Source organism: Balaenoptera musculus, chromosome 13, assembly GCF_009873245.2.
Source record: "Balaenoptera musculus isolate JJ_BM4_2016_0621 chromosome 13, mBalMus1.pri.v3, whole genome shotgun sequence".
Lineage (NCBI taxonomy): Eukaryota > Metazoa > Chordata > Mammalia > Artiodactyla > Balaenopteridae > Balaenoptera > Balaenoptera musculus.
In genome coordinates this window covers 51,137,013-51,199,871 of record NC_045797.1, presented here as the reverse complement: position 1 = coordinate 51,199,871, position 62,859 = coordinate 51,137,013, and the positions used below count along the sequence as shown (strand labels likewise).

Genomic DNA, 62,859 nt, shown 5'->3' with positions numbered 1-62,859 from the left:
GAGTCAGTGCCTGTCAGTTGCCTGGCACCGCAGAAACCTGTTTTCCATCATCCTGCCCTCATTGTCCCCACCCTTCCCGGACTCTGTATTGGACAGGACGTTCTGCATCCAGCAATGTAGCCCTTTGTCACTTTCCTTCCTGGGGCTTATCTTATTTCCATGGCAAAGTTGCAAGGTCCTTGAGAGCAGGAGTTGCATCATGCCCAGCTCTGCATGTCCTGCAGGACCAGCCCCAGCTTCACTGTGGGTTTCTGAATCACACGCGGACTGTCTGCTCAGAAACAGAGGAGAAGGAAGCCATCCATCTCTCCCCCTCTTCTCTCCCTCTCTCTCTCTCTCCTCTGCTGCAGTCAGGCCTGCAGCCAGAAAAAGCCCAGTATCTCCCTTCATCGTTTCCCACAGCCTCCACAAGCTTGAACAGTGGCAGAAGGGTTGAAACAAGGAGCCGCTTCAGACCATGGCTGCTACTCGAGATCCCCCTCCAGCCTCCTGAGCTGCACCCCTCCTAGGTTCCTTCGTGGAGTTCTATGGGAGATGAGGGAAGGGAGAGGCGCCACATATGGAGGGGTTCAGAGAGAGAGAGAGAGAGAGAGAGAGTTTCCTGCCCCTCCTCAGTCTGTGCCCTCCCCCACCATCAAATCAAGACGGTGTCCCCAAATTCACAGCATCCTTCTTCCTTATAGGTAAAATCAGGGGAACGAACTCCCTTTCCTGAGCGCTAGTGGCCCAGGCCCTATGCATGATGATTTACAGAGGTTGGTTTAGTGCACCCTCAGAAAATGAGGAAACAGGGTAAATCTGACTGGCCCCATTTTACAAATGAGGAAACTGAGGCTAAGAGAGGCTAAGTGCCTCCCCCAAGTCACAGCCAGAAAGTGACTGAGCTGGGATTGGAGGGCCCCAGGCTGTCTGACCCCCTCAGCTTCAGCAGACTGCCTGCTAGCAGGTGGCAGGAGGGAGCTGACTCATGGCTTTGGATTCGTCCAGTTCTCTTGTCTGCTTTAGCGTTACTTCAGCCTGATGAACAGATATTGCAGTATGCACCTCTCACTTTGCAAAACAGCCACATGAGGCTGCTTGCCTGCAAGCCCAAAGAGTCACGGCATTTCCAGCTAACAGCCTGACAGAGTGCTTGTGGGTAAGTTAAAAGAGAATGTTTGAGTGCTTAGAGATCATCTAAATCAGGGATCTTAAGCTGGAGTTCAAGGGTGGACCTCAGGGGAACCTGTAAAGCCCTGAATTTGTGTATACAAACATTCTTCTAGGGCAAGGGTGCAGAACTTTCATCAGTTTCTCAAAGAGGTTTTAAGCCCCAAAGGGTTAAGAACTGTGCACGGTCTGGCCAACCAGACCTCACATTCCCAGGCCCCTGTCATTGATCCATGAGGCAGCACAACTTGTGATGGAGAAAACCCAGAGCTAAACACCAGAAGCAGAATCTGAGCTCTGAATCTTCTGGCAAACATTTTAAAGACTCATGAATTATTAAAATGGCTAATTAAGTCAACCTTCACCAGAGAATATTTGCTTTTTCCTCTCATCATTGAGCTCCCTGTGAAGTTCGAGTTCGCTGCATCTTAAGCACAAGGTCAGTTCCCTTTGTTCTTTCCTAGATGGTCTAGGAAGAACTTGGAGTGGCCTGCTGTGCTGAATAGTAGCAACCTGCTGTAAGCACCTCAGTGCACACAGCTGGGAGGCTCTGAACCCATTTTCCCTCCTTTGCCTGACACGATTCAGGCTTGGTGCAGACAACCTCCCACCTTAACCCCACACCTTCCGTTCTGTCAGGCCTCTCACTCAGGGATCCGCATCAGCCATGCCTGTTCCCATATCTTCCCCTCTTACCAAGATAGTCCTGCCCTTGGAATGCTGTGAGTGAGTGGCCTTGAACCAAACTACGCAACAGTCATTGAGTCAGCATAAGTTCTGAGGTTGCGCTGGCTTCCCTACATTTTGTTTTGTTTTGTTTTTTATAAATTTATTTATTTATTTATTTTTGGCTGTGTTGGATCTTCGTTGCTGCGCGCGGGCTTTCTCTAGTTGTGGCGAGCGTGGGCTACTCTTCGTTGCGGTGCACGGGCTTCTCATTGCAGTGCCTTCTCTTCTTGTGGAGCACGGGCTCTAGGCGCGTGGGCTTCAGTAGTTGTGGCTCATGGGCTCTAGAGCGCAGGCTCAGTAGTTGTGGCGCATGGCTTAGCTGCTCCGTGGCATGTGAGATCTTCCCAGTGGCTTCCCTACATTTTGGAACACATTGACCAGGTATCTTCCTTCCTGTCCTCCATACCTAAATCCTACTTTCAGGACCACTCTCTAATTCCACATCCTTGATGAAACCTTCTTGCTATTTCATCTATGTCAATTTCATCTATTTCCAACTAGATTAAAAATCCCTTGAGAGCAGGAACGTATTTTCTTCTACTAATGTTTTTACTAACAGGTGTTATACCAAGCTAGATGCCATATAAAAACTCTATTCATCAAGAAGTTGGCTTCTTCCCATCTCCACAGTCTTTGAAGTTGACCACTTGCCAGCCAGGTCCATTGAAAAATGAAAATACAGGGCCCTGGCCAGGGGTGAGGAAATCAATCTCCCCCTTCCCATAGGCCCACTGCCCCAACCCACAGTCGACAGGTGACTCCCTGAGAGATTGCAGCCTCCATGCTGGCTGCACTCAGTACATAGATCAGAGGCTGCCCACTGTGGCATTGCCAGCCCAGGGCAGAGATTGCTGCCACCTTGCCCTGCCATGAGATGCCATGAGCACACACCCCACCTGGACCCTCCCCACACCTGTACCCAGACCCCTGCCAGGAACAGAAGGCAATAGTGGCACGCAGGCCTCCCCCCACCGATGCAACCTGGTCATCACTCCAGGTGGAGGGTGGCAGTGATCACAAGGCAGGGATGGGGAAGGGGAGGCCAGGTGAGGCTCAGGTTGCCAGGGGATAGGGAGCAGATGGTCAAAAATCCATCCCAGGGAGGCAGGAAGGCTAGGAAGACAGGACTGCAGGAGGGTAAAGGCTACCAATCCCTGGGCACATGCTCCATTGTCCCATTCACTTACAGAAACAAAATCAAAGATAAAATTACTAACAATTTCAAGACGGTGAATGGTGAGCATTAACTGCCAAGTGTGGGTCCCTTTTGAGTGTGCAGCCCTGTGTAACTGCACTGGAGGCACACCTATGAAGCCAGCCTGTGGTTTCCTGAAACCTCTGCCATAACTTTACCTGTAAAAATACAGAGGAACAACGGGTAATTCACTTAGGGATACAAAAAGTTACCCTAACAGCTATGGATACCCCCAGTTACTACCTCTCCTGTCGTGTATGTATAGGAGGATTCGTGACTTGGAAATATATCTGTAGGGGGATGAGTAAAATTGGCCAACAAGGCACTCATTTAATATTTAGCAAACAGATACACAGCTTTGGTGGAAAATTCTGGGGGTTTTTTAATTAAAAAAAAAAGAAGTTGATTTAGCCATGACTTGCCTCCCCTTTCCCCACTGAAGTCATTCCCCTTCTTACCTTCCACAAAATTCAATAATTTTTAATGCTTATCAATCAGAACAGAAATGGTTAAAACAAATTTTACTCAATTCCTATTAGGCCTCAACAAGATTAATGCAGTGTCACTGGTTTTAAACCCAGTGTTAACCACTGTAAGCTGTGCACTATTTTTCTCTCCCTCACATCTTTAATTCATGACTGTAGCTGAATCTTTACCCTAAGAAGATTTTTAAATGGTTGATTGATCCAACTGGCACTGGCCTGGATTGGATCCCCTGATGGATAATGCATTTTTTTTAACACAAGCAAATAGTCCCTTTTCTCAATAACTGAAGACTTTTTTTTTTTAATTTGTTTCTTTATTATTTATTTATTTATTTGGCTGCGTTGGGTCTTTGTTGCGTGGGCTTTCTCTAGCTGTGGCGAGCAGGGGCTACTCTTCGTTGCAGTGTGCAGGCTTCTCGTTGCAGCATGCAGGCTTCTCATCACGATGGCATCTCTTGTTGCAGAGCACGGGTTCTAGGGTGCACGGGCTTCAGTAGTTGTGGCGCAGAGGCTCAGTAGTTGTGGCTCGCGGGCTCTAGAGCGCAGGCTCAGTAGTTGTGGTGCATGGGCTTAGTTGCTCTGCGGCATGTGGGATCTTCCCGGACCAGGGCTCGAACTCCTGTCCTCTGCATTGGCAGGCGGATTCTTAACCATTGCGCCACCAGGGAAGTCCCAATAACTGAAGTCTTGATAGAGTGAGGCTGCCAGCAAGAACTGAATTTCTGAGCTGGGCTGGGACAGGGCCTGCTGCCTGTTTGCACCAATGACATCTGGATGCATCAGTTGACTCTGAATTTCTCTTTTTCCTTTCAAGCATCCTGAGATTTTGGCTGGCTGTGTGTGCCTCATCCAGCACCCAGCTGCTGGGTTAACATCCGTGAGCTGCTAAGTAGCTGGGGAGTTTTGTAGCCCACAGAGTGAACTGTGCTGCCCAATAATTGTAACAGAACAAGGCCTCAGAATGGAAATGAGCTGCTGGGATGCCGGACAGTTTTGCATATTGGTCTGAATCCTGGGAGAAATTTCCTCTGTCGTTGCTAGTTCCTACTCATCTGCAAGTGTTTCCAGGGACAGAGAGGTTTTATTTATCTCTTGGTGTCTGCTACATAGTTAGCATCCAGTAAGCGCTTATTGAATTGACACAGCCCAGCCCTCTTTCTTTTCTCCATTTCGCCTCCAAATTCTTCCCCTGGGAACTAATATTAGTACCACTGGCCACAACCTTGCTAGAGATTTTCTCACTAAGGAAATCTTATCAATTGCTTCAAGGGTCAGGTGAAGAAGCACTGGCACTTTTAACACACTTTCCAGGCCAGTAAGAGTCCACTGGATTTCTTCCTTTCTAGGTTTCCATACCACAGAGGTGATTTCTGATCCTAGGGGTCCCTGGAGAAATGGCAGGTGATCCCTTGCCTCACTGGCTCAGGAGATCACTACTAGGATCCATTGACCTTTTGTCTGTGGGTTGTTTCTCTAAGCTGAGGCAAAGAATCAAATTATAGACCCAAATCCCCATTAAGCTAATATTCATTTTCCCTGTGCTTTTACGGAAAGTAGTAATAAATCTTGCTTTGTAAGGCCTTTGCCTCCTTATTCAGTCCTTCAGCTAATAAGATCAAGACTATTCCTGAAATTAGATTAAATAATTTGACTCTCCTCTTTCTAGAAGTTTCGGAGCTCTCACTGACCTTTCTTGCAGAAGCAGAAGCTGTCTTGTTTTTTTTCTTCCCAGTGGCCTATGAATACCCTGTCATTTAAAGAGCAAAAGTAAAAAGGAGTAAGATAAAGGCAGGAAAACTGGGAGTCAGCTTCCACTAACTAGTTATATGGTCCCAAACTCTCTCAGAGCCTCAGTTTCCTTTCTGTAAAATTCAGGACTCAGATGAAAAAGCTATCTTTAAAGGTTCCTTTTGACACTCAAAATCTAGATATCTCAGAGGGTTGAAGCCTTCAAAAATAGACTATAATTCTCTAGGCCTAAGGAAATTGTTTTCTTTGTGATGAGAACAATTTTTTTCTCTTCTTTTCTTTCTTTATTTAAGTTCAGATGATTTCTTTCTAAACCACAGGGTTCATTTTCTGAAATTGCTGTTTCTTCGTTCAAAAGCGTCAGCAGTCCTCAGACTTGTCAGCCAGCTCCATCGCTTTTATGTGAGGTCTGTGAAATAAGGGAGCGTTTTAGAGCAGAATGTGAATGAGCAGTGATGGCACAGGTGTGGCTGAAGAACCCCCAAGGAGGCCAAGTCAGCCCCCCTTCCATCATCTCCTAACATCCAGAACCCTGTCCAGAATCTGAGTGAATAAAATGCTGTTTGTCAATGAACCCATCAATAATGATTCTTCCAGTGACTAATATGTGCATTAAAATACTGATCCCTCACATTTAGAACCCCAACAATCATGCTGGCCTTAGTATTTATTTTTATTTTTTTTTAACATCTTTACTGAAGTATAATTGCTTTACAATGGTGTGTTAGTTCCTGCTGTATAACAAAGTGAATCAGCTATACGTATACATTCATCCCCATATCTCCTCCCTCCTGCGTCTCCCTCCTACCCTCCCTATCCCACCCCTCTAGGTGGCCACAAAGCACCGAGCTGATCTCCCTGTGCTATGTTGGCCTTAGTTTTTACAATCAGAGCAAGCTGTGTTACTGGGATTTAAGGACAACATTTCCATGGAAGGAGATCATGTCAGAAGACTCTAGAGATTAAGAACATGGACTCTGCAGCGGTCAGGATAAGTTCAAGTTCTGATCCCACCACTTACTAGCTGTGTAAGCTTTAAATTCCCTAAGTTTCTACATCCTCACACGTAAAATGGAGATAATAAATAATACCTACTTCATAGGGTAGGACAAGAAGTAATTGAAATAAATTGTGGAAAGAGCCTAGGAAAGTGGCTGGCACATAGTAAATGCTCAATAGATTCGGTTATTATTAATAGTGATACTGTATTAATAATACATAAGTACAATGTCCCTTGTTTGCCCTAATCTAGAGAAGCAACTGTGGCCTTGGGCATCACATACATTTCTGGACTTCTCTTGGGTCCCTGAAGCAAAGATAAAGTGGGAGAAAATGGCTTTATATTTCAATCATTGAAAGTAATGGTAAGTTTCTTTAAAATACCTAAGATTATGGTTTAATGTAAAAATAGCTTTCTTCAAAGAGACTAAAAAAGACTATAAAAGAATTTAAGCAACTAAAAAAATTAAGAAGTTCTTAAAAGAGAAAGAATGATTTGGGCCCTCCATTGATGACATGGGTGAGTTTCAACTCTCACCCTTGGTTGGGGTTGATGCTCTGGTTCTAGCCAATTAGAGACATAGTGAACCAGAGAAGAAGGGAGAGAATAAGGACTTTCATGGGCTGTGGCACCATATGGCCTAAAATAGTCCAGAACTCAGTAACGCTTGTTTGACTGAAAGCATCTATTCTTCTGTCATCCCCACTCCCTGGAAATCAGATGGTGTTATAAACCCGGAGGGCCAAGGCCGATGAAACACAGTGACTCATGCTAAATGGGGTTGATGCCCTGACGAAACAGCAGTCTTAGTTTTTACTTTAGAATACAGATTCACATTTGAGATGATGTTCACATATTCCCTTGGGTCAGGAGGTGGCCCAAAAAGTCCCAAAGAATTTGTGTTCAGGTTTGTATCTGCCCTAGCTCCTAATGAAAGCCAATATAGTATTGGCTATAACCACCAGAGGGTCCCTAATGGGATTTGCTTATATTACAGAATCAACAGTACATTCAGTCTGCCCCCAGTCAGGGAGGAATAGACAAACACAGAAGTGTAGAATTGCTTCACCAAGTCTGGCTCCAAATTGTGAAATGTCTCAGTCCGAGGTGTAGCTCAAGCAACCCTTGGAACAAGCTTGCCGAGCTGGATGGCTAGATCCAGAAGATGGAGATAACATAAGTGGAGAGGGAAATTGTGTCCACTCAGAAGTGAAGACAGTAGGTAGACAGACCCAGCCAGCCACTCAGGTATAGTGAGAGGCCATTTGAATTGGAAAAAAAAAAAAAGTATCATGCAAATCATAACTAACTTATTGCAGGGAAGACATAGCAGAACAGGAAATGTGTTTGCAGATAAGTGAAGCCTCCATTAATGCTTTCCCTGCACTTATCAGAAGGGGTTTCAATTAACCTGATGAAGACCAAGGCAATCACAGTAGGGAGAAGGTATGGATTTAGGATTAATCTCCTGTTGTTTCCTACACTAATTTACAAGGGAAATGCTTCTGATGAGAGCCTAGTTGGGAATTAACCCCAAGATGATTAGATTTTTTTAAAAAAGAAGAACCTTAAAGACAGTGATTCCCAAACCTGGCTACACACTGGAATCATTTAGAGATCTTTATAAATTTCCGAAGCCCAGAACACACTGCAGTTCAGTGACATCATAATCTCTAGGGGTGGGACACAGGCATTAGTATTTTTTGAAGCTCCCTTTGAGTCTAAGGTGCAGACAAGTCTGGGAACCACTGTCTAATGGACCATATACGTACACTGTGGAGATTTGTTAGGAAATGGCGTGTTAGGTTAAAGGAAAATTAAATACAGTCGTTAAGAAATAGCAAGAAGTTAGCCTGCCTTAAAACCGAACAGGATGCATGTCTCCCATTTCCTTTATCTGTAATTTTAAAAGTGTGTGTCAGTGTCCAAGAGAAATGGATGAAGAGACAGAGCCACATTCAAAAAAGAAAAAAAGGGGTCCAAGACGGCAGTGTAAGAGAATCCTGAACTCACCTCCTCCCACAAACACACCGAATGTACAGCTACACGTGGAACAACTTCCTCTGACTAAAAAAGCCTCAGAACTGGCTGAGTGACTCCTACGCAGCTGGCAAAGGAGAGGAGACCCACATTGAAGCTGGTGTCACTGCAGCAGGAAAATGCCTGGAGTGTTTCACCTCTAAAGATGAGCGGGAATTTCCCTGGTTACGACAACACTGTGGACCAAGAAAGGGAGCTGTCTGGATCCAACACAATCACTATCTTGTCTAGATGTAATCTCTCCCAGTTCAACATCATCCAACTCTTAGAAAGGGGAAATGAACCTGTTTGCTCCATTTTAATCTTGTCAGTGGCATCACGTGGTTAAGAGCACAAACTCTGGAGCTAGACTGATGGATGTGATCTTGGGTAAGGAACATTCCACGTATTACAGACATCTCTCCATCCCCAAACCACAAGTGATGATAAGATGTCACAGAATCAACCTAAGTATAATGATCCCTGCAGAAGAAGCAGGGTAAGATTTTTGAATTGATAAACTCTATCTCTTTCTGAGGTTCAAGCTGTAAAAACCATACAATCTTGGCACTTCTAAAAAACATGTTTTCTACTATGTGTAGAGGGCATGGCAGCAAATCAAGTCAAAGAAAGGCATGGAGATTACATCCTTAATTTCACTGTCTTCCCCATAACACATGATCCATGATGCATTGAATTTCAGAAAAAAATTATACCTAGAGGCAGAAACTGTTAACCTGGTCAAACAAATTAAGATAAACATGTCTTTTTTAGTGTGGATTCATCTTATCTTTGCTCCTTTTTACATATACTAGCATCCCTCAATGTATCACTCTTCTTCAAGATAAAGTAAAAAAATCTATGCCTGGGCTTCCCTGGTGGCACAATGGTTGAGAATCTGCCTGCCAATGCAGGGGACACGGGTTCGAGCCCTGGTCTGGAAAGATCCCACATGCCGCGGAGCAACTGGGCCCGTGAGCCACAACTACTGAGCCTGCGCGTCTGGAGCCTGTGCTCCACAACAAGAGAGGCCGCGATAGTGAGAGGCCCGCGCACCGTGATGAAGAGTGGACCCCACTTGCCACAACTAGAGAAAGCCCTCGCACAGAAACGAAGACCCAACACAGCCATAAATAAATAAATAAATAAATAAATAAATAAACCCAAAGTTAAAAAAAAAAAAAATCTATGCCTAACACACAGAAGAAGTGGCTAACAATCTTAAGCCAAGTTGGGAAGTGGACGGTGCAGTTTCTTTTTTGTTGTTTTTGGGGTTTTTTTGTTTGTTTGGGTTTTTTTTTTTTTTTTATTTAGTTGGTTGCGCTGGGTCTTAGTTGTGGCAGACAGGCTACTTAGTTGCGGCTCATGGGCTCCTTAGTTGCGTCAGGTGGCTCCTTAGTTGCAGCTCCCCAGCTCCTTAGTTGTGGCATGTGAACTCTTAGTTGCGGCATGCATGTGGAATCTAGTTCCCTGACCAGGGATCAAACCCCGGCCCCCTGCACTGGGAGTGTGGAGTCTTATCCACTGCACCACCAGGGAAGCCCTGACAGTGCAGTGTTTCAGAGTGCTAGTCTCACCTCCTGCACTCGGCCAGTCATGAGGACCACAACATTTCCCTTCTTGTCAACGCTGGATATACTGAGAGTAGGTGATGAATCGGTGGATGTTAAATGTGGAAATCTGGGAAGTGTTCAACCCCTCGGGACAGTATGTAAGGTGGGAGGTTCATGTCATCTTGAAGGCTTTTTTACCTAGTATTTCACCATTGCTCACAGGGAGGATGGCAGTGGATTCTGAGGAAGCTTCCCTCATGGAGCTGGTGTGGGGAAAGGCAATGCAGCTGCTGTGGTTGGGACACAGAGCACTCCTGGGCCTTTCTCCCCATCTCCTAGATGGGAACAAAGTCTTAATCTGAGAGGGTAGGGTAATAGAGACTATCACCCTTAAGGTCCCGAGGAAGGGGAGGTGAAACACACACACACAAACACACACACGCTTCTATTCCCAGGGAAGAGGCAGAAGCATGTATAGGAGGAACTACGACAGGCAAGTCTGGAGCACTGGACAGGCCACACCACGATACCAGCAATGCAGGGCCTTCCCAGGACTGAAGATTAACCAGGTCCTCAGGAAACACTCCCCCCTGCTCCCCACCGCTAGGCCACGGAGCGTCAGTAACAAGCAGCAGTGGGATGCTGCTAGCAGAGTTGGAAGAAAGACTCTTAAACTGAAGCACAGCATGAGACCAAGAGCAAAAATTGAAATTCAAAAACACACGTATTAAAACCCTCTGGAAAACCAGCCTCTACCCTAAACATAAGACATCTCTCCATGATCTGAGGTCTGTGGTACGCTGAGGGTAACAATAGCAATAACAATCCTCCAAGGCAGCCTAACTCCTGATGAAGAATTAATGAAAACCCAACACTAAAGGCCTAGCAGAAGAAAAGGCATAACGCTTTCCAATCATAAAAATGACTTTCCTCAGTCTCCACTTACTGACACCACCTGTCTAACCTATGACCAAAAAACTACAAGGCAGAGAGCCCCAGGCTTGCCATCCCTGTCATGCACCCATGGGGGGCCCGCTGCTCACCATGCCCAGAAGAGCCCAGCCCAACCCCTTTTCCTGCATTTTCATCCAGGATTTCACATTACATTTAGTTGTCATGTCTCCCTACACAGTTGGAACTATGGTGAATTTTCAAAGGCATCAGTCCCATCCCAGCATGCCTTCGGAGACACCCCAGGCCAAAGGGGAGTCTGCAGAGTGCCCCTACCTCTCAGGGGCTCTCTAGGTTTTTAATATAGTCATTATGTATCTTAAAAGAAAAGAAAAGGGGCTTCCCTGGTGGCGCAGTGGTTAAGAATCCACCTGCCAAAGCAGGAGACACGGGTTCGAGCCCTGATCCAGGAAGATCCCGCATGTCACGGAGCAACTAAGCCCGTGTGCCACACAACTACTGAAGCCCGTGCGCCTAGAGCCCGTGCTCCACAACAAGAGAAGTCACCGCGATGAGAAGCCCGTGCATCGCAATGAAGAGTAGACCCCACTCTCCACAATTAGAGAAAAGTCCATGGGCAGCAACGAAGACCCAACGCAGCCAAAAATAAATAAACAAAATAAAATAAAATAAATTTATTAAAAAGAAAAGAAAAATCAACTAGAGTTAAATCCAAGTAATTATTAAACAAGGACCTCAAACTTGGTGTCTGAGAGTGGGATAGAAATCAAGGGAGTTCATTGCCATTTTAGATACAGCAGTTTATATATCTTTGCCTCATAGCATGTTCACATCCATGACCTAATTTTAGCTTGCATCTCTGTGAAGTAGGCAGAGAAAGTATTATTTTTCTCTCCCACTTCCACAGATGGGAAAAAACAGATCAAGAGCATTTCATGATTTACTCAGCATTACAGAGCAAAGCGAGTGCAGGATAGGACTAGAATCGGGTTTTGCAAAACTTCCTGCTGAGTGTCCTTTCCTCCATGCTGTGTTACCTTGCTGCCCTTGAAAAGCTCTATAAGAGTGGGAAAAGTTACAGTGACCACCAAATCAAGAAAACATGACATTTGGAGAGCTGAACGAAAGAGTTCTGCTATTAGGGGAAAAAAATCTAGAACAGATGCTAAAAGACACATCAAGGTGGTAGCAAAGTGCTGGACACCCTGCCCTTGAGGATGCTTCATGAATATTAGGTGAGGTTAATACACTGGATTGCCTCCAAATTTACATTGGGTTGGTGGGCAAAGGTAATGTCAGTGAGAGCACAAGGAATGACAAAAAAGATGGAAGTAACCTTACAGATATTTTCTTTTGGCCTACAGTTTGAAGGCCCCTCTTCAGTCAAGTAGGTTGTGAGAGTGCCAATGAGTTGTTGCTGCCCTGGATTCTATTACTTGCAAGAAATAGAAATTCACCAGAGTTGGCTTAACCACAATAGGATGGAAAGGTGATTTATTGGCCCTAAGGGCAAGAATGTGTCAGGCCCAAGGAAAATCCAGAACTGGGAACTTGTAGGCTGTCAGAAACTCAGGGGATATGTGCTCTCCCCAGCTTTCATTTCTGTTTCTCTCTGAGTATTTGTGTCCTTTTTTTTTTTTCTGGGGAGTTCCCCCTGTTGTTCTGTCTACATGTGGGATCAAAGACAGACTGCCACAGCTCCTAAAGTTCATATTTCAGCCATATGAACCCAGGCTCTCTCCTCTCATCCCTCTCTCTCAAACAAAGCCCCCATGGAAGGAACTCTTTTGGCCCAAATTGGCTCAGGAATCCCTGATCCAATCAACCATGACCAGGAGTCAGAGTCCCATTAGGAATAAACAGCTGTTGGGAGCCACTCTCTACAGATGACAATAAAGCATTTATAGATAGGAATCATTTAAGCTGAGCATGTACTTTGAAATATATCTACCATACATGCCCACTAGCATGGCTACGCTAAAAAAAAAAAAAAAAAAAGGAAAATATAAAATGTTAGCAAGAATGTGGAGAAATTGGAACCCTCATGTAATGTAAATGGTATATGAATATACATGTAAAATGGTGCAGTTGCTATGGAAAACAGTTTGGTGGTTCCTGAATAGATTAAACATAGAATTACCAAATGACTCAACAATTCAACTCCTGGGTATACATCCCAAAGAACTGAAAACAGGCGTTGAAACAAAAACTCATTCACAGATCTTTGTAGCAGCACAATTCACAGCAGCCAAAAGGTAGAAACAACCCAAATGTGCATTAGCTGATGAGTGGCTAAACAATGTGGTATAGCTATTTGGCCATACAATGGGATACTATTTGCCCATAAAAAAAGAAATGAAGTAATACATGTTACACCAGGGATGAACCTGAAAGACATTATGCTAAGTGAAAAAAAAACAGATATAAAAGACCACATATCATGATTCCATTTATATGAAATATCCAGACCAGGCAAATCCACAGAGACAAAGCAGATCCTTGATTGCCAGGAGCTGGGGGAGATAGGAATGAAGAATGACTGCCTAACTGGTATAGGGTCTCCTTTTTGGGGTGATAAAAATGTTCTGAAACTAGAAAGTGGGTATGGTTGCACAACATTGTGAAGGTACTAAATGTCACTGAGTTGTACACTTTAAACTTTCATGTTATATGTATTTTACTGCAATTAAAGTACATTAGATATATAGGGACTTCCCTGGTGGTCCAGTGATAAAGAATCCGCCTTACAATGCAGGGGACTCGGGTTCGATCCCTGGTCAGGGAACTAAGATCCCACATGCCACGGGGCAACTAAGCCCGAGTGCCACAATTACTGAGCTCACGCGTCTCAACTAGAGAGCCCACATGCCGCAAACTACAGACAGCCCACACACCGTGGAGCCTGCGTGCCACAACTAGAGAAGAGAAAACCCACCTGCCCCAACTAGAGAGAAGCCCACGTGCCACAACGAAAGATCCCGCATGCCTCAATGAAGATCCCGAGTGCCACAACTAAGACCTGACACAGCCAAAAATAAATAAATAAACAAATCTTTAAAAAAAAAGTATATTAGATATATAAAATCACCTAAAAATGCTCTGAGAAGACTGATCACATCTACTACCCTGGAGTAGCCTACTTGAGAATAATAACTAATACATTAACTCATTCACTCATTCAGCAAACATGAATGAATTGAGCATGTATTATGTGTATCAAGCTGTGCCAGGCATGTGGGAGCTAAGAGGCTCAGTCCCCAGCATCAAGGGGCTGACAGATTAGTGGAGCAGACACAGATAGATAGATAATTTCAATATAATGTGATAAGTGCTAAGACTAAGACATGCTCACGGTGTTTTGGGAATTCAGATGAGGCATGATCATGAAAGACTGACTTAGGGATGAGGCAACACCTGAGCTGATCCCTAAGAGATGAATAGGACCTGTCCTGATGAGGTGGCAAGGAGGGAGAAGGGCATTCCGGACAGAGGAAAGAAATGCACTAAGGCCCACGACGAGACAGAAGGTGGCCAGCAGAAGAGGGGGTGAGCCAGGAGCAAGAGAGCAGCAGGGGGAGAAGCAGAGTGTAAGAAGGTTGGAATGTGAGGGGGTGGGAAGCAGGAGAACCAAGTGTTCACAGAGGGTGACAGTGGAGAGAAGGGAGAGAAGCCAGAAGAGAAAGGGATCAGTGGTGTCATGACTTCAGCAAAGTCAAGTCGACAGGCTGAAAGTGACCATGGACCTGACAACGTGTCCTTTGCACACTTTCGGTCATGGCAGGCTATGGTCTCACCAGGTATACCTTGAAGTTTGGCTGGGAAGGAAGTCTCAGTGTGATGGAGAGGGAACGTGTTTACGTGCTCAGGAGAAAGACAAGATGGGCCAGAGAAAAAGAAGGTAGAGAAGAGAGAGAACCGATGACGCCAAGGAGGGGCCACAGCTGTGGAGCTCTCAGGAGGGGTTAACTTTGGCCAAGTAAGGGAGTCCCACAGCCTCTCAGAGGAGGAGAGGCAGGAAGGATGAAAGAGGGCAGAAGGGGGGATACATCAGGGTGAGGGAATTCCTACCTGATGGCTTCTATTTTCTCAGCAAAACTCAAGGAGTGAGAAATGCTTAGAAGAATCACTGTGGGGAAGGACGAGTTTGCTGACAGGGACTCTGAAAGGGTTTCCAGGCTGCTCAGCGCCACTGAGGCCGGCAGATGACGGCTCTGTAGTAGCGCCAATCTGCGTGGGCTGTGATTTCTCCAGCAGAGCTCAGGAGCCCAGATGTCAGAGAGAAGGAAGAGCTGACCTGAGCAGGCTGGAGTACGGCCAGACAGAAGCAGCGGCAGCAGGACCTGCAGAGGGCAGGGAGGGTTTAGGCCAAGGAGGGTGACGACGTGTCTCCTGAAGCTTAGGCTAAATAGGGACGGAAATGAAGAAGAGGAGGGTAGGGTTCTGATGCAAGGACAGAACATGGCAAGGGAAAGACACTGTAGGTTTTGAGGAAGTTGAAACCCCAGCATCCTGGGAGGTAGGAGTGGGCGGGCTGTAAGGTGGGAGGCTCTGATGGGAGTGGGCTGGGGAACAATTCGAGGCAATATGTAATCAAGTGCTAAATAGGATGATATGAAATGTAAGTGGGCATAAGTGCTGGGGAGGAGGGGGTGTGTTCCAAACCGAGGGCTCCGTGCGGATGGGGGAGAAATCCAGTGCAATTTGCTGCGTGAACATTTACAGCTGGCGTGGCACCCCCAGTGGGGAATTCAAGGTGACAATGTAGCAAATGGAATCTTGAAGCCTAGAAAGCACTGGGTGGATGAAACCTTTCTGAGGACACAGTTTCTTTAGTCTCAATAGAGGTGGAAAATGAACAGTAGGAGAGACTATTAAAATACTCTTAATCCTGCCTATGAAATGCTGCTGTAAAATTTCAGTAAATCCTGAAATTTACTTTGCCTGTTTCATTCACTCCCTGCTTCAAGCCCCCTTTAATACAATGTCCACACTGCCCCTCCTCAGCTAGTCTGGAAATTTCAAGAAGCCTAATGCATGTTGTACATTTCTATAAGATAAGCCCATGAATGTGTAGCGGGGGCGGTTTGGGAGGGGGGATGAGAAAAATCATCAAGGTGGTCTTTGATGAAGACAAGGTTTACAGCATTCGCTCTAGTCCATAGGAGCCTGGAGCCAGAGAGGTTAAGCCGTGGCTGAAGTAGCACAGCCAGTGAGCAGCAGAGCCCAGACCAGGCCAGCACTCTTTCCTCAAATCAACTCAGAGGGAGCCAGCTGATTTCCTTCCCTGCCCACTTCCTGGTCAGTCAAAACCAGAGCCTCTATTTCATTCACCTCTTAAACTCTATGCTGGAATTGAGTGTAAGTAACGGTGTTTTTTTTGCCCAGTACCTCTTTTCCCCTTCTTTCTTTTGATCTCAGCCCCTAATTTGACTCGTGTGATGTACCTTTCCCTACCCACTCCCCACCCATCCATACATCTGGTGGCTCCATCCAGTGACAACCATGTGGCCCAGGGTAGCCTTACTAGCTCTCCCGCTGAAATTTGAATCCTGAATTGAGACTGCTAGAGCTATTCGTCCCATGAATGGGGCCTTACCCGAAGGATAACTCCCGGGACTAAGATCCCAGACTCATCCTTTCAGAACGCATTTCTAAAGCTTTTCCTTCTGGTCTGCATATTCTTCCGGAAAAATCCTCATTTGTAACTTCACATAAGTGGGATTTGATGTTTGCTGAAGACCCCGCAGATCCAATATTTGTCATTAAATGAAAACACAGTTTAGACCAAGTTAGGACCAGGTAATGCCACACAATCCATCTGTCAGCAAACCCTACCAGCACTACCTTCAAAGCGCATCTGGGGCCTTCCCTGGTGGTCCAGTGGTTAAGACTCCGTGCTCCCGGGGGCTTCCCTGGTGGCGCAGTGGTTGAGAACCTGCCTGCCAATGCAGGGGACACGGGTTCGAGCCCTGGTCTGGGAAGATCCCACATGCCGCGGAGCAACTAGGCCCGTGAGCCACAACTACTGAGCCTGCGTGTCTGGAGCCTGTGCTCCGCAACGAGAGGCCGCGATAGTGAGAGGCCCGCGCACCGCGATGAAGAGTGGCTCCCGCTTGCCGCAACTAGAGAGAGCCCTCGCGCAGAAACGAGGACCCAACACAGCCAAAAATTAATTAATTAATTTAAAAAAAAAAAGAAAGTAAAGAGGATACGAGTTTCTTGCAAAAATTATAAAAAAAAAAAAAAAAAAGAAAGACTCCGTGCTCCCAATGCAGGGGGCCTGGGTTCAATCCCTGGTCGGGGAACTACATCCTGCATGCCGCAACGAAGATCCCGCACGTGGCAACAAAGATCCCGCGTGCTGCAGCTAAGACCTGGCACAGCCCAATGAATAAATAACTATTTTAAAAACATTTTTAAAGCACGTCCATAACTGGAACAATGCTTTTCACCAACCCGATGCCACCGCTCTGGTCCAGCCATCAAGGTCTTTGGCCCAGACTATTGCAGCAGCCTCCTCTCTGGAGGCGCCGCTTCCGCTTGTGCCCCTGAAGTCTATTCTCCACACAGCAGCCAGGGGGATGCTGTGATAGTGTAGGTTGGCCCATGTCACTCCACTGCTCATGTCCTCCCAGTGGCTCCCATACCACCACTCAGAGTAAATCCAAAGCCCTAACTATGACCTTCACAGCACACGTGGTCTGGCCCCATCCCTCTCCCACCTCCCCTGCTCCTCCCCCTGTCTGACGCCTCTGCCCCAGCCACACAGACATCTTCACTGTTGCTCCAACACCCACGGCACGCTCCCACTTCAGGGCCTCTGCCCGTGCCATCTTCCCCACTAGAAAGTAAGCACCGGGACTCTCCTGGTGGCACAGTGGTTAAGAATCCACCTGCCAATGCAGGGGACATGGGTTCAATCCCTGCTCCGGGAAGATCCCACATGCCGCAGAGCAACTAAGCCCGCATGCCACAACTACTGAAGCCCGCGCGCCTAAAGCCCAAGCACCACAACAAGAGAAGCCACCGCAATGAGAAGCACGCGCACCACAATGAAGAGTAGCCCCCGCTCGCTGCAACTAGAGAAAGCCCGCGCGCACCGACGAAGACCCAACGCAGCCAAAAAAATAAATAAAAGAAAGAAAGAAAGGAAGAAGGAAGGGGGGAAGGGAAGAAAGAAAGAAAGAAAGAGAGGAAGGAAGGAAGGAAGGAAGGAAGGAAGGAAGGAAGGAAGGAAGGAAGGAAGGAAGGAAGGAAGGAAGGAAAGAAGGAAGGGAGGAAGGAAGAAAGAAAGAGAAAGAAAGAAAGCTCCAATGAGGGCAGGGATTTTTGTCAGTTTTATTCATTGCTGTATCCTCAGCACCTGGCAGAGTGTATGACACAAAATAGGTGCTCCATTAGGATTTGATGAATGAATGAATGAATGATCAAATATGAACTGGGCAGCCCGGTGCTTCATCCTTCTTTCTCTTCACGGCTACCCCCAACCTGCAGATCTTCTGGCGAACAGTGAAACTTTGGGTGGACGATTTTAACACTGGAGGAGTCTGCCTTGTGTTACTTTTTGACTGCAGCTATAAGAGCCAGAATCACTTTAAAAAAAAAAAAAAAAAAAAAAGACTATTTTTTAGAGCAGTTTTAGTTTCACAGCAAAATTGAGAGGCTATGTCTAGACTAGGAGGATATATCTCATATACTCCCTACCCCAACACATGCATAGCCTCCCCCATCATCAGCACCCTCCACCACAGTGGTGCATTTGTCACAGTTGATGGATGTACACTGATACATCATTATCACCCAAAGTCCATAGCTTTAGAGTTCATTCTTGGTGTTGTACATTCTACGTGTTTGGACAAATGTACAATGACATGTATCTACCATGTATCACACAGAGTTAGTTTCATTGCCCTAAAAATTCACTGTGTTCCACCTGTTCATCCTTCCCTCCCTAATCCCTGGCAACTATTGATCTTTTTACTGTCTCCATAGTTTTGCCTTTTCCAGAATGCCATATAGTTGTAATCATACAGTATGTGGCCTTTTCAGATGGGCTTCTTTCACTTAGTAATATGCATTTAAGGTTCCTCTATATCTCTTCATGGCCTGGTAGCCCATTTCTTTTTAGCATCGTACATTGTATGATGTACTAGTTTATCCGTTCACCCACTGAAGGACATCTTGATTGCTTCCAAGTTTTGGCAATTATGAATAAAGTTGATGTGAACATCATGTACAGGTTTTTGTGTAAACATAAGCTTTCAACTCCTTTGAGTAAATACCAAGGAGTGCAATTGCTGGATCATATCGTAACAGTATGTTTAGTTTTGTAAGAAATTGCCAAACTGTCTTCTGAAGTGGCTGTACCATTTTGCATTCCCACCAGCAATGAATGAGAGTTCCCGTTGCCTCATATCCTCACCAGCATTTGGTGTTAGCAGTGTTTTGGATTTTGGCCGTTTAATAGATATGTAAATAATCACTTTTTATATTTGTTTCTAGAGGTGAAACTCAAAGGCTACTGAAATATATACAAAAAATAATTTTAAAATCAAAGAGAAGAAAACAAACCTAAATAAAAGTGCATAAACATATAAATATGTCTTTCTAAACCGAAAAAGCCCAAAGGTATGGACTTTGTGGGACCTGGGTTCTTAGGAGAGCAGAGCTGGTAGGGAGAAGTTTATATATACGTGTAAAATATATAAATATGATCTTTGGAGATTATATTACATAAATTCCCCAGAACCCTTTCTCGGAAATGTTTCACTTTGCTTCAATACTGCCTTGCACTGGAGAAATCTACAAGTTTTCTAATTGCCCTTGAAGATGTCTGCTTCCTGGAAGCACATTATAAGTTATAAAAACAGACAACTAGGATATTTTCATCCTATCCCGTGGCAAGCACCTGAGAGACAGCTGCCCCAGCTGCAAACCCACTGGAAGACCTTCAGGTCTCTACTATTGGATAATTCTGACAGTTTTCAGGGTCCCTTAGCTTTAAAAAGTGACAATGTACATCCTTAGCTTATCCAACTTGTGGTCCACTCTGACCCCAGGTTAGTAGCCGTCCTTGGCCAGTACTTGCCAGCCTTGCCCACATAGTTTAACATGGTCTCCAAGCGTGGTGTCAACATTCGTCTCAAATCAAACCCACAAGGCTTAAATGTACCATTTTCTTACATGGCCAACACTATTTTGATTTCTATTACTTACCACAAAACAGGTTTTTGCATGTAGAGTCAAAGCAGTAATTATGAACGAAAAGAAGTATTATCAATTCTATTAAATATGACCGTATACAATATGATAACATACAGTTTTAATATATTTATACACTGGAGTCCCCAAGGTGGATGGATGTGAGTCTGGACTGAAATGGCCAGAGACCTCTCTGAGATAGGTTTTGCTCTGGCCCAAGCAAGCCCCCCAGAGGTTCCCCTAGACTCAGGGACTGCCTTCTCCCTCGTCCTAGGTGCTTCTCAAAAACAAAGATGCAAAAACAGAATTCTCTGGAGCTCTTTATGACATTCCCTTTCATTTCCACTCAACCAGGCTTTTTTTTAAAAAGTACAGGAAGTTCCCTATTGGCCCATGAAAACTCGCTTTGAAAATCCTTAACTCTGTTGCGGGTGGGTGATTTAGGCAGGACCCGCAACACTTTACCTTCAGTGTGCATCATATTTACCCATGCCCTCCTCTTCATCCTTCCCCCATCAAAACCTACTCTCAGGAAAGGTTCTGCGATGTATCATTCATTTACACTTTGGGATTAATTTCAATGCCAGTGTTTTCTCTTTTCCAGAGATGATTATGTCTTCAGCCACATTTCTCAGATTAAGCATCAACAGTCTGGGGAGGAGGAAAGCGAGAGGAGCAAGAGGCCTTCCTTGTACCTCTGAAATAATACAATAGCAGCAAATACTGTAGAGTTTATGCATACCAGGCACTTTGTAAATATTATACCATTTAAGTAATGGGCTCTGATTACATGATTTAATATATGTAAAGTGTTTAGCACAGTACCTGGTGCACATAATAAATAATCAATTAGGGGCTTCCCTGGTGGCGCAGCCGTTGAGAGTCATTGCCAATGCGGGGACATGGGTTCGAGCTCTGGTCCGGGAGGATCCCACATGCCATGGAGTGGCTAAGCCTGTGCACCACAACTACTGAGCCTGTGCTCGAGAGCCCGCGAGCCACAACTACTGAAGCCCACGCACCTAGAGCCCATGCTCCACAACAAGAGAAGCCACCGCAATGAGAAGCCCGCGCACTGCAACGAAGAGTAGTCCCCGCTCGCTGCAACTAGAGAAAGCCTGCGCGCAGCAACAAAGACCCAATGCAGCCAAAAATAAATAAAATTAATTAATTAATTTTTTAAAAATCAATTAAAAGTGGCTATTATTAAAAAAAAAAATCCTCATAACAACTCAATGAGTTGTGTATTACTCCATTTAACAGATGAAGAAACAAAGGTAAATGACTTTCCAAACACACTCAGATGATAGATGTGGGGCTAGGATTTAAATCCAGATTTATCTGACTCCAAAGATGTGCTCTTCTTATAACATCATTTGGATTTCAAATCACAAAAGCCTCAGATGAATCTGCCTACCGGTGAGTCTGGTCGGAAATTTGGGCACACAGGCAAGTGTCGTAAAATGCTTTTTTTTCAAGTTCCCTGGTGGCAGTGGTTAAGAATCTGCCTGCCAATGCAGGGGACACGGGTTCGAGCCCTGGTCCGGGAGGATCCCACATGCTGCGGAGCAACTAAGCCCGTGTGCCACAACTACTGAGCCTGCACTCTAGAGCCCGCAAGCCACAATCTCTGAGCCCACGTGCCACAACTACTGAAGCCCGTGCACCCTAGAGCCCGTGCTCCTCAACAAGAAAAGCCACTGCAATGAGAAGCCCGCACACTGCAACAAAGAGTAGCCCCCGCTTGCCACAACTAGAAAAAGCCGGCGCAGCAACAAAGACCCAAGGCAGCCAAAAATAAATAAATATATTTTTTTAAATGTTTAATGTTTTTTTCATATTTTTATTTTATTTGTTTATTTTTATTGCAGTATAGTTGATTTACAATATTATATAAGTTTCAGGTGTACAGCACAGTATTCACAATTTTTAAAGATTATAATTCATTTATAGTTATTATAAAATATTGGCTATATTCCCTGTGCTGTGCAGTATATTCTTGTAGCTTATTTATTTTATACATAGTAGTTTGTACCTCTTAATCCCCTACCCCTATCTTTCCCCTCTCTTTTTCCCTCTCCCCACTGGTAACCACTAGTTTGTTCTCTATACCTGTGAGTATGTTTCTTTTTTGTTGTTACTAGTTTTATTTTTTAGATTCCACATGTAAGTGATATTATATAGTATTTGTCTTTCTCTGTCTGACTAAGCATAATACCCTCCAAGTCTATCCATGTTGTCGCAAATGGCAAATTTTCATTCTTTTTAATGGCTGAGTAGTATTCCATTGTGTATATACACCACATCTTCCTTATCCATTCATCTGTTGATGGACACTTTGGTTGCTTCCATATCCTGGCACTTGTAAATAATGCTGCTATGAGCATTGGGATGCATATATTTTTTGAATTAATGTTTGCATTTTCTTTGGACCTATACCTAGGATTGGAATTTCTGGATCATACAGTAGTTCTATTTTTAGTTTTTTGAGGAACCACCATACTGTCTTCCACTGTGGCTGTACCAATTTACATTCCCACCAGCTGTGTACAAGAGTTCCCTTTAATCCGTATCTTCCCCAGCATTTGTTATTTGTGGTCTTTTTGATGATAGTCATTCTGATAGGTGTGAAGTGATATCTCATTGTGGTTTTGATTTGCATTTTTCTGGTGATTACTGATGTTGAGCATCTTTTCATGTGCCTGTTAGCCATCGGTATGTCTTCTTTGGGGAAATGTCTATTCAGGTCTTCTACCCATTTTTTAATCAGACTGTTTTTTTTTTGATGGTGAGTTGTATGAGCTGTTTATATATTTTGGATATTAACCCTTTAGTGGTCATATCATTTGTAAAATGCTTCATTTTTTATAAGACTTTACTTACCATGAAAAACTTTTCTATCAGTTTTCTCACCCTCACCACTTCCCAGAACAGGGGAGGTTATTTCTCCCCTCTGGTACTCACAGCACTTATTGTTGGGGAAGTGACAGCCTGAGAAAAGATGAAAGTCCCTAACATCCTGGCATGTCAGAGTCAAGCACCAGCATAAGCCTCTTTGATTTACTTCTGTTCCCAAGCAAGCCGGGAAAGAGACGAGCATTGTTCTAATTTCTCTGAGACGAGACCCAGGGCCAAGTGGCAAATGAGCATATGATGATGCTAATCCACGCCTCCTTCCTTCCTTCTGTTTCCCCAGTCACATCCACGTACTCTGTCCATTTGACAAGGCCCACAAGCGAAGCAGGCTGTGTGCATCTCCACTTCCTGCCAGGGGTGGTGGGGACTTGAGTTAGGACTTGGTGTTAATGGGATCATCCCTGAATGAACCAGGTAGGACAACACTAACATAAAACTCTGTTTCACGTCTGACCACCTCCCAGACTAGAGCTACTGGCTCACAAAGGCAAGAGCCTAAGGGCGGCTAGTGGCTGAAGAAACAACTCAGAGCCCAGGGCCCACGCAAGGCATGTTCATTCATGGTGTCTGCCCTTCCAGCCTCTTGGATATGGAGGGATATTTGTACTAGGATATGGCCTCCCTCAAATGTTCCCCTGAACATATGCTACTACAGGGATTCTTTATTCCTTGTGGAAAATGTTTTTGCCACATGATAAAGCCTTACCGTTGATTTGGATGTTCTGTGCAGTGTCCTCTTTTAACTGAATTCAGAACAAAACCCTTCCAGAAGTCCTTCTTGCAGACTGCTTTGAGGGTCTAACATGAACAGTCTGGGAGGTAAGCTGCACAGCCCCTGCTGAGATCAACATCCCCTGGGTCCACCCTGATGGATACAGAGTGATGGCTCTCAACAAACTTGAGCCACTCTCCCAGTCTCCCAGATTGTCAGAGAAGTCTAAACAATGTAAAGAAGTCACCCCAAGGCTTCTTCCAGGTTTTGTTAATCAGACATGATGGCTGATTAGGCAGAAATCACCACTGTGGTTCTTCTGCCTCTAAATCATATAAGGATACATGGGCTCCATAGTGCTTGAAAAGGTACGTTTAATAAGGTTTTCTTTCCTTATGGGAGAACACTGATCTGCAAGGCTCTGCATTTCCCTTGTTCAGGTTATCCATCAATATTTTGTCTGCAATATATTATTTCTGGATTTAATGGGGCCTCAATGACCAGGGAGGTCTTGAGAAGGTCATTTGCTATGAGGGCTGGTTCTCTGGGCTCCCGTATCAGGGTTTCCTGAGTAACTGGCTGGGAAAGTCCGCTGTGCTAGAGTTCCCTGGGCCCTGAGCTGGGCCCATCTGCAGCCCTTGCCCTCCAGGACTCTGACGGCACCAAGACTGTGGGCAGCAGCGGGACCCAGGTGCTGGGCACAGAGCCCAGGCAAGGGAGGCTGCAGCAAGGCTGGCTGCAGTTTAGGGGACAGGCAAGAATTAGGTCATATCTGGAAAATACCACTAAAAATCTATCAACCCGTGAGGAGGGAAGGTCAGAGCCAGATCAGTGCAGAGTGACAAGTGGGGGAGTCTATACAGGAAGACAGTATGTGAAGTCAGAAGGTAACCTGTCAAGAGTTAGAGCGGGGCTTCCTTGGTGGCGCAGTGGTTAGGAATCCGCCTGCCAATGCAGGGAACACGGGTTCGAGCCCTGGTCTGGGAAGATCCCACATGCCGCGGAGCAACTAAGCCCGTGCGCCACAACTACTGAGCCTGCGCTCTAGAGTCCGCGAGCCACAACTACTGAGCCCACGTGCCACAACTACTGAAGCCCGTGTGCCTACAGCCCGTGCTCCGCAACAAGAGAAGCCACCGCAATGAGAAGCCCGCGCACTGCAACAAAGAGTAGCCCCCGCTCGCCACAACTAGAGAAAGCCCGCAGCACAGCAATGAAGACCCAATGCAGCCAAAAATAAATAAACAAAATAAATAAATTTAAAAAAAAAAAAAAAAAAAAAAGAGTTAGAGCGAAAAACAAACCAGAAAAATAGTGGGAAAAAAATTGATTTTTGACAAAAGTGTCAGTGTAACTCAATGAAAAAAGGAGAATTTTTTCAACAAATGGTACAGGAACAAGTGTTTAACCCTATACAAAAATGAACCTTGACCATTTCATATGCAAAATTTAACTTCAAATTGATCTATAAGGTCTAAAGTTGTGAAACCTTTAACAGAAAACACAGGAGAAAGTCTCAGTGACCATTAGCTTGCCAAAAATTCTTTAAAAGGATTGAAAAAATACAAACTATAACAGTGTGATGTACTTAATGCCACTGAACTGGACACTTAAAAATAGTTAAAATGGTAATAATTCAGCAGAAACTGCACCAAATGAACAGTTAGTTAAATCTCTTTAAGGTCTCAAGTATAGTAAACCATTAATGGGAACTATGTTGCTTTTATGTTATGTATATTTCACCACAATAATCATAATAATAAAAGAGAGAATATCTTCTCTTCAGACAATTGCCAGGGGAAAAAAACTCACAAACTGTCAAAGAAAATTCAAAATTCAAAACTTTTGTGCTTTAAAAGGGAACCTTCCTACACTGTTGGTGGGAATGTAAATTGCTACAGCCACTATGAAGAACAGTATGGAGTTCCTTAAAAAACTAAAAATAGAGCTACCATATGATCCAGCAATCTCACTCCTGGGCAGACACCCGGAGGAAACCATAATTCAAAGAGCTACATGCACCCCAATGTTCATTGCAGCACTATTTACAATAACCAAGACATGGAAGCAACCTAAATGTCCATCCACAGATGAATGGATAAAGAAGATGTGGTATATATATACAATGGAATATTACTCAGCCATAAAAAAGAATGAAATAATGCCATTTGTAGCGACAGAGATGGACCTAGAGATTATCATACTAAATGAAGTAAGCCAGACAAAGATAAATATCATTTATATGTAGAATCTAAAATATGATATAAATGAACCTATTTACAAAGCAGAAACAGACTCACAGACATAGAAAACAAATTTATGGTTACCAAGGGGAAAGGGGGTGGGAGAGGGATAAATTAGGAGTTTGGGATTAGCAGATACAAACTACCATATATCAAATAGATAAACAACAAGGTCCTACTGTATAGCACAGGGAACTGTATTCAATATCTTGTAATAAACTATAATGGAAAAGAATATATATATGCGTGTATATATATATATATATATATATATATATATATATATATATATATATAACTGAATCACTTTGCTATATACCAGAAACTAACACAACATTGTAAATCAACTATACTTCAATTAAAAAATAAAATAAAATAAAACTTCTGGTCTTTAAAAGAGGCTGTTATAAAAATGAAAAGGTTGCATATGAAAAGTTGCAAAACCTTATCTGACAAAGGATATGTTCCAGAATATATAAACAACACTTATAACTCAAAAATAAGACAAACAATCCAATTATTTTTAAAATGAGCAAAAAATTTGAACAGACATTTCACCAAAGTAGATAGATAGATGGCAAATAAGACCTGAAAAGATGTCTAATATAATTAGTCATCAGGGAGATGCAAATTAAAATCACAATGAGAAACTGTTATATATCTACTAGAATGGCTAAAATTAAAACGACTAACTATACCAAATGTTGGCAAGGAAATAGAGCAACCAGAACTCCTCATAAACTGCTGAGAGGGAAGTAAAATGGTACAACCACTTTGGAAAATAGTTTGGACATTTCTTGTCATATTAAATATATACCTTCTATATGATCCAGCCGTTCAACACCTAGGTATTTACCCTGGGGAAATGAAAGCATATGTCCACAAAAGGCTTGTACTTGAGTTTTCTTAGTAGTTTTATTTGTAATCGTCAAAAACTGGAAACAATTCAAATATCCATCAAGAGGAGAATGGATAAACAAAGTTAGTATATATGTACAAGGGAACACTACTCAGCAATAAAAAGGAATGAACTATTGACACATGCAATAACATGGATGAACCTCAAAATAATTATGCTGAAAGAAGCCAGACCAAAAAAAAGGACATGCTGTCTGCTTCCATATATAAAATTCTAGAAAATGCAAATTAATCTATAGAGATGGAAAGCAGACAAATGGTTGCCTAGGAACGGAGGAGGGGAGAGTGAGGGATGGATTACCAAGGAGCACAAGGAAGATTTGGGGAGTGATAGACATATTCATTATCTTGATTATAGCATTGGTTTCATGGCTGTATACATATGTCAGAATTCATCAATTTGTATTGTTAAATATGTGCAGTTAATTGTATACCAATTATCATTCAATAAAGCCTTCAAAAAAAAAAAGAAAGAAGGAAAAACCCACCCCCTGCCATCAATAGGCAATACAGAGTCATGGCTAGAATGTGGGCTCTGGAGGCTTCTCTAGGTTTGGATTCAGGATCTGTGTATGACTTACTAGCTGTGTGACCTGGGCCAAATCATGTGATCTCTTTAAGCCTGGCTATCTTCACCTGTGAAATGGGATAATAATAGTGTTGTGAAGACAAAATTATCTAGAGTTTATAAAGTACTTGGAATAGCAGCTAAAGTATGGAAAATGTTGGCTATCGTCATCATCATCATCATCATCATTTGTAAAGCTGATGACTGAAATGCAAGGCAGACAGATACTAGAGATCAGTGTCCAGGTGGGTGGGTGGAAGGGAGTAGGTGAGAAGTCAAGAATTCAGGTTTGACAGGAATATCCAGAAGTCCCACCGCCCCAAGGAATGGTGTTGTGGTGCAACCTTCCGAGCAGCCACGTTTAGCAGGTCTAGAAGCTGCAGGGGAAAGAGAGACACGTGGACGCACCTGGATGAAAGCGTGCAGATAGAAAATACAGTTTCACAGACTTCGTGGGGGCCCTTTCAAATGTTCCTGAGTTTCTAGCCAACACTTTGTTGGTGCTACATTAGACACGGTGGAAGATAAACTCTTCTCCATCCCTCTTGCCCTGAAAGTGGTTTCCTGACATATCAGAGGGACCACCTTTCAGTGTTCCAATGTTTCCCAGTCAACCACCCCTTGTGGCTCACACCAGATCTGGGGTGCCACCCAAGAGAGTCAGCACTGCCTCAGCTTCTGTCTGGCCTGGACGATCAGAACACTCACCTAGTCCCTGCCCAGAAGAACAGCGGTAATGCCACCAGCAGCTGACCGCTCATGGTAAAGGCAGCAAAATCCGTAGAGAAATGCAAGGCTTAGGGGGAAACACTGAGCTGGTACTGGTGGAAGGTGAGGAGGGGAAATGGCTGGTTAGAAACTGGAGGAGATTTCTCCAGGATCCATCAGCGAGCCAAGTAAGCACAAAACCCCAAAACAAACAAAAAAACCATGAAATCAGCAGTCAGGGCCGTGGTGGGATCCAGCTGGCCAGAAGCCTGGGTCCAGGCAATTTCATTCTCTGGGAGAGGTTCCTGCAGGAGGAAGGAGGAAGGGAAAAGTGGGAGAAGGATCATCCTAATTAATAAATAGGTGAGCCAGGCCAGTGCGTCCATCTGATGCTGCATGGTAAAAGGGCGTCTCAGCTTGAAAGAACTGCAGCAAAGGACAAGGACTCTTAAGAGCTCACGGCTCAAAATCCGGCTGCACTGCTACGCTGGTTGCACTCCGTTCGCGTACACACACACACACACACACACACACGTCCCCTCCTCCACCCTCCTGCTCTGTGCCCCGATGACTGACCCCTTTAGGCTGCATCACCTGGATTCTGGATGGGTTTGGCCAATGGGAGCCACGGGAGGGATGGGAGAGCAGGAGAAATGAGAGTTGGGGTATTTCTTCCCTGTTCCCTCCTTGCTTTGGATCCTGGTACTAGCAGTGGCTGGGTCCCTCTGTGACTCTAGGCCGACCCCCATGGGTCCAGGTCTCACCCACCTCTGGCCCCACTCTTCCACTCCTTGATCCTTTAGGCTTGTGGGTGTTCAGAACATCTTGCGGTTGCTTGTCTCTGGGTAACTCAACAGTCTTGTTTGTCCCTTAACCCTGCCCTCACCTCTCGAATTGAAATCTCTTGGAACCATCTTTAGTGGATCCAGTTGTTAGCTGTGTAATAACTGGGGACAGTCGATCTCTGGGCTCCGCTTTCTCATCTGTGGGTGGGGATACTAGAGGCTGTGAGGACTTGGAGGTTAATGTACACGGTTAGCCACTGCTGTTATCCCAGGAGATGCGCCACTGGAGGACCCTCAGGACGTGGCTCTTGGATTCTGTAGGTCTCCTGGTCCCTTCTCCCGCTCCCCTCCCCACTAACAAGCCTTTTATCCCTTGGATAAACCCTGCTCACTCAGACTGAAGGAGAGAGGAACAACGTCCCTCTGGCTCCTCATCACACAGACCCAGAAAGGCAGGAGGAGCAGTCTGCCAGCCCAGCACATCAACCTCCCCCTGACAAAGGTCAGCCTGCCTGGAATAAGGAAGTACCCACAGCCAGGAAAGGTAAATCCGAACCCGAAAATACAGGAACTGAGCATTTCAGTCAACATGGGCCTGCAGCGTCCTTGCAGAGTGCTGTGTATGAGGCGATAAACCATTTAAATACTCTATTTTGGAACCCACAAGGTCTCCTTGAATGGCTTTTGAGAAGGTACTGCTAATAAGAGCTCCAGGAGGACTGAAGGGTGAGATGGGGACACCGTTGCCTTGAAGCTGCAGGTTTCCTCTGGGGGTGGAGGGAGGCTCCGTGGGAAGCACCAGAGCCTGGAGAGGATTCCATGAGGGGGGTACCCTTGGGGAAGACCCCAGGGTTCAGGCAGGCAGCTGGAATCACAGGTACTAAAGGCTAATTTTGTGTCCTCTGCAGAGTTGTGAGGAAGAGAGACATTACTTTTTGTAGTGGGCAGGCAGACAGAGGGCTATATTGTGGTGGTCAAATCATGGCACGGGTCCTGAGCTTAAATCCTGGCCCTGCCATTTGTTTGCTGTCTGACCTTGGCAAATGTACTTACCCTCTCTATGACTCAGTTTGATCACCTGTAAGATGGGGATGATAATAGTAATACTATGCCTGTCCTATTGAGTTTTTGATGATTAAATGAGATAACATATATTATGTTCTTAGCATGGGGCCAGCACAGGGTAAGTGCTCAAAAAATTAGTATTATCAAGAATGTTACCACCACTCCCATCTCTTCCCATCTACCCTTTTCCCAACTCCAGAGACAGCAGGGGTCCCTAGGGGATTAACACATAATAACTTGACACCTATTTTGGGGAAGGTGATACAGCAAAACAAATTCCAGGTCCAGATCAACTCTCACAGCCCAGCAGAGTCTAGAGGCTGCAGGAGGGAAAGGGCAGAAACTGGGGAGAGTAAAGCAGCCAATGCCAAGTGAACTACATGCAAACGGCCCACAACAGTGCCAATGGCTAGTGGTCCCTTTGGGGCAGTGCCTTAGGAACTCTTTGACACAGGACTGGCAAAACTGGACATGACTACACACTCCTTTGTAGAAGGCAAAATAGTCAGGAGAAGGTCTCCGTTTTGAAGACCCATAATCACCCATAAGAAATACAATCTGCTGATGTTAGAAAGAAAATGTGTAGCAAGAGAGAGGGTGGTGCCAAGGGAAGAGGCCAGCTGGTTCCCAAGAAGGTTCCCAAGGCCATAGCATCCCTTGATGACTTTTCCAGAGTCTGAGGCTATCCCTCATCAGGCTCCAAAACTTGATGTTGTCAACAGGCTGAGGGTGGATTGTCTTTTAGGGATAGACTAACATCAACCAGAGTAATAAAACACTGATATATAGACCAGAATGCTAATTCTTTCCTCCTTTCTTTCTTTTCTTCCTTTTTTCTTTCTTTCTTTCTCTCTTTCTTTTTCTTTCTTTCTTTCTTTTTCTTTCTTTCTTTCTTTCTTTCTTTCTTTCTCTTTCTTTCTTTCTCTCCTCTCTTTCTCTCTTTCTTACCTTCTTCCTAATATTTAATGAATACCTACTATGTGCTAGGCAGCTATAAATAAAAGTCTCTAATCTCATAGAACACACATTTTAGTTGGGAAGAAAAAAATAAACATCTATCAAGAGAATCAGAAAATAAGCCACAGACTGGGAGAAAATATTTACAAAAGATATATATGAAAAGGAATGTTAACCAAAATGTTCACAAAGAACTCTTAAAATTCAACAATAAGAAAACAAACAACTCGATTAAAAACTGGGGGAAAGATCTGAACAAATAGACACCTCACCACAGAAAATACAGTTGGCACATAAGCATGTGAAAAGATGCCCAACATCGTGTGTCATTGTGAGTTAAAACAGCAATGCGATACCTCTACACACCTATTAAGAATGGCCAAAATCTAAAACAATGACAACACTACACGCTGGTGAGGCTGCAGAGCAACAGACACTCACATTCATTGCTGGTGGGATTATATAATGGTACAGACACTCTGGAAGACAGTTTGACAGTTTCTTACAAATCTAAACATGCTCTTACTGCTCGATCCAGCAGTCAAACTTCTTGATATTTACCCAGAGGAGCTGAAAACTTATGTCCACACAAAAACCTGCACACAAATGTTTATAGAAGCTTTATTCATAATTGCCCAAATTTGGAAGCAACCAAGATGTTCTTCAGAAGGTGAATGAATAAATAAACTGTGGTACATCCAGACAATGGAATATTATTCAGCCATAAAAAAGAAGTGAGCTAATAAACCATGCAAAGACGTGGAGGAACCTTAAAGACGTATTACTAAGTGAAAGAAGCCCATCTGAAAAGGCCACACACTGTAAGATTCTAACCACATGACATTCTGGAAAAGGTAAAACTATAGCTATGGTAAAAAGATCAGAGGTTGCCAGGAGCAGGAGTTTGGGGGAAGCAGGGATAAATAGGCAGAGCACAGAGGATTTTTAGGGCAATAAAACTACTCTGTATGATACTATAATGTCGGATATATGCCATTACAAATTTGTCAAAACCCATAAAATGTACAACAAAAAGACTGAAGCCTCATGTAAACTATGGCCTTTGGTCAATAATGAGGAAACAAAGGTGTCACAGTGGGGCATGGGGGAGGTGCGGAGGGGAGGGCTTATGTGGGAACGTTCCATACCTTCAGCTCCATTTTGCTATGAACCCAAAACTGCTGTAAAAAATAGTCTGTTGATATTTTTAATCTATAAATAATTAATAGAGCATGTTAAGCCCCAGGGTTAGGTGTGGGGAATATGAGGAAGGGGGGCCACTTAGCTAAGGTAAGGCCACCTCCTCAGAGCCACGATCAGAGGTATTCCAGGCAAAGCGAACAGCAAGGGCGGGAGTCCTGAGTAAACTGCCCAGCAGACTGGGACCCCTGCCTCTACGGGCCTGCATCCCTTTTCTCACCAGGCACCCGGTGCAGGGAGGTGAGTTATAGGCAGAAGGCCGTGTGGTGAGCAAGGAGCCACAGCAAGGGAGGAAGGGACTCCAGGTAGTGACTGGCAGAAGGTTGCGACGGCCTCTTGCCAGCCCGGGCCTCTCCCTGCCCGGGGCCAGGATGTCTGTGGATTGAGGCTGCTCCCCACAGGCAGTGCTGGGGAGTCTGCCCCCTTGCCCCTGCTATCCACACATGTCCCCAGGTTGGTTAATGCAACTTAGTTGGCTACTGTTAAATCTTGCTTGGGCAAATTATCCAGATGATTTCACCTCTCTGTGTCTGTTTCCTCACCTACAAAATAAGGAGAATAAGAGCTAGCTTGCAGGGCTCTGGGGTGGAAATGAGGATTCAGTGAGGTAACCAAGCTATGTAAAGCCCCTTGAGCTTGATATTAGCCATTCAAGAGATGGTTAGTTTAACTGCTGTTATTCATATTATTTTGACTATTCTGGTGCAGCCTGTGAACCTTGTTAGCTCTTTAAGGAACAGCAGTAGAGCACAGGAATGGCCCACAGGGCATGGGCTCTGGGCATATGATCTGTATCAGGCAAGTTATTGAAACTCTCTGCCTCAGTTTACCCATCTGCATAATGGGGCTACTGATGGACCCTTAATGGAGTTGTTGTGAAGATGGAATGAGTTAATGCACATGAAGCTGTTAAAACAGCACCTGGCACATGGTGGGGGTCCAGATGTCCACTGTTGTTATATGTTGTGTAGATCATTTCCAAAGATGGCTGCAACAATCTCACCCATCCCACATGGAGTCTGTTTCCCTTCCCCTTGAATCTGGGCTGGTCCTAGGGTAGAAATGACATTCTGGGACTTCCGGGCCTTAACAGTCCTTGCAGCTTCCATTTTTGATTTCTAGGAAACTAGTTTTCATGGAAAGAAATCTGGGCTAACCTGTTGGAGAGGTCACATGGAGAGAGTGTGGAAGATAAGAAGCCACACAGGAAAGAACCAAGACGCCTCAGTAGATAGCCAGAACCCAGATATGTGAGTAAGGCCGTCTTGATTCTTAAGACGCCACGGCTGACCCCAGGGGAAGCAAAGGTGAGTGTTCCAGCCGAGCCGTGCCTAAATTCCTGCCTCAGAATCCTGAACAATCAAATGACCGTTCTTCTGTGCCGTTGGGTTTGGGGTGGTTTGCTACACAGCAATATGTTACAGCAATATGTATATATTTATATGTATATAAAATAACTAAATACATAAAACAGACACACACACATGACTGCATCCATCATGTGTTGATTTTCTAGTTTCATTCTCATAGGCCAACTTTATTCCCCAGTTCTTAACATCTCCTTTATATCTCACCTATACAATCAATGAGGGAGCTGATATTTTCTGGTAATGAATCAAAAGAGTGAAATAATCCAGAAAAGGTGAGAAGGTGTGGTCTCTGCTCTTGAGAAACTTAAAGTTAAAATGGCTTAAAAAAAAAAAAAAAAGTACCATGGAATACAGCATAAAAAACCCAATCCCTCACATTTGCACAATGTTTTGGCCTTTCTAGGAATCATCAGAAATCACATGATTTTCCTTCAAAGCATCTAAGAGCAAACAGTTAACACTGGCTGACCATTTCCTATTTGCCTGGCACTCATCCAAGCATTTACATGTTATCGTAATGAAACAAGTTGTACTTTCCAGAAATGGCTGCCATGGGACTTCCCTGGCAGTCCAGTGGTTAAGACTTCATACTTTCACTGCAGGGGGCACGGGTTCAATCCCTCGTCAGGGAACTTAGATCCCGCAGGCCACGCAGGGCGGCCAAAAAAAAAAACCCAACAAAAATGGTTGCCACAATACATCCCATCCTACATGCTCTTCTTATGACATGATGTTGCCTTTCCTCTCATTGAGGTGGGATCTGTGTCCCTTCCCTCGAACCTAGACGAGCCTTTGTGACTGCCTTGGCCAGGAGATCATGTCACAAGTGAAGCCAAATGATTTTCAAGTTTGTCATAAAAATGCCATGCCCTTCTGCCTTGCTCTCTTGTTTGGGAACCAGTTGCCATGCTGTGAGGAAGCCCAGGCCACATGAAAAGACGACATGTAGGTGTTTCAGCCAACAGGTCCATCTGGGATCCCAGCCAACAGGGCAGGTATGAACGGCCACACATGTGAGCGAGGAAACCTTTGAGATGATTCTAGCTCTAGCTCCAGCCAATGTCTGGCTGACACTGCATGAGAAACCCTGAGCAAGAACCACCTAGCTGAGACAGGGAATAATAAAATGATTGTTGTTTTAAGCCACAGAATTTTGAGGTGATTTGTTACACAGCAATAGATAACAAAGACACGTGGTTGTTTCGATGATGATTTGATTCCCTATATCCCCTACTGAAGCGTAAGCTAAAAGAAAATGGGAACTGAGCTCCTCTTATCCACGGCTGTATCCCTAGGATCTAGCAGAGAACACTCGCTCATTAAGAATTTGTTAAATGAAGGAACATGTCTTTGCTCTTGATTCTTACAAACCACTGGAAGAGGTCAGTAAGGTAGGCACTCTTATATTTGTAGATAAGGAAAACAGCGCAGAGACATCAAGTGACTTGCCTAAAGCTACACATCCAGCAACTGTAAGAATAAGACTAGATCCCTAGGACTTCCCTGGTGGCACAGTGGTTAAGAATCTGCCTGCCAATGCAGGGGACACGGGTTTGAGCCCTGGTCCAGGAAGATCCCACATGCTGCAGAGCAACTAAGCCCGTGCACCACAACTACTGAGCCTGCACTCTAGAGCCCGCGAACCAAAACTACTGAGCCTGCGTGCCACAACTACTGAAGCCTGCACGCCTATTGTGGAGTCTGTGCTCCACAATAAGAGAAGCCACAGCAATGAGAAGCCTGTGCATCACAATGAAGAGTAGCCCCCGCTCTCCGCAACTAGAGAAAGCCCATTCTCAGCAATGAAGACCCGATGCAGCGAAAAATAAATAAATAAATTAATTAATTAATTAATTTTAAAAAAAGACTAGATCCCTAGTCTCCTGACTCCTCCGACTGGTGTGCTTTCCCCTGTGCCATGCTGATGTCAAGCAGATCCCATGTACGTAGCTCTGTGTAACTGTCCTAAAGTGGGGTGGTACCCTGGAATGATGGCATCCAGATGAATCCAAGCCTGGCATCCTTCCTGGAACAGGTAGTCTTTACATTAGATGTTGAAGCAAGCATGGAATATGGCATGACTCTGAGAACTGAAGAGCAAATTCCAGGGGGAGAAGAAGCATTTTGAATGGCTTAGAGTCTAAGTGAACTGGGCACTTGTGGAGTTGGCAGTGGCTTTGCTAGTTAAAGAGAATGGGCATGAGAAGTCTGGGATGAGCAAAGATAGGGAATCAAGGGCTCTGGATTGGGGGGAGGGGGCTCCTCTACTGAGCTTGACATCTGCAGAAGCCCCGAGTTGTCCACCTTCTGGCCCAAAGTAACTGGCTATCCAAAGGGGGATGCTGGCCCCAGGAAGGGATCTCTGTTCCTAGAGCACCACAACCCAGATGAGGAAGATGGCATGACTCCATCCGTCCTGAATACAGAGGTGACAGACCAGGGCAGGGGAGAAATGCTCTGCGTTTTCCCCACTATTCCTTTTCTTCTAGGCTTCCTGAATTTGACAGTCTCCATTTTATTACCAATGGAGGGAAAAATGACAACTAGGATTTCTTTTGAATCTTGGCAACAGAGCTCAGGCTTTTATTAGCATGCAATAAAAATGGCATTGACCTCAGGAACAAATAAATTAAATCCTGGTTGGCTTGGAGTTTAACATCTTAGCCTTTCGAAGTTCATTTACCGAGTGATTTACTTCCTTAGCTCCTTTAACCCAGTATACTCAGCAGCTGACCTTCCAGTGGATGCCATTTATCTTACCTCAGTGATACAGATCACAGACAGACCTGAACATGGGTCTCAGAAGTGATTCATAAAGATTAAACATGTTTTAGACATGCACACCATGGAGCAGTGAGAGGCAGCTTGGGGGATAAGAGTGCTGGGGTGGTCTCAGGAGTCTGGGAGGCCAGTCCTGATTGTGACCGTGCCCTAAACTTCTTGAAGCCTCAATTTTTCCATCTGTCAAAATGGGAATTGTGTCATATTAGCATGGAGGACTACTCCCTAAAAATAAAATTCCATACTAAAGTATTTAACTTGTCTCCATAAGAACGTACTGCGTACTTTCCATGAAGAGATTGAGATCCCCAGTGGATTATACAATGGAGTCTCTGTTCTCAAGACTCCCTGTCTACTAAGGGAAATAAGACACATATAGAACAACAGCCAATAAAGGCTGGCAAGAGTAGCAGAATGAATTGGAGAGGCAATAAATGCTGTGATCAGTAAAGAAGGCTGCATGGAGGAGGTGAGACTTGATGTGGGCATTGAAGGTTAGGCAAAATGTAGGTGGACAGACAAGAGTCATATGGATTTAATGTACAGCAAAATCTGTAATACTTAGTTTATTATTACATAAACATGAGTATATTTACAGCCATAGTATATTCAAAATATGAAACTGCTATGTGGGTAGATTACTGTTTGTTTAAAACTATTTGCTACCCCCTCCTACACTGTCCCTTCCTGGTGCTCTTCCCTAGAGGAAGAGTATACCTCCTGCCCCACTGACGTCAGCGTTGAATGTGACTTCATTTCCCAATGGAAGTGATGTACATCATAAAGCTTTAAGAGCCATTGAGTGGTTCCTCATTGTTCTTTTCCTCTCCCAGAAGATAAACATGCCCCAGAGAGGTTCTGCCTCTATAGCCCGAGTCTAAGAATGAAGACATGGAACAGAGTTGAATAATGAACAAGTAATATGAGCAAGAAATAACCCTTTGTGATTGAGACTGCTTGTTACACAGAATAATTTAGTCTAAGCTGACCAATGCAAGCTTCATGCAGAAAAAGCTGACATCGTCAGTGTAAAATAAAACACGCACTCCTCCTGCATGTCTCTTATACATACTCTCAATGCTCCACTACAACACTGTTACACTTCTGACACCAGGTGTGTGGGTTTTCCGCCCATCAAACTATCCGGGTTTGCAGGGGAGGGATAAATTAGGAGTTTGGGATTAACATATACACACTACTAGATATTAAATAGATAACCAACAATGACCTACTGCATAGTACAAGGAACTATACTCCTATAAGGGAAAAGAATCTGAAAAAGAATATTTTATATATATATTATATATATATAATATATATATACACACACAGACATATATATAAAACTGAATCACTGTGCTGTATACCTGAAACTAACACAACATTGTAAATCAACTATGCTTCAAAAAATGTATACATATATATACATATACATATTTATATAAAAGATTTTAAAAAGCCAATTCTGTGACACCAGCCGGGTATCCTTCAATTTAATTGAATTCTGACACTATTTACCTGGAGATAGTATCAGATCCCACAGGTTAAAGGCTCAGTCCCACAGGATTGTCCCCCATCCCTTTTTCAGATACCAGTTGCAAGTCCAGGTTGTCACTGTGCTTCTGAATGACCAGCTATATAGATCAGATATTCCCACAACCCCTTCCTCAAGCTTGATTCATTTGCTAGAGAGGTTCACAGAACTCAGGAAAACATTTTACTTACTAGATCACTGGTTTATTATAAAAGGATATAACTCAGGAACAGACAGACGGAAGAGGTACACAGGGCAAGATACATGGGAAAGGGTACAGAGCCTCCCTGCTCTCTGGGGGGGCCACTCTCTCGAATCTCCACATGTTCACCAACCTGAATGGTCTCTGGACCCTGTCCTTTTGGGTCTTAAGGAGTTTTCTTTACAGAGGCACGATTGATTAAATTATTGATCATTGATGATTGAATTCAGTCTCCCCCAGAGGTGGAGGGGGAGCTAAGAGTTGCAACCCTCTAATCACATTGGTTCCCCTGGCAAACAGCCCCCATCATTAGGTTACCTATGGGCTTTCTAAAAGTCACCACATTAACATAAACTCAAAAGTGGTTGAAAGAGGCTTGTTATGAATAACAAAATGCACCTTTATCATTCTAATCACTTAGGAAATTTCAAGGTTTTTAAGGAGTTCTTAGACCAGAAAAGGAAGAAGAAGAAATATATATTTCTTATTATAAATCACAGTATCACGATTAGTTACTTATTGAGCACCTACACTGTATGAAGCCCCTCAAGAGGAGCTGGAAATAATAATGATGATTTTTTTTTTAATCAGTAGAAGTATTCATAACTACCCTTAGTATTGAACTTCACGGTTCACAGAACACTAGTGTACATTATCTCAGCCAGACCCAGGAGGTAGGTATTTTCCCCATTTTACAAATGAGGACAGCTGAAGTTCAAAGAGGTTAAAGGCTCACCCCAGTTCACACAGCCCAAATGTAGACCAGCCCCAGGCCAAGCTGGATCTTTGGACTCCCAATCCTGTGCTTTAAAAGCACCTATGATGGGACTTCCCTGGTGGCACCATGGTTAAGGCTCTGCCCTCCCAATGCAGGGGCCCCAGGGTCCATCCCTTGTCAGGGACCTAGATCCCACATGCATGCTGCAACTAAGAGTTCTCATGCCACAACTAATGAGCCCGCATGCCACAACTAAGAACCAGTGAAACCAAATAAATATATATATATATATATAAAGTAACAAACCTAGTTTAAAATGAAGAAAATATTTGATTCTAAAAACAAAACATAAAAAAAAGCACCTATGATGTACACACTGCTACGTTTAAAATAGATAACCAACAAGGACCTACTGTATAGCACAGGGAACTCTGCTCAATATTCTGTAATAACTTCAATGGGAAAAGAATTTGAAAAAGAATAGATACATGTATATGTATAACCAAATCACTCTGCTGTATACCTGAAACTAACACAACATTGTTAATCAACTATACTCCAATATAAAATAAAAATTAAAATGAAAGAAAAGAAAAGCACCTATGACCCAGTCCCTGGCCTGAGGGAGCTTAGAGCAAAGGTCGGAGTTGAGACCCGCCTCACAGGTGCTCCAGCACCACCAGGCAGCTTGGGCTAAAAGCCAGCCTAGCTCTCGGGACAGAGTTGCATCTGTCTCCAGGGGCCCTAGAGCTCAGCCAACAGCCCTGGGGCTACAGGCTTCCCTGGAAGATCTCCTTCCTCTCCAGTCCACTTTACAAGCTAATTCTGAAGGATTTACTTACCTTGGTGAGGGGGTCAAACCACTTCCTTGAAATGGTCCCCGCAACTGCCCCCTCCCTTCAGCCTGATTTATCTTCTGTGATAAGCTCTGGGGTTGGGATGCAAGGAGTGAGGGACTTAACATTAGAGGAAGGCAGAAAATGAAGGAAAGGAGAGAAGGGGGAACAAAGAATAAAGGAAAAAATAAACAAAATGAGTTCCCTACATGTAGCCTGGGAGGTTCCTACTGCTCTGAGGAAACGGAGGTCCTCTGCTCTCTTCCACTCCCGTACTACACCTTTACCTTTCTGGGGTCCTACACCTTGAGTGAGGCTCCCCAGTTACGAAATGCAGGACAGAAGTTGCAGAACTAAACCTGACAAGTGAGGCCAGCACCCAAGGAGGCTTGATATGAAAGTGTAAGTGCATCACCCACTGCTCTCACTCTCCCCTCCTGCACCCCACAGCCTCAGGGCTGGGCTTCACACTGTGGTTTGGTTTGACCAGAGCAGGTGACTGGGAACTATTAGGGTACTGCTGTTCCTCTCCTAGCTTCTGGGACCACCGACTGACGGATGAATGCTGGGGATCAGAGTGCCTTCCCCACTCAAATTTGACTCTCATTGGATTGCAGCCTCCTTTGGGCACAGCCTTTCATACATAATGAAAATGAGTTGAGTTCACATACACCCTGTTTTGAGCACTTATTATGTGCCACACACTGTTCTGAGTTCTTTACATGGAATTAACTCAATTAATAATCACCTCTCCTACTATTATCTCCATATTACAGATGAGAAAACTGAAAAATTCTGGTACTATCTGTAGTGAAATGATCAAAGGAGGTGTCCTTAAGACTCCTGAAGGAGCGTAGGAGATTGGAAGGACAAGACCTGAGCAAGTGTTTGGCGATCTGGTAAATAAAGGGCAAGATGGCTGGATGTCCTGAGCCAGCCCCTTTTTCTCCAGCGAAAAAGAAATTCAGCTGAGGGGGACTTCCCTGATGGTCCAGCAGTTAAGACTCCACCTTTCAATGCAGGGGGTGCAGGTTCGATCCCTGGTCGGGGAGCTAAGATCCCACATGCCTTGCGGCCAAAAAAACAAAACAGAAAACAGAAGCAATATTGTAACAAATTCAATAAAGACTTTAAAAAAAAAATGGTCCACATCAAAAAACTCTTAAAAAAAAAAAAAAAGAAATCCACCTGAGTGATGGGCTATCCAGAAAGAGTGTTGAATTAGGAGTTGGAGGACCTAGGACCCAAGTCAAAAACCTGTCGCTGATCAATAGAGTGACCTTGAACAAGTCATGTTACCTCACTGAGCCCAGGTTCCCTACCAGTGAAGTGGGAGCTGGAGATGGGGGGCCAGCTCACCTCCTTTGATCATTTCACTGCAGATAGTAATGGCCCCAGATTTGGTCAGTGTCCTCATCTGCAGTAGGGGTGGGAGTTATGACCTAAGGTTCAATGGTGCCTCTAATTGCTGGCTCTGAGCTCCGCAGAGCAGCTGGCAGTGACGTTCCTGGAAAATGAGCTAGAGGCTGCTACAGTTTGGCAATTTCCCTGAACAGCTGGTGTGGAGAGCAGGGAGGGCAGGACAACCTCTGAGACTCTGGCCAACTGCAGTGTATATTAAGGGCAACCCAGATGGCCGCTAGCCAACAACCCGTGCTGTGTAATTTGCAAGCCGTACTTTCTCCTTCTGAAGGTCTCTCTCTCCAGGATATGGGGAAGGAAGTCTGTCTCTTTCCACTTCTGCACCTGCCCACCTGAGCAAGGCCTCAGCCCGAGCCTCTATCGTCCCCTGGATCCCATGAGTCTCCTCCTTCCCTGAGGCCAATCTGTGGCCCCTCATGTGGGCTCCAGGACCACCATGCCTCCTTGAACAGGCTTTAGAGTAGGGGGTCAAAAGGAAAATCACGTTCTCCTGCCCCACCTTTGTTCCAAATGTGGCTACGGGCTCTTCTCTTGTTTTTTTTTTTAAGGCTGTAAGGTTAAGAAAACCGCTGAAGGCTTGGGGTTGACAAAAGAGAGTTAAAATTACAGAAGGAAAACAATTAAGTCAGAGATTGCCTATAGGCTCTCCTAGAGTCCACTGACCCATGGCCTGGGGTGCCCTGCATGCCTCCCCCTAGCCCCACACTGCCTTCAGGCCACCATCAGACTGCAGAGCTAACTCAACTCTCACAGGCAGGAGGGTCATTGGCCAGATCTCCCCTGCCTGGAGTTCAGGCCCCAACTCTGTTTTCCCCAAGAGAGAAGAGGAAAGCCTCTCCTCCACCAAGTGAAATTCTGCCATGATTGGTGGCTCTGTCTGCCCACTAGAAAGAGAGCCTTCTGTATTGGTATGCATAACCATTGCTTTCCTCTTGTCTCAACCTGTCCATGCCGGAATAATGCCAACCTTCCCTCTGCATAATCAAAAAGCCCAGTGTTTTTCCCAAAATAAAAAGCAGTCTATTCCCTTAGGTGGATTTCCTTTTGTCCTCTTGTTAAACAGAAAACAGCTGAGGCTTTGAAATTACTGTGTCCCCTGCTTCAAGCCTTCTAGATTGCAGAGTCGGATATGAGAGCACCCCATCACACAAGTCATAATCAGACATGAACAACCACATTTGGACCAGTCATGGTTGAAGGCAGAAGGTGCCCCGCAGCCTTCAGAAGCAGGTCCTTCTAAGAGTCAAGTTTTTAAACTAAGCATAGAATTAGAACGGCCTGCAAGCCTGTAGCACATGGCTTCAGCAGCCAGCAGGACCACATTACCCCTGTGTTTATTTTTTTTTTAAAAAGGCATTGACCTATGAATAAACAGCACTTGACATTGAAAATTGCCACTTAAATACCCAGCTCCTCTGCCAGATTACAGCAGCCTTAGGAGCTCTTCCAAATTGTCACCTAGCATGAATATGACAGCAAACAATGCTTTAAAAGTAAGTAATCTGCTCTATAATTATTTTAGCTGCTGCAACTGCCAACCAGCAGGATCACTTATGAGAAAGGATGCAGTCGTCCCTTATTAAAAATGCATGAATATACAGTCTCTTGATTGTGGAAATAATCAGCAGACTATCTAATGCAACAAGACTTAGCCACAGAAGAATTAATTAGGGTGAAATTGATTAAGGAGAAGAGGGTAAAAATCTATCTGTGATGATTCAGGCTCCGATTAAACTCAAGCATTAATTCTCACATTCTTTTCAAATTAAGAGCCTCATCTAAATACTCTGCATTAATATTCCAACATACTCTGCTCTCCCTTAACCAAAGAGAAACACAGACGTTTCTAATGAAAGCTGAAGATCCTGCTCTTGTTACCCATCAAGCCACTGTCATCAAGATTTCAGGGGCTTGGAGCTTTTATTATTTAAATAAAAGACAGCTGGGGACGGGTAGTGAACTCCCCAAATTCATTGTGGTCTGGAGCGCTTAGGACTTTCGTTGGGAGATTTTCTTAAAAGCTAAAGGCAGCATACAACACAACTAATTATATGATAGCTGCCAGAATTCTCTTTGTCTTGCGGTAACCTGCTTTGGTACAGATAAGGGGGCCTTGAAGGGGTCATATATTCCATCCCTCTCCCTGAGACAGAGCTGTGTCAAACCAGAGATCCATCCGTAATTATCTGCCATCTCCTGAGAGGCCGCCGGGCACCGGGGTTCCACAACTCCCTTGGTAACGCGATCAGGCAGCTAATACATTCCCAGATCCTGCTCGCCCTCCTCCTCTTCCCCCAGCAGCCATTTGAAGGATGTGAGGAGAAGCTTCCCGCATCATTGATTTTTCTCTTTTCACCTTTCTTCCATTAGGAGCCCGCTCCGTGCTTCCGCTCTCCCTGTCCAAACCTCCAAACAGTGCTTCGGTTTCACAGGGTCACTGACCTTTCCGTGCTCCTCCAACGACTGCTATCTTTGCAGCTCTGCTTCCACCTGCCGCCTTGCCTTTGGTCCCATGGGCGTTATGGTTGAGTACATCCTTTGTCCGAGCCGGAACTCGAGGCTGAGAAGCATCCCAGACGGTTCGGAGCAGTCCCTCTGCCTGGGATGCATGCCCTCAGCACCATCCGGGGGACCCGCTGGCCCAGGTGCTCCGAGATGGAGGGCTCCGGGTTGCCAGCCTTATCAGAGACATGTGGGGAGACAGAAGTAACGCAATTTCAAGCCCTTTGTTTGGCCTGAATAAGATCTGGTTTTCCTCTTTCGCAGCCCTGGGAGATAGTCATGGTTCCCATTTCACTCAGGAGACGGAGCTGCTTACAGAGGCCTTCAAGCAGGGTCTTCCCCCACCGTGGGGAATCCAGCCAGGTCCCCTTGGGGAGTTTACCAAGCATCACCCAGGGGAGAGGGCGGTCCAGACAGGGAGCAGCCTAAGGGGATCTGGGAACAGCGTGAATGTGGCAGGTTTCCCCTCCCTGGGCCTACAAGGGAGATCCCATTTACATTTACGATAAAATATCCACGGTGACCCTCTCCCCACACAGCCCTACTTGCTGGTCTCAACTGCTTCTAGCATAGCTGGGCAGATGTCGGTGGAGGAATCTGGGGTAGGTCACCAAGGAGCTACAGGACTACTATTACTGAGAGCCTCAGGGAGAAGTCCAGTTACTCAGGGCTGCAGCCATACTATTCTGCAACCTGGCTCCACTGCCCACACCTCCAGGTCCAGGTTCACCACAGGTGACTTTGAACAACAAAGGAGGAAAATGGCAAGGTGGCCAGGCCCTGCCTCCTCTCAGAAAGCTCCTGCACGTCTATGTAAATTCCTGGATGCAAATTGTTACAGGGGGCGGGAGGGGCAGAGACCCCCAAAGCAGCCCAGCCCCAAATGCAAATAGTTATGGGGGAGGGGAGGGATGGTCACCCTAACAACATCTATCCACAGAGCCTGGAATCCCAGACTCAACGGAAGTGGCCATGCCCTGCATGAAAACTGCTACGGCCGGAGCCCAGCTTCTCCGTCCTCTTTCTCCCCTACAGCCTCTCTTTCACACCATTCTTCTCCCAAATTTCCTTCAATTCGATTATTAGCAACCTGGTTCTGAGGACCTACCTGGGACTTGAACCTTGTCCTAGGAACTGAGGAGGATGCAAGAGATAAAGATGGGATCCCTGCCCTCGAGAATCTCACAGGTTGGCAGGAGAATGACGTTAACTCAACCAAAGCAAGTGAAAACCATAGTAGATAGTGTATCATAAAGTATTAAATCAGGTGCCACCAATTTCACATTGAATGAAATCAGAGAAAGAGAGCAACCCTTGAGACATGGGCCGGGGTGATCAGGAAGGCTCCTGGGAATAGGCGGGACTTGAAGCTGAATTGGCATCACATGGATTGAGGGGAGAGAGGAAGGATTCCAGGGAAGCATGGGTCTGCGCAAAGGCCCAGGCTGGAGGGCAGGTTAGGGAACCCTTCGGCCTGGCTGGAGGGGAAGGTTATGCTGGGGAGTAAGAGCAGCCAAGCTTTGCAGGCCTTGAATGCCAGCTCTAGAGGTTTGGGTTTTAGCCTAGACTGTCAGATCTCAAACTTTGGTGCGCTGCAGTGCTGCCTGCGGTGCTGGTTAAAATAAGGTTCCCAGGCCCTGGCCCTTTATGTATGGGGCATTTTAAACAAGCATCCTAGGTGACTCTGATAGTGGCCCACAGGCGAGGTGGCTGCAGGTCCTCTTCTCGGCATTTTGTCCCTCCTGTGGGTAAAGATGGGCTTTGTTAGCACCATGGAAACCATGGGGCTACAGAGGATTCCCAGCTTCTGTGAGGATGTTGATCCTTGTCTCCTAGGACCCTGGAGGCTGGGGCAGTGGATTATTTTGACTACACAGTAGCCAGAGGAAAAGCAGTCCTGATGAACAACAAAATAGAAGAGTTACACCTGTAGAACAGTGGAGAAGCTACCTTAGATCCTGGGACCCTGTGGGCCCCTTCTTAAGCTATCCCACTGAATAAAAAGTGGAGCCAACAAAGAAATGTTTGGTGGAGATATTTTTTATATAATAAAGGTGTTCAGCTCTAGGTTTCTTTCAATAGCTATCGCCCCTCCTCATTGTAACATGCATTGGGTCCCAGATCTGCCCTTTAATTCATGGATTTTGTGGCAAGTTACTGGCCCTCCCTATTAAACCTATTTGCTCAACTTCTCAATTTTTACTGGGAAATTTTCAAACCTAGAGAAAACTTGAAAAGATAATGCAGGAAAACCTATAAATCTTTCATCTAGACTTACTAAGTGTTAACATTGTCATTTGGGTTTTTTTTCTATCTTTATACAAGTATATAAATATGTATATAAATATATACATATTTATATACTATATATCTATATATACACTTTCTTTTTGCAAAAGCATTTAAAATTCACAGATATCCTGACACTTCATCCCAAACACTTAAGAACCATTCCTCCAATAGTTCCTCCTATAAGCACAATATCCTTATCACACCTAAGAAATTTAACATTGATACAGTAATATTAGCTTATAGAACATATTTAAATTTCTTTGATTCTCCCAAAATATCCTTTATGGCTTTTTAAAAAAAAATCCAGGATACAATCAAGATTCACACAGTATATTTAATTGTCATGTCTCTATAGTTTCCTTTAATCTAGAACAGTCTCCCTGCCTTTGTTGTTGTTGTTTATGACACTGGCATCTTTAAAGAGTCTTAAAAAATGTCCCACAAACTGGATTTGTCTGATTTGATCCAGGCTAAATATTCCGAGGCAAGAATATACTACGAAGGTGAGGCGGTGTCCTTCCCGTGGCGTGCCATGGTGTCAGGAGTCACACCATGTCTGTTTGTTCCATTGGTGATGATGAGAAGTTGGATCACTTAGTGAAGGTGTGCACTGGACATTTTGACACCTGGTTTCATCTAAGTAAGCACCGCGCAGATCTTATTGATCAGTTCAGCCGGATTATAAAGTGCTCGAGGGCAAGAACTGAGTCTTCTCCTTTGGAAAATAATACTTTACAGCTTACCAGACCCTTTCATATAGATTATCCTATTTCCTCTTCAGACACACTGATGGAGAGATTTTTACTCCCATTTACAGGAGCGCAAAATTTCACAGTGCTTGGGAACCCTGACGTGGAATCCCAGACCTACCCTTTAGTTAATGGGGTTTATGGCAAGTTACTTAACCTCTCTTTTAATTCTCTGTTTGCTCAACTCTAAGATGGGGATAATAATATCTTCCTCCCAGAGTTGTTGTGGGGACTAAATGAGGGTACCAAAAAGAAAATGTTCGACATAGGTCTTAGCACATAAAGAATGCTCAAAAAAATGAAAGTGTTGTATGGATAGAGCTAAACACATCACACACACAAACACTCAACATGCGTGTCTACACCAATACTCGGGGAGGTAAAGGTCTGCCTTGTGGTCACTTGGCTGAGCAAAGAGCAGAGCCCAGATTCAAGCCCCATCCCCCTGACTCCAAATCCAAATTGTATCCCCATTCTCCACACACCATCCTGCGGCAATGCGCTAGCCAGCACCGCCACCTAGGAACCATAGGATCAAAATCATACAAGTAGTGTGTGAAAACTAGACTTGATTTCAAACATCTTATTCACACCTAATTTCAAGATGCATGCAGCCAGGCACTATTGCTCTGATCATACAGGGTTGGCCAAGGGCCCCTCACTGATGCCCCTTCTTCTGCCATGTATGGCCTTCAGCTCATCGCTGTGCCACTTGGCAATCTCACAACATCCCCAAACTCACCACATTGAACAGCAGTCACCGTACTCCCAGATGCAGCGCACTGTGGCTGGAGATCACTGTGTGTTTAACCAAAAAGTTTCGCCTGCCCTGCCCCTGCAGAGTAATTGGTCTAGAGTAGGGGCAAGACTGGAGAATTGTCCTTGGTTAAAGTGGGGAGGCTTTAGGGTTCCAAGCCAGGCAGAGGTCCCTGAAAGTCCCCTATTGTTTTCACTGGAAATTCCCATTCCTTCTCTCTACCCCAGCCCCAATCCCAGTCTACAGAGGGGAAAGCCACAGCAGCAGCAAACCATCATTTTGAGCCAAAGGTCTTTATCCCATATGAACTAGGATGCGTCCAGTTAAGAACTAATCCCACCTGGCTGGGATGGTGAAGTGTGTGTTTGCTGTTCAGATGTGTGTTTGGGATCCAGGGGAGGGAAAGATCACTTCTAATGAAGATTTCATGGAGATGGTGGGCCTTGGGGAAGAGTGGGTTGGAGCTGGCTAGGAAGGAGGAGGAGGAGGAAGGGTAGTCCTTATTTGTGGGGGGTGACGCTTGGGGCACAGAGCATCAGGAAAGGCACAGAGGTAGGATAACAAAGGACCTGGTCTGGGGATCGAGGGCAGGTGTGTGCAGGGGAAGAGTGGGAGACAGGCACTGAGCAGGCGCGAGGCCCTCCCTTTCAGGCGCAGAGCAGACCGTGGCTGTGGAGCGGCTGAATATTTCATTGATGGAAAATTGGATGTGGCTGTAGTGCCTGGGATGCAGATTCTGATTTCATGGCCAGTGTACCCAGATGGCTGATTAGGCCATCTCCTAATGGAGGGGGAGACACCGGCCCCCACCTCCCCCAAATTTCCCAGCCCAGGAGGGCACAGATACTGACCTTCCTTCCCAACACCTCTAGACCCACCTTGGTTCCAATTACTCAACAGACATTATTTAGCACCTACTGTGTGCCAAGCATCATGTTAAGCACAAAGAAGACACAGATGTCTCTGCCCTGGGTGGCAGCTTGGGGACACAGACCCTCTAACAGGTCTCTAACTGTGGGAAGAACAAAGCACTGTGGAGTCCTGAGGGTGATTCAATTCCCTGGGCCTGAGACTTCACAGAGGACTGGCCCCCTGTGCTGATAGGTTCCCTAGACAGAGAGGAAGGGAAAGAATGCTAACCAGCATTTAGCGAGGACTTCATTTTGGCAAAGCACCGTGCTAGGAGTTTGTTCTATACTACAGCCTTCAATCCTCACAGTCATTGTAAAAATAGATATGATAATTCCTAATTGTGTACACAAAAGGCATTTCTGGTGGGAACATGCACAGGAACACACGCGAAAGAACTTGGGAATATGGGGACCATTTAGCAATTTGGAGAGGCTGAAGCATTGGAGGCTTAAGGGGAGGCTGGCAAGAAATGAGCCTAGGAAGTCAGACTGAGGCTTTTCACGTCAGGATAACAAATCTGGACTTTATCCACTTGGCCGTGGAAAGTCTCTGAAGAGTAATGAAGAGGACAGTGCCAAATGTCCCACTAACTCTTTCTGCACTGATGGCCTCCCTGGTCCTGGTCTCCTCTCCAAATCCTAACCACTGCTCCTCATATCAACAGATACTGACTGTACACCTCGACTGTGGGCCAGGCGCTGTGCTGGGTGCTGGGCATGTGGCAGTGAACAAGACAAGGCCTAACAGAAGAGGGGGTAGTAAAGGGAGAGAGACAATAAGACAATACCTAGTAAACAAATACACAAATAAATAAAAGATCATGATAGGTGCTATGACAAAAATAAAACACATAAAGGGGACAGAGAGAGTTGGGGGCGGGGAGGGGAGGCTGCTTCTAGTAGTTTTCTCTCCTGTCCATGGAGCTCCGGTTGTTATGGGGAACAGGGGTCTTAGAACTGGAAACTGGGGGTGGGGGTCGATTTCCCCCATTGCAAATTCTCTTCTGAAAGGAAGTTAAGTTCTTAGAGAACGATGGTCCATGCTTCCAACATTCCTGGGCCACTGATGCTGCCTCTCCCCAAGACCCAGGCAAAGAGCACCTAACTTTATAAACCAGCGAGAGGCGTGGGCTGGGGCAGCCAGAGGGAGCAGTCCCTGAATCCCCGAGCTGGAAAGGAGGACCGCAGAGACCACGTAGAACAGATGGTAGATGTTTGGAACCCACTTCCAGAGATGGGTTTCTTTCCCTTCACCCATGAGCCGCTACAGAATTTCATCTTCTTGGTAGCCAACAGGGTTCTTCTTTCTCTGAACTGACCCCTCTGCTTCAGGGCCCAGTCTTGGCCATTCCTCACAGGCAGGGAGAAGACAGACTTAAACCCAGGCCAGTGGTCCTCAGAGAAACCAGGTCAGCCTGAGTCATCTCTTCACAAGCTCACAAAATCCTGAGGCCTTTCAACATCTCTGATTACCCGCCCTTGGTGGCCAGATCGATGTTTGTCCTGAGCGTGAGGGAGGAGTACATGGGATACTGGCGGGGGGGTGGGAGGGGGAGCTTGTCATGCCCCAGTTTCTGGAACATGGAGCTGGAAAAGCCGGGAGGCCTATGGTGTGGACCTAGAAAGCCCAAAGAGGGGCCCTCAAAAATGAGCCGAGTGTCAGAACTGGAACAGACATGATGGGACGGGGACTACATACCTGAAGGGGATGGCAAGCAGGTCAGACTGGTGGGGCTGGGTCCCAAGCAGGGCCATCCAGGAAGGAGATTGGGAAACCAGCAGGTGCTAGGCTAGGCTTGGAACAAGAGCCTAGCTCATGACTGCATCAACCTGGAGGGAGGAGGGAACAAGAGGGAAGGGTGAGGATGGGCCCTGGATAGCCTGCGGCCCCGAGACTGTGTCGGGGTCTGGGCTAAAGTTAAGACATGCTCCTAAATACAGAGAAGGAGGCAATCCATGTTGGCCATCAGTGTCTTCCATCCCTCAAAATAATCCCGCTGGGTCTGGTCTTATCACAGCACTTTTGCCCTCCTGCTTCCCTCAGGAAGTCATGGAAACAATCTGGGGCCCTGGAAAATAATTTGGTAGCTCCCTCACATGCTTAGAGGACCTCTTTCCACCTTTCCACTCTCCCTGGGGGATTTCCTAAAGCCCAGCCTTCTGAGAGCTGACAAGAAAGGAGAGCGTTTTCTTGATTTCACAGAGCAGAGCATTACGCCTACCTACCAAAGCTCAAGATGATGCAGAATTTGAGGCCGTGTGTGTGAAAGAGTGCAAATCCATCCTCACAATTTTTCTGAGACTCCATCTCAAGCATCCTTAGGCTGAATAATGAGGAATTCAGCACTCTTCCCTACCCCCTTCTCTCTCTCTCTCTACACACACACACACACACACACACATGCCCTCCCCCGCACCCATCTCAGAATCTTCTCTTTTTTCTGCCGCAGTCTCTGCTTCCTTCTCCTCCTTCCCACCTCCCATCTCAGCAGGAACACACCAGGACCAGCAGCCTCCCAACCACAGGAACAGGTTTCTCAGAAGGAGTAGTTAATGCAGACCTGACCACAAAGTCAGAGCTGCCCTAAGCCCACGTCTCAGTCTCACCACGTTTAATGTAACCCAAGGAATGATGCAATTGCATCTTTCAGCTTTTACCCAAACAGGGCCTCGGGTTGCCCCGGGGAGCTGGCTCTGCTGCTGTTTTAGGAGCCAGCCTCACTTCTTATGGGAGGAGCTGCTTGGTCTCTTCCCAGGGATCAGCTGCTCCCATGGGCTTGGGAAGGGCACTTATAAAATGGGGATTCATAAACAGGCTGCAGAGGGTCCCCAAACTGAATGCATATGTGTGCGTATGTGCATTTTTCCTGGGGACAAAGATCTGTTAGTTCTGTCTGATTCTCAAAGGAATCAGAGACCCTCCGAATGCTTTTACTAGTCTGGGGCAATAGGTAAAACAAAGAATTGAAATTTGCCTCCTCTCATTTCGCTCCCCAATGCGTGTGAGTTTTATGCAATTCCTCATCTAAAAGGGAAGCCTGAGCCCATGGAAGTCGGGGGCTGAACATCCTGAATATACAGTTCTTTGGATAGTCACCAAAAGAAGATCTGAGCAGGAGACATGAGCAGGTCACCTTCAGGGAGGAGACTCTTGAGCTGTCTGGAGTGAGGGGACCAGGAATGAGGAGGATTGGCGGCCTTGAACCCCACAAGGAGAGGCCAGAGAAACTTTCTGGGATGCAGTCCAGGCTCTGCCTCGAAAATGCAGCTCCAAAAGAGATGCTGTGCAGATTCCAAGCTGCCAAATCCCGGAGGCCCTATTGGACAACCCAACCTCCATCAACCCAGATGGTACTGGGCATCCTGGGCCCTACCCCCCAAGATCAGGAGCCCAAAGTGCAGGGCCACTGCAGAGTCAGACCTGAGAAGCTGAACACCAAGCCCCAGGTTCCCTGACCTCCCACGGGAGGGGTAAGAGAGAATGGGGGCCTCCACCCATCCACTCACCAGCCTCTGAATCTCTTTAGTCCTTGGCATTGGTAATTAACAGCCGGGAAGTTATGCATCAACCTCAGCAAGCTAATGTGGTGGGAGCTCCCTCCTGACAGCAGAGCTAATAAGAAATTTGCTAATGCAACTGATCACTTTAAAAAGCCATATGTCAGCGGGGATGAGTGCTTCTTTGCAGCAGCTAGTCTAATTGTCAGAACAGAGCAGCGAGCTGCTCTCCGAAGGGTGTGAGGATGATGTCTTCACTGAATCAATGGTGCAATGCAGCAGGCAGGGACTGGGAGGAGGGGGTGTGGTGCTGAGCACGAGGCCCCCAGCTCTTGCGGCTCCCAGGAAGCCAGTCTCTGCAGGCCTGTTCTAAGGACCTGTTAAGAGCCCTGAGCTGCAGCCCCTGCTGGAAGCTGCACTTGCAGTCTCTCAGTTTATGCCGCAGTATTAAAATAAGAAACAGCTCTGTCTGCAGTGACAGCTGATCTCAGCCTCAGCCAGTGAGTGTCAACACTCCAGACCCCACTCAGGCTTCTGCTGGGGGCAGGGCTGATACCTCCAGCTAATTTGCTTTTTCTCTCCCAGACCCCGCAATGACTCCATCCACCAGTCCTGAGTCAGATGCAGACAAAGATTGAAAATCCAGCTCAGGGGACTTCCCTGGTGGCGCAGTGATTGAGAATCCGTCTGCCAATGCAGGGGACACAGGTTCGAGCCCTGGTCTGGGAAGATCCCACATGCCACAGAGCAACTAAGCCCGTGCACCACAACTGCTGAGCCCGTGTGCCGCAACTACCAAAGCCTGCACACCTAGAGCCCATGCCCCGCAACAAGAGAAGCCACCACAATGAGAAGCCCGCGCACCGCAACGAGGAGTAGCCCCCTATCGCCGCAGCTAGAGAAAGCCCATGGGGCTTCCCTGGTGGCGCAGTGGTTGAGAATCTGCCTGCCAATGCAGGGGACACGGGTTCGAGCCCTGGTCTGGGAAAATCCCACATGCCGTGGAGCAACTAAGCCCGTGCGCCACAACTACTGAGCCTGCGTGTCTGGAGCCTGTGCTCCGCAACGAGAGGCCGCGATAGTGAGAGGCCCGCGCACCGCGATGAAGAGTGGCGCCCGCTTGCCGCAACTAGAGAAAGCCCTCGCACAGAAACGAAGACCCAACACAGCCAAAAAAATAAATAAATAAATAAATTAATTAATTAAAAAAAAAAAAAAAAGAAAGCCCATGTGCAGCAGCAAAGACCCAACGCAGGCAAAAATAAAAATAAATAAATAAATAAATTTATTTAAAAAAAAAGAAATCCACCTCAGGCCCACCAAAGTCTGCTCCCAGTTGAGACAAAAGGCAACTTGCTCTGAATGCCTGGTGTTTGACAAAAACAAAGAATGTTTTCCAGAAGGGGGAGAAACCTCTGCCGTGGGATTTTGCTTCCAACACTCACTCCAAACCATTTGCCCTCAAGCAAATCCATAGAGAAGCAAGAGAATCAAGTGACCTCTGTGGGAATGGAGCTCAGGGCTACCAGGAACGCTGTTGGAGGGATTAAGGATGTCCCCGTGTCTGGATCCCCACTGCTTTCTGGAATAGTCCTCACTCTCAGTTATCCGTGGGAATGAGGGGAGGGTGGGGAGAGGGATGAGGGAGGACAGGCCACCAACATGCAGAGAAACATCACACCCAGTCTCGATCAGTTCAGCTTTCCTCTGAACCACATGTTGATCCTGATTGTTCCCCATCCTTTACATTAATGCTTTGAATTTTGGGTGGAGACAAAGAAGACAAAGCACAAGGACGCAGGTCATAACCAGTGTGTGTACCACACCCAGTAACCCAGAGGAGCCTAGTTCCATGTGTCGGCAGTGCCTGACGCAGCAGGCTGCCTTCCTACTCAAGACCTTCCTGGGCCTGATGACTCCCCTAGCCTCTGGGGTGAGGGCGAGGCCAGGTACCAGGAACTGGTGCAAATTTCTTTATGAGTCTCATCTGTAGGAGAGGAGGTTTTGCAACAAGGCCTCCCAATGAGTTGAAGCCACCTGTGCGTCTGTGAGCAAACTGAAGGCAGTGGGCAGTGGGCAACTCCTCTGGCTTCCCGGAATGCCCTGTCCAGCACCGGGGCAGAGCAGCCAGAGCGGCTTGGGGTCTGAGCAGCACAGCCTCCAAGCCCTGGTCCAGGGGCTCAGCGGCCAAGGATACAGGAACAAAGAGGACCATCCTCTGGACCTGCTCGAGCTGAGGGTCCCAGGGGCCCCTTTATGTGCCCTTGAAAAGGTACTTTAATATCTAAAGTCCTATCCTCTTATTAAAACAAATTTTTTAAAATTTCTCCTGGTTCTCCTCCCAACTTTATTTTTCCCAAATCAATTTTAATACTATTTTGGCCAAATTTAAAACATTGATTAGAAGGACACTGAATTAGATTTATTTAGGGAAAAATTTTCACTTTTACAAAACTGAGTCTTTCTATTCAAGAGTATGAGCACGTTTTGCCATTTGGATAAAGCCTTGCTATCCAAGGACTTTTACAAACTCCACGTCGGCTCTGCATGACCTCCCTTGAAGGCTCATTGCCAAAGGTCCTATAGACTGTTTCTCACCAAGGCGGTAATGTGTTACTTCATCCTCGGCACTGAGGTGAATTACACTCTAAAGAGGGCTTCCTGGGTGCCTTGACTTAAACCAAAGGCAATGGGACAAATGGCCACCTCAAGGTGTCTTGGCTCTGTGACCTCTAACAGAGACCCTCTCATTTTGGATCCACTCCACACACAATCTCTACTCCAAGGCCAACAAAACTAAAACACCCCTCACTTTCACCTGGTCAATGGTGAGCACCTCTGGGTCCCAGGAAGGAGACCTAAGGGAAAAAAAGCCCCTTCTTTTAAACCCAGGGTTGGTGGTTAACTTGTGAACAGGTGTTAGTACAGACTCGCGCCCCACTCACACTTTTTTCCAGTAACCCCTCTGTAGGGCCAGCTTCACGAGGGCGACCTTGTTGTTGCCCAGGGGCTGGTGCTTAGATGGACCCTGTGCTTGGCTTAAGGCTATCCTGTCACAATCTTGGAATTCTTAATCATTTTGAATAAGGGACCCCACATTTCCATGTTGCACTGGCCCCAGAAGTTACATAACTTGTCCTGCTCCTCTGCAACACTTGCAGGCTCAGAGACGGTCAGGACCAACCCAGGTCACACTTGGAGGTAGCTGGCATTCGAGCACAGGCCAGTCCAGGTGCTAAGCTGGGCCCCTGGGGCAGGCTCTGTGTCCAGCCGCAGGCAAGTCCTCACTCCTGCCTGCAAATAGGCCTGGCTGATGGATTTTTAAGGGACACGCCACAGGGGACTCGATGCTTCCTTCCTGGGCTCCTCCTCCCTGCCCGCCTCCCAGGGTCCGGGCTCTAACAGCCCACTTAGATAATCCTCAGCGAAACTTGCTGGCTGTTATCTGGACTGCTTCAGGCACGGGCCTGCTCAGTATTTCCAGAGTTTAGACCCCAGGAGTGAGTGATCAGTCTGCGTTATCTCTCCAGACTTCTGCCTCTCTCAAGACCTCCTGGGAGTCTGGGTCAGCAGGAGAGAGCACTTCCAGACCATTAGCAGGAGCACATCCGGTCTCCTGGGCCAGAGGAAGCCACCGCAGTGGGAAAGAGAAGGGCCAGAGCTCCTGGGACATAATCCACGAGGGTTACTCAGCCACCAATCAGTGCAGTTGGGGAGGAGGATGAGGTGGGGCTCCAGCCTGGAAAGCTCGGGGTCACATGTGCCTGGGAACCCTAGGATCTCCCCTCCTTCAGACCCCTCAGCCAGGAGGATGAAGCCAGCTTGGGCAATAAAGGAGTCAGGGTACCACCGGCAGGGAAGAGGCTCAGGGAACTCCCCATGGACATTCACTTTTGAAGGAAGCCTTTCTTCCTGAGGCCCAACCACGAGGATTCTGGCAGCAAGAGAAGGATTCGTTTGTAACCTCCCAACTGGAGAGGTGGAAGGAAAATGTTTAACTGTTTATTTAACTCCATCTATCCATTTACACATTCATCCCTTCATTAATTTAGCACTTATGTGAATGCTTATTTAGGGATCAGTCGTGTCAAGTGCTATGAGGACAATTGACTCACACGGTGGAAAGAAGGCAAGAGTACTCTCTGGGGTCCCTTTTATAAGAGCACAAATTCCATTCATGAGGGCTCTACACTCATGACCTGCTTAATACCTCCCAAAGACCCCACCTCCTAATACCATCACATTGGGGGTCAGGATTTCAACATACGAATTTGGGGGAGACACAAACATTTCATAACAGATTATAAGCTCTGTAGGGGTGGGGACCATGTCTGTCTTGCTCACTGCTGTATCCTCAGCCCTTGCCCAGAGTGTGGCACATAACTGGGGCTCAATAAATACTTCTGGAATGAATGGATGAGAGATTTGACTGCTACTTCGAAGCTCTATAAGAATTCAGAGAACATCTATGTGGGCTGGAAGAGCTGGTGTAGACTTCATAGACGAGACATAAACACAGAAAAAGTTAAATAACGACACAAGGCAACAATACAATAAAGACGACAAGGCAGTATGTGATACGTGTCAGGCAAACAGTGCAAATACTGTGTGTTAAAGCAGGGAGAGCGTATCAGCTATGACGTTTTTGTCAGCAAGTAACAAAAAACCTCAACTCAAACTGTCCTCAACTGCAAGGGAATTTATTATCTTTCATAGCACAGGTTCAGAGGAAGGGCAGGCTCAGAGTGTTTGACACCGCAGCTCAAGGAGTCCTTTCCCTCCTGCTCTGCCATCCTCGAGTGGGTTTCATCCTCATGTTGGGTGGCAGGATGTCCACAGCAATTCTAGACATGGAAACATCCTACTGAAGAAGCACAAATTGTCTCTTCCCATGTCTCTTTCCCAGAAGCTTTCCAGCAATTTCTCCCTTCATCTCACTGGCCAGAGCTGGGCCACATGCCCAATCCCAGGCTGACTACTGGTGAGGGGAGTAGGATTCTGTGACTAGCATAGACCAGCCACAATCCACTCTTGGAGCTGGGATGGGATCACTATCCACTGAGTTTAAATGGAGGAGTAAATATCCCATAGAAATTAGAATCTGTTAGACATGAATAAATGGGAAGATGAATGTTAGCTAAAAATCAACAGTGTCCACTGCAGCCCACCCCTTTGTATATCTAACGTCTACTCACACCATACAAAGAGGTCCCCCTGTGCCGAAATTGTCTAAAAAAGGCTTGATGGAGGAAACAAGATTAAGTTAGGTATCTTAAAAAAAGGTAGGACTTGTACGGGTGGAGAACAGGCAACGAGAAATGCGAACCTGGAGGTGGGAATTAGCCAAGATTGCACCCAGAAAATGCCCCCACAAGAGACCAAGAGCTCAAGAGCTATTTAAACCCAGGCAATTCTGTGTAATGGAAAGAGCTGGACTTTGGTGGCAGAAAGGCTTAGGTTCACATTTTGGCTCTGCTACTTGAGTTTCTGAACGTCTTGGAATCTCCGTTTCCTCCCCAGTGAGGTAGGACTGGAGGGTCTGCCTCCCTGGAATGCGATCGGGATCACACCAGACTGTTCAGGACAGAACCTTGCACACAGAAAGTGCCCACCACATGTTTTTCTCCTACCTTCTCCTTCCTTGGAAAGGAGGGCTGTTCTAGAGAACACTTTGAGTTGCCAACACAAACTTCAGTCCTACTGTGAAACAGAGGCACCAGCCTGTGCTCTGATGCCAAGAATTGAAGCACGAGCTTTCACTTCTCACTTTAGTCTTAGATGAATGTTGGGCCTCTTCTCGCCTTCTTTATTTCTAACCCTTGACCCCTTGTGGTATAAACTTTGACTGCAAAAATCCAGATGAGAAGCAGAGGACCTTATCTAGAGCCACGGAGGCAGAGATGGAAAGAAGGGTCCATCTAAGTGCCTCGGTTAACGAAGGATCTAGCTAAGGGCCTGACTGCCCAAGGAGGTTAGAGTTGTGCTTCAGGACCATTGGGGCCATCACACACCCACGAGAGAATCAGAGAATGTTGTAGATGCTCTTATCAGAGAAATGTACATATGTAAAAAGATTATTGTACATATATTATTACATATTACTGCATGTAATTTCCACAGGTTCTGGGACACTCTAAAGTATCTCTTTAAACCCCAGAATGAGAAGTCCTGCATTAGTGAGTTTGTTTGGGATGGTCCAGGCCTGGTTTCTGCAAGCAAATGGGAGAAGAACTGGCTTTGCACCAGTATAACCCCGCATAGTGACCTGCAGCTTCAGGATGGGGACACCGCTGCCGGCTCCTTTGCTCCTGGCTCCACACTCACACTGGCCTGAGCACAGTCTGGGGGGTGGACTGTGCACCCGCCGGCCCTTAGGGAGGGTTTGGGTGATGCTGACGCTCTTGCTGACTTAAGAAAAACCAGCTCAATGTGTTTTGGACGACGGGTTCTTTGTCCTGAGAGTGACGATTACCTCCCTAAGAGCTCTTAAGAATACAGGGACAAAGAGGCAACGCCGAAAAGACAAAGACGCAGACAGAAAGATCAAAAATGGCACGGAGATTTCAGAACAAAAGCAAAAAACCATCGGGAGAGCTGCCTCGGAACTTCAGTCATTGTGGCGGCGGGGGAGGGGTAGCTAATCAGAGCCGGGGTCCGGGAAGGGGCAGGTGCGGGGTTTAGGGCTGCGGATCTGGACACCGTGAGCAGCACTTACGTAAGACTGAGAAAACATCGGTTGTCCGGATCAGAGAATGGGGGAGGGGTGCCTTCCGGAGTTTAAGAGGAGGCTGAAGCCGTCCCCGGCCTCCCACCATTGGCGCCGCCGCTGCGGCTCCAGCTCTGCAGCCCCGCGGTCTACAGAGGCCCAAGGACGCCGGTCGCCCTGGCCGAGGGTTAGCTGCTGCGAAGATGGCAGCCGGGCTCCTTAATGGAGCTCCCCAGGAGCCCAACTCGATCGGCTGCCTGCATTATTAATGCATTATGTCATCCTTCCTTGCACTCGCTCTCAGCTGCGGAAATTTTATAGAGCAGTATTATTAATTGAAGCAATTAGTGCGGGGGATATCAGCACAGCTACGTCAGAGGGCTGGGGACGTGCAAGGCCAGGATCTCTCCCTCCCTCTGTGCCCCGCTCTCCCTCTCTCCCACCTCCTCCCTGTGCCTCCCCAGCCCCTCCTCCCTTGTTTCTACCCGCCCCGGCTTTCTTCTCTCCTGCTCTTCCAGTTCTCTCTCAATATCCCTCTGGGGAGGCTCAGGGTACCCACCACCCTTCCCAGGCTGCAATCATTCCATCTCCAACCAGCACAGGCAGGCAGACAGAATGACAGCATCACCGTGGCTGACTCCTGGCCTAGTTGAATTAGGATGGAAGACCATCCCTCACGGTTCTTATCTTGGCTCAGAGCCCCTAGTGGGGGTGGTGGGTGGCAGGTAGAAAAAGGAGGGGCTCGCTGCCTGTCAGACCCATTCATTCATCATTCATTCATTCATTTTTCCTCTGTGGGTACCCAGCCTTATAGTAGGTGCTGTGGGAAATAAAGAGGAGATAACAGAGCTTAGGCCCCGGAACTGAGGTTGTAACCAGAGAGACCAGACTGGCCACTGAAACAGAGCAAAATAGGGTGCAGCACAGGGTCTCAAGGGAGTGATCCCCGAGGGGTTGATTGCCCAGCCCCGTGAAACACCCCCTGTGGCCCAGGAAGTGAGAAGTAAGGCCTAGGGAAGCAAAGGAGCCCTGAGAGGTGAGGAAAGCGAGCTACCGGCAGGCTGCAGGAGGGTGGGAACAGGAGCAACTGCAGCGGAAGAAAGGAAGGAAGGAAGGAAGGAAGGTGCAGGCTGAGCAGGTTCAGGACAGAGCCTGGGAGGGACTCCAAGCTGCGCTCCCCGCCACCCCCGCCCCATGAGACAGAAGCTCTCACCGGCGGAGGCTGAGACCTAGAAGCAACTGGAAAACCTGGCCAGGGGCCAGGACACCAGGATACCAGGGCCCACACCCCAGATCCTTTCATCAGGAATCAGAGACACCTGAGAGACCACAGTCTCAGGTTTCCTGTAAAATAAACAGATACCAGGATGGAAACATCCAGGATGAACATTCACCCTCTGCCCCTCCCCACTCTCCCTGCTCCCCTCCAGGCTCATGGGAACAGGTGTACCTTGTGTTACAGAGAGAGACCTCCTTGGAAATCTGGGGGCAAGTGGTCTGCTTGGATATATTAAGTTTTAGTGGGATAACGCTCTTAGCTTTTCAACTTGTTTTCTTATGAAAATTTTCAAGCATACACAGTGAGAGAATAGACTAATGAACCTTCATATTAATATAGCTCAGCTTCAAAAATGATCACCTCATGGTCAATCTTCTTCTATCCACCTTCCCCCAACTTTTGGGGGGCAGGAGCATGCACTTTAAGGTAACATGCTCTTGTAAAAAATGGTCTGCTCATTTTTCTTCTTTTTTCTTTCTGTATTAAAAACAAATGCACGCACACCCCCTCTGACAGACAGATTTTCATATATAGTGCTTATTTAAATGTGAGAAAAGGATCTATCATGGGTTAAACTCTCCCAATGTGCCTGGGCAGGGGTAGGGTGTTAATTGTTTACTCCTCCCAACAGCTGGAGAAGTAGAGATAATTAAACAGTGAGAGGAAGTTCACACACAGTAAATTACAGAGGCCCACAAGGTCCAAGACCCCTGCTGCTACCCTCTACTGCCCCCTATCTCCTTACTCTCCAAGGGCACCCCTGGAGAGGCTAAGGCCAAAATGGGGGGAAAAAAAGAAAGATGTTGGGGAGTGAGGATATTGATGGCTACCCCTGTGATCTGACCTCGGTTCCCTGAGCTCTGTTTACTCCTTTTCCTGGCCTGGTGGTGCCCACTCCCCACCTTCCAGGACCCTCGTGCTGACCATTTTTACCCCATACCTCTACTGAAACCTATTCCAAGGAAAGGGGCTCAGGTTAGTCAGTGAACTATAGTATCACCTACAGCAGGGCTGCCCAACAGACTTTCTACAACGATGGAAATATTCTATTCTGTGCTGTCCAATATGGCAGCCACAAGCTACATGTGGTTGTTAAGCACTTGAAATGTGGCCCTACATGGAAGGTCTTGAGTGCCAGATGAAGAAGGCAGGATTTTGTCCTAGGGTTGGTAGGGAATTATAGGAGGTATCTGAGCAAAGGAATGTTTTATGGGAGCAGGAAGGCTTTATGGTTTTATTTGCTTATTGGTTTGATTGCTACCGTTGACTGATCACGGCCTTCCAGGTGATGGACCCTGTTCTAAGCTCATGCACAATCTCATTTAATTCTCAAATACAGCCCTCTGAGGTTGATGTTTTACAGATGGAGAAACTGAAGCTCAGTTATGGTAAGTATCATGCATTACTGAGTGGCAGAAGAATTGAACCCAAGTCTGTCTTATTCTGAAGCCTCAGAGCACTATGCAGCGCTGACTTTAAGAAAATTCAGCTGCTATCAGGATGTGAAAATGGACTGGAATAGGAGGAGGGAGATGAAGGGCTCAGAAACAGCACCGGCACTCAGAGAGGCTAAGTAAATCCTTGCTCATTTAAATTGAATTGAGTGAAGGTTCTGGAAAGTCTTTAATCCCAACCAGGCTGCCAGGAACTAAATCTGGCCCAGGCCTCTAAGAAACCAGTTTTCACCTGGCAAGCTGGGGATCCACAGCCCTTATAGGCTGTCACACAATTACTGTCCATTAGAGAGGCTAACAAGAGGGGCCACTTGGCAGGCCTGTTCCTGGGGGCTGTGGCCAAGCCTAGGACCGCCTGAAGGGGACAGGTGTGAAGACTTGCTGTGTGACGGTGGCATTTCCGCTGGCCCTATCCTAGGGCCCTGCCAGTCCCCAGGTCCTCTCTGAGGATATCTGAGCTGACCTCCCCAGCTGGGAAGAGGGGCCTGGACCAGGGGCCTGTAGGGCCCAAAGACAAGGTCAAACGCAGAGATTCAGAGTTCAGGGAAGCAGGATCAAGAGGCTCTGATCTCCAGAAAATCACTTTAAGTGAAATTTGTCTTCACATCCTGGTTCAGCCCTGAGTCCTCTCCCAACCTACCCCCAACCAGAACTTCAGTTTCTCATACCCTCGAGGTCCTCTTGTCAGAAAACTTTCTGAAAAACACATTTATCCTAAGATGTTAGGACATTATAATCATCTATTCCCCTTACAGGAAAGTTGTTCCATGGTGGAATTCCAGGCCCTCAGTTTGGGAGGATGGGACTTGAGTTAAGATCTAACCTGTTTGTAGACAAGACCAGTCTGGCTGATATGGAAGCAACTGGGAGAGAGTTTCTGAGAAAACAAGTAGGCATAACTAGGCATATCAAATTAGATGAGGTAACTCCTTCAGTCTGTAAGTATTTCCTGAACACCCCATCATATACCAGGAGCTGAGAGGCAAACAGAACAGTGAAAGAGACAGCAGGTGAAAGAGCTTTGGACTTGGTGACAGAAGACTTACCTGAGTTCTGAATTCGAGCTCTACCACTGATGAGCTGTGTGATCTTAAACAAATTATTGGCTTCTCTCAGTCTCATTTCCAGTTTTCTTTGATTTGGTAGACAGAGCCGAGAAGTTAAGAGCTTAAGCTTTGGCAATAGACAGACCTAGGTTTGAATCCTAGTGTTGTCACTCACTGGTGGTGGGCCTTGGGAAAATTCCTTGATCTCTCTATGCCTCAGTTTCCTCATCTGGAAAATGGGGACAGCAGTTCTACATTTCCTGGTTGTTGTAAGAATTAAATATAATAATAAATGTACAGTGCTTCATATACTATCTCAGATAGAATCTCAATATGTTGATTATTATTATTATATTCATCTCTTGTTGCCCCAGGATTAGGTGTCAGACGAGGAGGAAAAGGAAATGCCGGGAAACTGGGGGATGGCTATCAGAAATGAAGCTGGGTCAATGGGAGGATGAAGCCAAACAGAGATGGCCCAGGCTCAGGACCCAGGCGAACTTACTCAGAGTTGTGCGATCGTGCACAAAGGTGATGGCTGAAGGGGGGGTGTGGGCTGAAATCCCACCTAAACCCCACTCTCTAAACAAGCTTTGCCTGTGCTGGCAGCATCCTGCACAGGGCCAGGCAGGCAACAGGACAAGGCCTGCTCTAAGGGGTGGGAGCAGGCCAGCCTCTGGGATAGGCAGAGGCGGAAGGAAGGCAGTCTCGCAGCTGAAGGAGTCTGGTGGCAGCAGC

The 62,859-nt window shown here is 46.1% G+C and overlaps 1 long non-coding RNA gene across 2 annotated transcripts; it reads right to left on the bottom strand.

Moving 5' to 3' along the window:
* Positions 1-5,474: 5,474 nt before the first annotated feature.
* On the bottom strand, positions 5,475-49,969 carry LOC118906243. 2 transcript variants are annotated; one of them, XR_005022454.1, is made up of 3 exons: positions 49,838-49,969; positions 43,370-43,605; positions 5,475-5,716 (listed from the first exon to the last, which is right to left on the bottom strand). It is a non-coding gene; the product is annotated as an uncharacterized LOC118906243 (long non-coding RNA). The 2 variants fall into 2 exon arrangements; XR_005022453.1 differs by lacking the exon at positions 5,475-5,716 and adding an exon at positions 36,939-37,092.
* Positions 49,970-62,859: the final 12,890 nt, after the last annotated feature.